Source organism: Hemiscyllium ocellatum, chromosome 14 (genome assembly GCF_020745735.1).
Source record: "Hemiscyllium ocellatum isolate sHemOce1 chromosome 14, sHemOce1.pat.X.cur, whole genome shotgun sequence".
Lineage (NCBI taxonomy): Eukaryota > Metazoa > Chordata > Chondrichthyes > Orectolobiformes > Hemiscylliidae > Hemiscyllium > Hemiscyllium ocellatum.
This window is the reverse complement of record NC_083414.1, coordinates 26,995,392-27,067,480: the sequence shown is the minus strand read 5'-3', so window position 1 is coordinate 27,067,480 and position 72,089 is coordinate 26,995,392. Positions and strand designations below refer to the sequence as shown.

Below are 72,089 nucleotides of genomic sequence, written 5' to 3'. Positions count from 1 at the left end.
CCCTAGTTCCCCATGGGAAGGTGGTGGTCCTCGAACTGAAGCAATCCCTGTAAGTAGACCCATGATGCCTTTAAAGAGGGAATTCCAGGATTTTGACTATGCAACAGTGAGGGAACAGTGACATTTCCAAGTCAAGATTGTGAGTGGCTTGGAGGGGAACCTGCTATCTGTGTCCTTGTACTTTTTCTAGATGGTAGTGGTTGTGAACTTGGAAGATGCTGTCTAATGATCTTTTGTGAATTTCTACATCTTGTAGATTTTACACACTGCTCCTATGAGCATTGGTGATGGAGAAAGTGGGGATGTTAGTAGATATGGTACCAATCCAGCAGGCTGCTTTGTCCCCATGGTGTCAAGTTTCTTGAGTAATGTTGGAACTGCACTCATCCAGGCAAGTGCAGACTATTCCATCACACTTATGATTTATACCTTATTGATGGTGGACCAGCTTTGGGGAGTCAGGAAGAGAGTAACTTGCAATACTATTCCTAGCGTCTGATCTGAAATTGCAAGCACTTTTTATGTGGCTAATTCAGTTGGGATTCTGGTCAATGGTAACCCTCTAGGGTGCTAATAGTTGGGGATTCAGTGATGGTAATGCTATTGAATGTTAAGGGGCAATGGTTAGATTGTCTGTTATTGGAAATAGTCATTGCCTGGCATTTGTGTGGTCCAAATGTACTTACCACCTGTCAGTCAAAGTCTTGAGTATTGTTCGAATATTTTTACATTTGAACCTGAACTGCTTCGGTATCTGAGGAGTTATGATTGAAGCTGAACATTGTGCAATCACCAGCAAATGTCCCTACTTCAGTCTTTTTGATGGAAGACAGGTCTTTGATGAAGTAGCTGGAAATGGTTGGTCCTAGGACACCACCCTGAGGAACTCCTGTACAGGTGCCGTGGAACTGAGATGACTGACCTCCAACAACTGACAGCCATCTTCCTATGTGCCAAGTATGACTCCAACCAGTGGAGGATTTGTCCCTTGATACCATTGATTTCAGTTTTGCTAGGGCTCTTTGATGCTGCACTCAGTCAAATGTGGCCTTGATATCAAGGGCTGTCATTCTCAGCTCACCCCTGGAACTCAGCTCTTTTGTCTATGTTTGAACCAAGGATGTAATAAGGAACAGACTTTGTGGAGTCCAGTGGGGCATCAGTGAGCAGGTTAGTGCTAAAGGATGCTTGTTAATAGTTCTTGACACCTATCACTTTACTGATGATCAACAGTAAACTGATGGGCAGCTGAGAAGCATATCAGTCATGATCAAATGGCAGAGCAGACCCAATGAACCAAATTACTTATTTCTGCTCTTGTATTATGTCATATAATTGGGAGCTTTGAATTTGTCCTGTTTTTTTTGTGCACAGGAGATACCTGAGTAATTTTCTATATAGTCAGGTAGATGCTAGTCTAGTAGCTCTGCTGGAACACCTTGGTTAGGAGATCGACAAGGTGTGGAGCACAAGCCTTCAAATATTATTGCCAGAATGTTGTCAGGGCCCATACCTTTTGCAGTAGTCAATTTTGCTTTTGTGGGCTGATTGTGGGTTAGCAAATTTTTCCCACATATAGCCAGTGCAAATTTGATATTATATGGAATGAATTGAATTGGTTAAGACTGAGGAAGGATGCCACTGCTGGTGTTTGAGATGGATTATCCACTCTGGAAGTAGATTGCAGTGAATGCTTCAGCCTTTTGCTCTGATGTGTTGGGCTCTTCCATCATTTTAGAATGGAGATATTTGTAGACCCTCCTCCTCCAGTAAGTTGTTTAATTGTCCACCACCATTCGTGACTGATTGTCAGGACTGCACAGCCTGCCATCGGCAATTTGGTAAGGATGAGGTCAGGTGTGGTTTTTCCCTTTTGTTGCTTCTCTCACCACCTGCCACAGACCCAATGTAGCAGCTTTGCCGTTTAGGACCTGACCAGCTCAATCAGTAGTATTCCTGCCGAGCCACACCAGGACTTTGAAATCACCCATCCAGAGTATATTTTGCAGACTTGTCACCTTCAGTGCATCCTCCATGTGTTGATCAACTTGGAGGAGTACTAGTTCATCAGATGGAGGACCCTACAAGGTAATCAGCAAGCAGCCAATGTTGGGGACTCCCAGGATGACTCCTTCCTGACTGTATACTACTGTGTCACAATCTCTTGTGTGTCATGCCAGTGGGACAGGACATATCTAGATAGTGTGATGATGGTGTCTGGGATGTTATCTAAAAGGTATGATTCCATGAGTATGACTGTCAGGCTGTTGCTTGATTAGTCTTGTGAAATAGCTATTCCAATTTTGATACTAGCCCCCAAATATTAGTAAGGAGGTCTCTTCAGGGCTGGTTTTGCCATTGTCGTCTCCGGTACCTAATTTGATGTTAGGTGGTCTGTTTGATTTCATTTCTTTGTGATACTTCTTAGCGATTGTTGCAACTGAGTTGCTCGCCAATTGATTTCAGAGGGCAGATTGAGAGTCAATCACATTGCTGTGGCTCTGTAATCACATAGGCCATACCAGTTGAGGATAGCAGATTTCCTTCCCTAAGGACGACAAGATGAGTTGGCAAGGCACTAAGTGAAACCAGTCAGGTCTCAGGTTTTAGTCAATCAGATGAAAGGTTAGAAAAATTGCAAGTGCAGAACTGAGATGGGAGAGTATTCTGGAGTGGGAATTCAGTTTCAGAAGATTTACAGAAGAGTAGGTTTTTGAAGATATTAGGAGGAAGGCATAAAGGAGACGTCAGAGGTAGGTTCTTTATAAAGAGAGTTGTGAATGCATGGAATGTGTTACCAAGCAGAATCATTGGGGACATTTAAGCAACTGCTGGACATGCACGTGGATAGCAGTGAGTTGAGGGGTGCGTAGGTTAAGTTACTATATTTTACATTTGGATTAACCTCAGCACAACATCGTGGGCCAAAAAGCCTGTTCTGTGCTGTACTTTTCTATGTTCTAGGTCAGATATTAGATGGAAAAGAAGGGATGAAAAAGTTAAATTTAGAACTAATCGATTATACATTTTTAAGCATTCTCATCAATCCAAACTTGAAGGAACAAAACTCCATATTTGTAATGGTTAATTTTCAATGGCAAAGAAGTTGGCTGTAAATAAAATTTATAATGTTGATTTTTAAAAAAATGCTTTGACTGGAATAGATGAAACTCAATATTCAGTGGTCAGTTTAGTTTGCATCAGTTGCTGTTTCAGAAGCGCATTCAAAACAGCAATGCTGTTCATTGTATTTCAATTGTGAGGCCAGCAGCAAAGCACTGTTTTCCAGAAGCTATTGGGACTTAGTAAAACTTGACTAAATACTTAGGTATTTGAATTTAACCACACAAGTGATCCATACCTAAATTTGCAATATCTTTTTTGCATATGTATTGGTAGCAGAGTTAGCCTCACAATTATTCTAATAGGAAAATCTGTGCCACTGTTTAGACAGCATTAGGTTCTCTCTCAGGAGCTTTTTGAAGTCATATCAACAATTTTTTATAAGGGAAAAATCTCAATAGAGGTTTCATAGTAGGAAGGCTGATGCACTGGATGATGTAGGCACCACTCTAGAAAATACTTTAATTTCTTCTAGGGGCTAGAGAAGGTTGGTAAGGGGGTCAGTTAGCTCAGTTGGCTCGATAGGTGGTTTATGATGCAGTGTGATGCTAACAGCAAGGGTTCAATTCTGGCACCAGTTGGGGTTACCATAAACCTCTTCCATGGTTACCCTCAGGTTAACCTACCACCAGTTGTTTCTGTAATGAAAGAGCTGTTTATCGTTTGGTAAGAGCATGGTGACTTACTCCCTCAGTGCAAGTTCATCATAGACTGATGATTATTATTCTAATTGAATTAGAAGCTGTTAAATGTTACCTTGATAGTTTGTTTTCTAGGATGGGAAGCACTCTGCTCCCAGTGGAGGAGAGTATCTTTTTGGGTGTAATCCTAGTATTTAGAGACTAGAAGTCTGCAGAACCAGCATGAGTGGATGTAAATTTCTTAAATGTCCTAATAATGTTACAATTGAACATTTGAAATGTCAAAGAATATGCTTTTCACAAAAAGCCAATTTCTTTTGTCAATCTGACCTTGCTTTTTTTAATGTAAGTTGCTAGTTTAGTAGGTAATGTTATTGAGCTCTATAGTATTTCTTCTGTGATAAGACATGATTCAGTTGTTGTAACAGTGTTGATTTTAAAAGTAATTTTTAGTGTGGAAGCCACAGCTTATCATTACTTTTATTTTGGAATGTTCTGATGGTATCTAAACAGTAGTTCATATTGCTGTTACTTGCCTGCTTGACACTCATTGGATTCTGTCTGGACATGTCTGATTACTGCTTTTCTGGTGCAAAAAATACTAACTGATCACAGTCTAGTAGGGTTAGTAGATCTTAATATAGATCCTTTCATATGGTTTTGAATGTAGTATTATTGAGAATCCATATCATATGGCCATATAATGGTATGGTAAGCTTTTGGGAATGTTTGCGTTAATGGCATATAATTTACCAAAGTGTTCAGAGCAATCTGAGAGAAGTCTATAGTCTAGGGAATAACATTCCCTAGAAAACCTGCAGAAAAGCATTATTCTTGCAGATAAAATTACACAAATAAGTTTCCAAAAGGAGGATAGGTGAACTGATGATAAAGGATCAAGAGATGGCAAAGAATAAAGCACATTCAAAATTGCACAAGTCAAGGATGATGGGAAGAATACTAAAATAGGCTGTACAGTTAGTGAAGCAATATATCTGAGTACTTGAAATTTTGAGGTTGCATGTTGGAAACCAATGGGTTTTACATGGAAAAGTAAAATCCATGTGAGTTTTTTTTCTATGCAAATCCAGTTAGAAGAAATATAAATATTTTACGTGGTACAATCATTAAATCTATAATGGAATGTAATACACCATAGTATCCTAAAAAGAAGGATATAACTTTTTTCATAGAATGAGAACTATACAAGGTATTGAAGAAAAGGTTTTTAATCAAGTGCAGCCAGGTTATTTGCTTATTCAACACTTCAAAGTTTGTGAAGCACTTCACAAGAAACTCCCAAGACCTGAGGCTGTCACCTAGACAAGGGACGAAACGTTTGCAACACAAATTCCCAGCTCGGCAAACAGAACCACAACAACTTATTCAACACGTACAAAATGCAAACTTTTGACAAGTTGCTTAATTGAAGTTGCCCTCATGTAAGGATTATTACTGCCTGCACAGACTCTATGCTGACAGAGCTGTTCTGATGACCTACATGAACTTTAATTTCAATTGTTCAGCAAAGAAACTTTATCTAGTCAACTGTGTGGTTGCATTCAGGGCTTGCATTTTTAAATTACTGTGGGATTGCTATCACTAGCATTTCTAGAACTTGACTCATTTAAAAGTCATTAAATTTAAGAAACCTTTTAGATCTTAATGTCGTAGTTACAACTAACTGTTCAATCAACAGCACAGAGTCTGTAAGTACTGGAAAAATTCAGTAAGGCTGGCAACATCTGTGGAGAGAGAAACAGAGGTAAAGTTTTGAGTTTAATATGAATCTTCAGATATAATCTGTTGATAAGATCATAAGACATCAAAGTTTGTGCGAAGATTTGTAGCTCGGGTGCTTGTTGTAGTGGTTCTGTTCGCCGAGCTGGAAGTTTTTGTTGCAAACGTTTCGTCCCCTGGCTAGGAGACATCATCAGTGCTCTGGAGCCTCCTGTGAAGCTCTTCTTTGATGTTTCTTCCAGCATTAATAGTGGTCTGTCCTTGTCGCTTCCGGATGTCAGTTTCAGCTGTCCGCTGTAGTGGTTGGTATATTGGGTCCAGGTCGATGTGTTTGTTGATGGAGTTTGTGGATGAATGCCATGCCTCTAGGAATGCCTCCTAGAGGCATGGCATTCATCCACAAACTCCATCAACAAACACATCGACTTGGACCCAATATACCAACCACTACAGCGGACAGCTGAAACTGACACCCGGAAGCGGCAAGGACAGACCACTATAAATGCCGGAAGAAACATCAAAGAAGAGCTTCGCAGGAGGCTCCAGAGCACTGATGATGTCTTCTAGCCAGGGGACGAAACGTTTGCAACAAAAACTTCCAGCTTGGCGAACAGAACCACTACAATCATAAGACATAGCAGCAAAAGTAGCTCACTCAGCACATCAAGTTTGGTCTGCCATTCAACAAGATCATGGCTAATATTATATTCTCAAATCCACATTCCTGCCTTTTCCCCATAATCTTAATTGCCTTATTTATTTAAAATCTGTCTCTCAGAATTTAATATATTTAATCACACAAATAGGTAATGTTATTGAGCTCTATTGTATTTCTTCTGTGATAGGACATGATTCAGTTGTTGTAACAGTGTTGATTTTAAAAGTAATTTTTAGTGTGGCAGCAACAGCTTATCACTACTTTACCACAAACAATCTCAAATAGCTGTTTGTGGTAAAGAATTCCACAAATTCACTCCCCTTTGAGGGAAGAAATTCCTTATCTCACTGTCTTAAATGTGTGACCCCTCATTCCGAGATTATGCCTTCTGGTCCTAGACCCTGACAAGGGAAATCTACCTTACCTACCCTGTGAAATCCCCTAAGAACCTTGCATATTTCAATAAGGTCACCTGTCATTCTTTTGTATTCTAATGAGCCAGGCACATCTTCTCCTCAAGATAATCCTCAATACTTGGTACCAGCATCATGAACCTTCTCTAGACTGTCTCCAATGCCAATATAGTGTTTCTTTGATAAGGGGCCTCAAAACTCAGTGTTTCTGCTGAAGTCTACTTAGAGCCGTCTTAATTTTTAGCAAAACTTCCATATTTTTGTACTTCATTCCCTTTGAACTCAAATCTTAAAGAGAAGTAACAATGTAACATCTATAGGTATCTTAACACAAACCTGTTCACACATCAATTAATAATTTATTTCTCTGTCTGAGGAAAATTTCCACTGTTAATATTGGTGAAGTGATCAAGATGAAAAATTGGCATTTTTCAATGACGTGTACTTTAGTTGAGTAACTCAAATGTTAAATATTCAGATTCTTTCTAGCTGCCAGCAAGAAATCTAGAATCAATACACTTAACAGTTTTCAAAACAGAATCTCTATATGTTTAAAAACTTCATCCAAGTGCTTGAAATTTGATTGTGACAGTCCTGATGATGAGGGAGGACTCCAAGATTGAATTAGCTGACCGATGCCCTCCCTGTAATCATTTGTTATTTTATATCTGGGGTGAAGTTTTCCCTTTCCATTCAAATCCTCCATACCCATAATATGTGGAATTTCAAATTGGTTTAACCATCAGAGGAAATCAAGATTTCTCTTCCAGTAGATAGTAGGAAACAGGGGAAAACAAAATTACAGGTTAGTAATCAACCTGATTGAACATATTATAAATACACTTCCACAAGCACCAAACCTTGGATTTGGTTTTGAATGCAAAGATTATGGTTTAAAGGCAGGGGCGCTGTCCACTGAACTACAACACCACCCCAAAAATACTCAAGAGGGTCAGATGTACAAGAATGTTTGTTTGAGGGGTGAAGTACTTATTTACAGGGCAGATTGGAGAAAATTGGTTATTCACTTAAGAGAAGGCTTGGGGAGATTTGTTTGAAATCTTGAGTATTCTAGACAAAGTAATGTGAGATAACTTTCTCATTAGCAGAGGGGGTTGAGAACCAAAGGATACTGACTTTAATGAAGAGCCAAGAGCAACATGAGGAAAGTCTTTTTCATGCCACAAGTGCTGAAGATCTGGAATGCACTGCCTGAACATATGATAGAAACAGATACAATCACAGCTTTCCAAATGGCATTGTAAAAACACCAGAAGAAAGGAATGAAAGGTTGAATGACTACTTTTGATATTGTAGTCAATCATGTTATTATTATCTGAATATTAGTATGGTGTTTGTGGCAAAAACTTGGTGAAAACTGGAACAGAAATGAATGTAGTATGCTCAAACCCTACATTGTCCAATCTAATAATCCTCAACTCCACTTTCCTGCCTTTTCCCCATACTTCTTGATTCCCTTACTGATTTGGAATCTGCCTTCTCAGCCATGAATCTACTTAACAAACCAACCTCTATAGCCTTCTGAGGTAAAGAATTCAACAGATTCACAACTCTCTCAGAGAAGAAATTCTTCCTCATCTGTGTCTTAACTGAAATACTTCTTTTTCTGAAATTGTGCTGTCTAGTCATAAACACTTCAACAAGGAGAAACATATACCCTATGTTCCCTAAGGATCTTGTTTGTTTCAGTGAGATCATTTCTCATTCTTCTATATTTTAATGAGTACAGGCCCAATCTATTCAACCTCTCCTCGTAAGTTCAATACCTGTTATCAACCTACTTTGCAAATAATGTAAACGTTGCAAGATAAGTACCCAATACCTGATCTTGGGATGGCACGGTGGCTCAGTGTTTAGCACTGGTGTTTCACAATGCCAGTGCTCTGGTTCGATTCCAACCAAGGGTGATTGGCTGTGTGGAGTTTGCACATTCTCTCCGTGTCTGCGTGTGTTTCCTCCGGGTGCTCCAGATTCCTCCCTCAATCCAAAGGTGTGCGGGTTAGGTGAATTGGCCATGCCAAGTGGCCACAATGTTCAGGCACGTCTAGGTTAGGTGCATTAGTCAGGGGTAAATATAGGGTAGGGGAATGGGTCTGGGTGGGTTACTCTTTAAAGGGTTGGTGTGGACTTGTTGGGCTGAACAGCCTGTTCCAACTCTGTAGGGATTCTGTTCTATTCTATTCTTACCTTGGGCATGTAGGAGATCTAAACATTTTCTTTAATGACCCAGGCTAGCAACATGCAAATTTGTGGTTGATTACTGAGTCTTGCTGAAATTGTGACGATGTTTAACTCAAATGTGTCATCTCTTTGTTTAAAAACCTGTCAACACTTGCTGTTAAGGATCACACGTATAGATACTACAAATCACCAGAGGACAACTAATGCCTGTGAAACTAAATGTAACCAAGGAACATTAATGGATAGAAGAAATGTTGCTGAGTCTCTCAGTGCTAAACATAAAACCACATTTTATGTGCAGAGTATTATCTGGAAATTTAAAGTGAAATCCATTATTCTGACTCTTAGCCATACAGTAAATTGAATTTGAGCTTCATATGAAGTCATCAAAGGGTCTTGTACATTATTTTTTGACTTTTTTACTGACACCTGAATACTGACTAACAATTTTGGAAGGACAGATTTAGATATGAATGACTATTATATTACTGCCTGACCATCTGTAAATTATATACCACTAATCTGCTATCAAGAGGGAAATGCTACACCTCTGAAATACTAGAGACACCCACTTAGGTTAAGTATATGTCTATTCTATTGTATTTTATACAGGACTATAATGTTCAAATAATATACTATGTTGAAAGCAATACGATTTAAATGTATTGTAGCTTAACCATTTAGTTAATTTTATTCGTGAAATTAAACATAGTTCCAGAAAATGTCTAAGGTATTAAAATAACTAATGTTTTCTAAAACTTTCATCCTTTCAACAATTTTGTACAGTCAAAAGAAGCAGTTCTAAAGAAGAATTGACTGGACTCAAAATGTTAGCTCTGTCTCTCTCTCTCCACAAATGCTACCACCTATGTTGAGTTTCTTCAGCATTTTCTGTGCTTGTTTCAGATTTCTATCATCTACTGTACTTTGCTTTTATTGACTTTAAACAGTTCCACATCCAATATTTGGACCTATACTGCAATGTTTACAACCAGGCAACAAGAAAAAACAGGAGGCTCCATAAGTCTGAAAAACCATGCCACCCTGTGAGAGTGCAAGAGATCAGTCTGAAGGCTTTGTGAGAAACTTCAAACAAAAGCGACCAGTGGACAATCCTTTTCTGTTTCCGAAATTGGCATCTATGATGATGGCAATCAATTCAGTTCACTCTAAGTTAGAATGTTACTGCTGAGTGCATAGGATATGGCAAATGCCATGGTTCCTAACAGCATTCCAGCTGTTGTGCTAAAGACTTGTGTACAAGAACACATTTCTTATCTAGCCAAGCTGTTCTAACATAATTATGCACAATTCTACACAACATTGTTGAAAATTGGAATGGACTATCTGATGCATAAAAAAGACAAATCTAACTTGATTATTTGCTGCTCCTTGAGCCTCCTCCTAGTCATCAGCACATTGACAATGTGAACTTTCAATAAACTACGCACCTGTGCTGAGTTTAAGCTCCAGGACAAACACTTTATTTCTAACGTCACCCTGGTTTAGATTGAGATTTGAAAGGGAACAGTGAATCAGCCAATGTCTAGAATTGGATAGATAAAGGTAGATCCAAGTAAGGTTGGTTTTATTAAGATAGGCAGCGGGGGGATAGACGGTGTCCCCGATAATGAAAAGATTGAAGGGATAATACATCATAGTTATGGATACAGTTAATCAACTGTACATTGAAATGAACAATTTCTTTAAACAATTGATTCTCAAAGTTCCAGAGGAGAGATATATTAAAGTCTTTAGAATCTTAATTTCCATTACATTAAAAATCAAGGTAGAAGCAAGGCAATTATGATAACTTAAGCAATTGTTGCAATGATAAAATAGAAGAATGTTTTCAAGTTCTTAAAGTTAAATAATTTACATTTTAAAATTTCTGAACAGTAACAGGTTGGAATTACTAAAAGGGCAAACAATGGTTCTCAAGTTTCAAAAGGTAAATTTTAAAAACTACAACATCAAACACCATGTGGCTGCAACAGTCCAATGATTAATTCTCTGACTCAGAAGTTCAGTTTTGACTGTAAGATGAACTCAGTTAAATCCATATGAATTATGAGTTTTCATTTGTTCAGGGCAGGTTAGCAGTTTCAAATAGTAAGTAGCTGTTTATAGCACAGAACTGAAAACATACATCCAGTTTGTTGAAGCTTTTCATCCTGCACTCATAAGGACAATTCATAAGAATGTCAGCCCGAGGGAAAAAACCAATATTTACGTTGCATGATTAGGAAGAGTTTGATTGCTTGGTAATTGGATCCTGATTGGGAGAGGCTTTACATGCATTATTGCTAGTTCACAATCGGCTTTGTTTGAAATTTTAAACCAGGCAGGTTAAAATTTTTAGAGCAATGTACTGATCAATCAAAATCAATTTGCCTGGTTTAATATATTAAGCCAAACCTGGTTGTTATCTGTGAATCAGCATGAATGAGTGCACTGTCCGTGGCAATGCACCTACCAATCAGAAATCATTTGCCAACCAATCAGCATTCTCCTCTCATGCAATATAAATGCTGATATTCCTCTTGAACTGGTATTCTTGTGAAATGTGTTGATGAAAGCAAGACAAAAGTCTTAAGCAAAATGTGTCTCCATTCCGCAATACCTAAAATAGCAAGTATTATTTCAGTTGTTATCTCACTTGACAGAACAGTTCTTTTGTCCAGGAGTACACAGCAGCATTAAAGGAACCAAGGGAAACAATCACACACCTTTCCATCTGAAAAACAGAAGTAAAATATTGGAAAGGAAGAAGTGAGAGATATATGAAAAAGAAATTTCACTTAAAAAGAATGAGAATAATTTCATAATTTGTAAATACTATTGAGATAAATTCTGCATTCAATTCAGGAACCATGTTCCTTGTAGAAACGAATGACAAAATAGTATTTGAACTCAGTGCTATAATGTAATTATTCTAATTGAAGAAAATTAAGTAATTGTCACCATTGTACGTTGAGCCCAAGAAATATCTTATGGCATAAAAGTCATGCCTCTACCTCTGACCCAGAATAGCTGGGCTCAACTCCCATCTGTTCTAGAAATGTGTCATAACATATCTGTTCAGATTGATTCAAAGATATCTATACATTGAACCCAAGACCTTCCGGCTCAAGTGCAGTTGCCATTTTGAAATACATTTACAATTACTCTACTTCCAATTTTAAATGTCCATGTACAATTGAATTTACTTTGTTTTCTTCCAGTAATAAAATTGTGCAGACTTTTGAAGTATTTGTAGATGGTGGACGAGAATGGGAAACACATTTTCCCTGGTAATGTGCAGATTCATTTTCTGTGTGGACCATCTGTTCACTCAATCTGCTGAGACACTGGTTTTGGAGCTTTTCCTGCTGCTTCTCCACTTCACCTTTTCATATATTGAGACAGCTGATGCGTCAGTTCTTTTATCCTTTCTTCCTTAAAGACTTGCTGCATTTCAAACTCTCTAATTTTCGCCATTAAATTAATTGCTGTCTCTTTGGATTCCTGAAACTAGAACTAAACAAAAATTACTACTGTTTAACTTGTTTGTTTAACTTTGCTCTTGAAAAGGTTTGCTCTATAATTTATTGCAAATTTTGCTTTCTGCTTAGTGACTGGTAAACCTATTGTTTACCCTCCCTTCAAGCTATGCCAATATTAGCTTCCATATGGCATATGATATCATATCTTTAAATAACCCATAGATAAGTGCGAAGGAACCTGAGTAGCAGGCAGCTTTTGCAGCAACAATCACAGAAATGCAAATAGTTGTAAGGAAAGGTCATTGACCTGATATATCAGATTGAATTTTTAGTCTGCTGTTGACAGGAGACCAGCATGCTGACCAGTAGTGGGAAATAGCTGACCTACTTGGTAAATGTTTTCCAGCTGAACGCAAACTCTGCCCACTATCAACCATCTATGTTTATCACTCATTAAATACTACCAGACCTTCTGATTATTTCTAGCATGTCACTTTATTGATCTTAAAGAAAAATATACTATAGACGCTGAAAACCTGAAATATGAACATAAAGTGCTGGAAATACTCTGCAAGGTGAGAATTTTTACTTTCTACTAACAAGTCTGACTAACTCAAAACAAGCTTTATAACAGTATTGTAGGAATTATATTCTCAAATATAACAGAAACAATACGTTATTCATAAAATATTCAGATCTTGCTCCCACCAACACACTTGTCCACCTGAACACTATAGTTAGTACAATTCTTAGAGTGGTGGCAACCAGCTGAGCAATTTTCAATCAAAATATGATATGTTACATGACAGTGTTTCAGTTGAACATATATGTTTGAGTGAGCTGTTTGAGTTTAATATTTGGAAACTAAATTCCTCAGATGTCTATGTTAGGTTCTAGAGATAAAAGATTATGATTAATATCTTGCTCAGTATAGGAATTCTTTTTGATGACTGTCTTTTTGAAGGATTACACTCCTGGTTTTAAATCAAGCAAGGCAATCTCCTCTGCTCTTTCAATCTGAACAAAATATTGCCATGGACAGTTTCTGAATGATTAATTAGACAACTTGAGCATGAGCTTTGTATTTTGGATATCCTTTGTCAAAACTGTTTAAAATTTTTAGGATTTGACAACTTTATCGCCCCTTTTAAAATAAATGGATTACTCAAATTGGAATATTATTAACAAACAACACTTTTAGAGCCATTACACATCTTCCGTAACAAAAATAATCCAATAGTAATGTTATTCAGATTCTCATGCATCATCTGACAAATTGGTCGGTTATCTGATCTCTCAGTTCAAGTCCAAAGGCAAAACAGCAGTCAGCTATCAATCACATCATTGCTTCGTACTGCTTTCTGCATAGAAGACAGATGACCATTTTAAAGTGATGCAGTCGACGCTCTCAATTTTAAAGTGAATAGATTATCAGCTATTTCAAAGGTATTGACACCTGTTTAATATAATATCCATGGTTGATCAGATACCTCTGTGAAAAACTCAATGTGTTTTATGTTGCAGATTATAGTTTAATGTTGGAAGGATTTTGGAATACTATTAAACATTACCCCTTTAAATAGGCAATCTCAGATGTAAGATGAACAGATGATGAGAAGTGTGGTTGAGTTGTAACCTATAATTTTAACGAATGGCATAAGTAATTTAAGACAGAAAATACTGAAAAGTGGATTCTTTTTCACAGTTGAAACACTTTGAGAAAGTTTTTTATTTTTATTGTCACAGAGATGAATTCGGAGATTTTATCCAGGAAAGTTTGCATGAAATGGAATAGTCACAAAAGCGCAATAATCACAAAATATTCACAATATAAACAAATGTGCTTAAATGGTTTGAAGCTCAAAAAGAAACAACTGGAAGTAACATCAATCTTTCAAAATAAGCATTTGATTGGTGAAAAAGCTTACATCTGAGCTGAAAATGTGTTGCTGGAAAAGCGCAGCAGGTCAGGCAGCATCCAAAGAGCAGGAGAGTCGACGTTTCAGGCATGAGCCCTTCTTCAGGAATCAGCATTCCTGAAGAGGGGCTCATGCCCGAAACGTCGATTCTTCTGCTCTTTGGATGTTGCCTGACCTGCTGCACTTTTCCAGCAACACATTTTCAGCTCTGATCTCCAGCATCTGCAGTCCTCACTTTCTCCTTGAAAAAGCTTACATGTTCAGTTCAAGCCCAATGTAAAATATTTCTATAACAGCCATCCTTTGATCAAAATCATAGGCATAAAACAAAATTAACCAAATATTTCTGGCTGAAACTCATATTGAATAACAACCATACTTAAAATGATTTCCACAATACATTTAAGTAATTTCAAAACTTGAATTATCAGCTTCCAAAGGGTATAAAGAATAGGTTAATATGTAATCCTTTTTGATGTGACTGAATGAAAAATTTGTGAAGAAAAACCTGTAAATTCATGAACATAATCAGCATCTCTACACTTCTATCAATGTATCAAAATCATGATTTCTTTCAGAACAGATTTATATAGAAATAGTTCTGACATAGATTTCCTTTGATAAAATAACTGGGAAGAATAGTTCATATTCGAAAAACATGAAGTCAAAATAATACTGGTCATGGAATTAAGCCAGATTTTAGCACCAAATCATCTGTATTCTAAAATGACTGATTTTTTTTTCCCTAAGGAAATCCAATTAGTTGAAAATACATTTAATTTTTGTTCCCTAGAAAACTTGCTTAAAAATATAATGTTTTCATATTTGGCTGATGGCATTTGCAGACATGGAGTTGAATATTTAACTTCATTCATGGTTGTTCACTGGCATAGGAGAAAGTGAGGACTGCAGATGCTGGAGATCAGAGCTTAAAAATATGTTGCTGGAAAAGTGTAGCAAGTCAGGAAGAAGGGCTTATGCCCGAAATGTCGATTCTCCTGTTCACTGGCATGTAAACCTAAATGAATGTATTTCTTTTTGTTATTAGGTCCTCCTTTGCAGTTTTTAAAAAAAATGTTTGGAGTAATATATACATTGTACATTTTTTTTAAAAACTTGTATTATTCCCAAAAGGTTTGAAAATAATATGATACACAAATATTTTATTGCATGATCTTAGTAATAAAAAAGTTACTGAGTCTCTCTCACCATTTAGCCCACAAAATCAATTTAATTTCCTTCAAACTTAGTACAGTATTATCCCGTATCTTTCTGTCCACTTTCAGTTAGCTGAATTGTTATCATCTCCTACCTTGATGCCAGCCAAACTCTCTCCACTCCCCATGGATCAGAATGTTCTCATTTCTTTTTGAAGGCTTCAATCAGGATGTATATTGTATTAAGTCTGTGAGTTAAACAACCATCAAAGAGAAAGTAACTTAATTTAATGTGTGACCATTCCCTCTCAAACTTCACTCTATATAAACTAGGTCTCTAAATCTTGCTGCCTACTTCCCAGCCTACAGTTAGTCTGCTCCACCTACCATTCGCTATTTTGCATTAAAAAGGTGTGTTCCCTTGTGCTGTGCAAATTTGTAACTTTCTTTGCTATTTTTTCAAAAGATTTTGAAATAAACTGGAGGTTGAATTCTCAAAGCTTTTATTCCAAGTCATTGGTTAAATTCTGTACATTTATTACAACTAAAATTATCACTTGTAGGTATATGTAAGGCCAACATTTATTGCTCCCATTAGAAATGAGGCAGCATATGTGCAATGAACATGGACAGCTAATTTTTCTATTGCTGGCTCACATGATGAAGAATAGATTTAACAAAAAAAATTATATGCATTCATTTTAGAATAGTTAAACTATTCTATTTTGTATATATTATAAACTTAAATCCAGCCTTAACTATTTACTTGATGTTTTGGAGGAAATTAGCTGGTATGAAAAGTTCTAGTTGGGAAGACCTTTGGAAAAGTCATTCACAATTGTTGCCACAGTTACATCATCAAGATGTTACATATGTGTTGACTGGACCTTCCTGAATGTTAAGCTTTAAACAAGAAGAGGCAGAAAAATGCCAAGAACAAAGAAAGGGACCAGGTGACAATGTGGAAATGTTGATTGAGGGTGCAAGTGGGGTTAGAGGCAAGCTAGATGGTCCGATTTTTCACGTCTGAATTGAATTGTATCGAATTGAATTTATTGTCACGTGTACCGAGACACAGTGAAAAGCTTTGTCATGCGAGCAATACAGCCAGATCACATAGTTAAGTAGCATAGATAGTAAATCATAGGTAAACGGCGGCAAAAACAAAACACAAGTATAGGCAAATGTTAAGAGTTTGTGAGTCCATTCAATATTCTAACAACAGTAGGGTAGGGACTTCTGCGAAACTGGCTGGTGTGTGTGTGTGTGTGTGTGTGTGTGTGTGTCAGGCTTCTGTACCTTCTCCCCGATGGTAGAGGTTGTAGAAAAACATTACCACGGTAGGATGGATCTTTGAGAATGCTGGCGGCCTTTCCCTGACAGCGGGCCTGGTAGATGGATTCTATAGATGGGAGGGTGGCCTTTGTGATTGTCCGGGCCAAGTTCACCACTCTCTGTAACCGTCCCTGCTCTTGAATGATACAGTTCCCATACCAGATAGTGATACATCCAGACAGAATGCTCTCGATGGCGCACCTATAAATGTTGGCATGGGTATTTGCTGTCTTGCCAAATTTCATTAGCTGCCTGAGGAAGAAGAGACGTTTTTGGGCCTTTGTAACCAGTGCGTCCACATGAATGCTTGTTGTGGATGACCAATGCCAGGAGCTTGACACTCTACACTCATTCCACCTCTGTGCTGTTAATGTGTAGGGAGGCGCATGAGTAACATCCTGCCAAAAGTCAATAATAGGTTCCTTGGTTTTGTCAGCTTGGTTGTTCTCAGTGCACCATTTGTCCAGGTCTTCCACCTCCCATCTGTGGGAAATCATGTCTCACATGAATTTTTTGAGGAATTAACAAAGAGGATTGATGAGGGCAGAGCGGTGGATGTGATCTATATGGACTTCAGTAACGCGTTTGACAAGGTTCCCCATGGGAGACTGATTAGCAAGGTTAGATCTCATGGAATACAGGGAGAACTAGCCATCTGGATACAGAACTGGCTCAAAGGTAGAAGACAGAGGGTGGTGGTGGAGGATTGTTTTTCAGACTGGAGGCCTGTATTCAGTGGACAGCCACAAGGATCCTTTGCTGGGTCCTCTACTTTTTGTCATTTACATAAATGATTTGGATGCGAGCATAAGAGGTACAGTTAGTAAGTTTGCAGATATGAACAAAATTGGAGGTGTAGTGGACAGCGAAGAGGGTTATCTCAGATTACAACAGGATCTTGACCAGATGAGCCAATGGACTGAGAAGTGGCAGATGGAGTTTAATTCAGATAAATGCAAGGTGCTGCATTTTGGGAAAGCAAATCTTAGCAGGACTTAATACACTTAATGGTAGGGAATGTTGCTGAACAAAGAGACCTTGGAGTGCAGGTTCATAGCTCCTTGAAAGTGGAGTCGCAGGTAGATAGGATAGTGAAGAAGGCGCTTGGTATGCTTTCCTTTATTGATCAGAGTATTGAGTGCAGATGTTGGAAGGTCATGGTGCGGCTGTACAGGACATTGGTTAGGCCACTGTTGGAATATTGCGTGCAATTCTGGTCTCCTTCCTATTGGAAAGATGTTGCGAAACTTGAAAGGGTTCAGAAGAGATTTACAAGGATGTTGCCAGGGTTGGAGGATTTGAGCTATAGGGAGAGGCTGAACAGGCTGGAGCTGTTTTCCCTGGAGCATCGGAGGCTGAGGTGTGTCCTTATAGAGGTTGGGATATCTGGTTGGCATGGATGGGTTAGACTGAAAGGTCTGTTTCCATGCTGTACATCTCTATGACCGAATGACTCTATTTGACTGACTATGGTGGTATTATCAATGAACTTGTAAATGGCATTAGTCTCGTATTTGGTGACACAATCATGGGTATACATTGAGTACAATAGGGGGCTGAGTACACACCCCTGGGGGGCTCCATTGTTGAGTGTTAGGATGAAATATTGTCCCCAATCTTCACTGATTGTGGCCTATGGGTGAGGAAACTGAGGATCCAGTTGCAAAGTGTCAGGTTTAGTCCGAGATCCCCAATGAGGGGAGAGGCCAGTTTGGATTTGGTGCTCGGCAACGAGCCAGGACAGGTATCATATCTTGCGGTGGGAGAGCACTTTGGTGAAAGTGATCATAACTGTCTCACATTTAGCATAGCCTTGGAGAGTGAAAGGAGCAGTTACCAAGGGAAGATATTCAATTGGCAAAAAGGAAATTATGACACTATCAGGCAGGAGTTGGGAAGTACAGACTGGGAGCAATTGTTCCACAGAAAGGGCACAGCAGACATGTGTAGACTGTTTAAGGAGCAATTGTTGTGAGTAATGCACAAACTTGTTCCTCTGAGACAGGTAAGAAGGGATAAGATTCAGGAACCTTGGATGACGAGAAGAGAGGAATTTCTCGTCAAAAGGAAGAAGGCAGCTTACGTAAGGTGGAGGAAGCAAGGATCGAGCACAGCTTTAGAGGATTACAGGCTTGCTAGGAAGGAGCTCAGAAATGGACTGAGGAGAGCCAGGAGAGCCAAGCCAGGCACAAAAAAGGCTTGGCAAGACATATTAGGGAAAACCCAAAAACGTTTTACTCATACATGAGGAATAACAGAATGCTCAGGGAGAAGGTAGGGCCAATTGGGGATAGCGGAGGTAACTTGTGTGTGGAGTCTGAGCAGATAGGGGAAGCCCTAAATGAGTTTTTTGCTTTGGTTTTCACCAAGGAAAGGGAACTTGTTGTAAATGAAAACTTAGAGGAGCTGGGATACAGTCTTGACTAGATCAAGATTGATGAAGTTGATGTGCTAGAAATTTTGGAAAACATTAAGATTGATAAGTCCCCAGGGCCAGACCAGATTTATCCTAGGCTGCTCCGGGAAGCAAGAAAGGAGGTTGCTAAGCCTCTGGCAAGGATATTTGCCTCCTCACTCTACACGGGAGTTGTACCAGAGGATTGGAAGGAAGTGAATGTTGTTCCACTTTTCAAGAAGGGTAATAGGGAAATCCCTGGCAATTACAGACAAGTCAGTCTTACACCTGTGGTCAGCCAAGTTGTGGAAAGAATTCTGGGGGATAGGATTTATGACTATTTGGCAAAGCATAGTGTGATTAAAGGCAGGTCATGCCTCACAAATCTTGTTGAGTTCTTTGAGGAGGTGTCAAGATAGGTTGACAATGGATGAGCAGTGGATGTGGTCTATATGGATCTCAGCAAGGCATTTGATAGGGTTCCCCATGGTAGACTCATTCATAAAGTCAGGAAGTATGGGATAGAGGGAGATTTGGCTATCTGGATTCAGAATTGGCTGGCTGACTGAAGGGAGAGAGTGGTTGTAGATGGAAAATATTCTGCTTGGAGGACAGTGTTGAGTGGGATCCCGCAGGGCTCTGTTCTTGGGCCTATGCTCTTTGTAGTTTTTATAAATGACTTAGATGAGGAGGTTGAGGAGTGGGTTATTAAATTTGCAGATGACACAAAGTTTGGAGGTATCGTCAATAGTATAGAGGGCTACTGCAGGCTGCAGCATGACATATACAGGATGCAGAGCTGGGCTGAGAAATGACAGATGGAGTTCAATCTGGATAAATGCGAAGTGATGCATTTTGCAAGGTTGAACTCGAATGTTGAATATAGGATTAAAGATAGGATTCTTGGCAGTGTGGAGGAACAGAGGGATCTGGGTGTGCAAGTACATAGATCCCTCAAAGTTGCCACCCAAGTGGATAGGGTTGTTAAGAAAGCATATGGTGTTTTGGCTTTCATTAACAGGGGTGTCGAGTTTAAGAGCCGTGAGGTTTTGCTGCAGCTCTACAAGTCACTAGTGAGATTACACTTGGAATATTGTGTCCAGTTCTGGTCACCCTACTATAGGAAAGATACAGAGGCTTTGAAGAGGGTGCAAAGACGGTTTACCAGGATGCTGCCTGGACTGGAGGGCTTGCCTTATGAAGAAAGGTTGAATAAGCTCGGACTTTTCTCTCTGGAGAGAAGGAGGAAGAGAGGAGACCTGATAGAGGTGTACAAAATAATGAGAGGAATAGATAGAGTCAACTTTTGACTCACTTTTCCCCAGGGCAGGATTGACTGGTACGAGAAGTCATAGTTTGAAGATATTAGGAGGAAGGTATAAAGGAGACATCAGAGATAGGTTCTTTACGCAGAGAGTTGTGAATGCATGGAATGCTTTGCCAGCTGAGGTGGTGGAAGCAGAGTCATTGGGGACATTTAAGCGACTGCTGGACATGCACATGGATAGCAGTGAGTTGAGGGGTGCATAGGTTAAGTTACTATATTTTACATTAGGATTAAGTCTCGGCACAACATCGTGGGCCTAAGGGCCTGTTCTGTGCTGTACTTTTCTATGTTCTATGTAATCAGTCTTGCGGGGATAATAGTGTTGAAGGCTAAACTGTAGTCAATGAGTAGGATTCTTATTTAGCTGTTCTTGGTGTCAAGATGTTCTAGGGAGGAGTGAAGGGCAAGTGATATGGCATCTGACGTGGATCTGTTGGTCTGGAAGGCAAATTGGAGTGAGTCAAGAGTAGTGGGGAGGCTGGAGTTGATTAATGCCATGACCAGCACTTCATGACCACTGAAGTTAGGGCCACTGGACGGTAGTCATTGACACATGCTCCATGAGTTTTCTTAGGCGCAGGAATGATGTTGTTCCTCTTGAAACAGGCAGGGACAGTGGCCTGCTGTGGGGAGAGGTTGAAGATGTCCAAGAAGATCTCTGCCAGTTGACTTGCGCCTGCTCTAAGTGCACAGCCTGGTACTCCGTCTGGTCCCATCGCTTTCCTTGGATTCACACGAAGGAAAACTGATCTAACCTCTGATGCAGTGACTGTTGGGGTAGGTTTGTCAGGACTTGTTGGAATAGGTGTTACCTCTCCGCCGAAATTCTGCTCAAAGCGAGCGTAGAAGGCGTTGAGACAATCCAGGTGGGATGTACCATTGTCTGCTATCTTGCACTGTCTCTTTTTAGAACCTATGAGATCATTCAGTCCTTGCCATAGTTGCCGGGTTTCTGTCTGGGTCTCTAGTTTGAATTAGTATTGGTCCTTGACTGTCTTAATGGCTCTGTGAAGGTCATACTTGGATTCCTTATATTTGAATGGGTTTCCTGATCTAAAGCCTCATGCCTGGTTTTAGCAGGTTCTGTATGTCCTGATTCATTCAGGGTTTCCTGCTGGGGAACACTCAGATTGACTTCCTCGGTATGCAGTCCTCCACACACTTGCTGATAAAGTCTATGACGGTGGTGGCATACTCTTCAAAGGCACCTGTGGACTGTTTGAACATGGCCCAATCAGCCGACTCCAGACAGCATGGGAGTTGATCCTCTACATCCCACACAGTTAAATAGCATAGAAAAGTAAATAATAGGCAAACAGCAGCAAAAACAAAACACAGGTACAGGTGAATGGTAAATGTTTGTGAGTCCATTCAATATTCTAACAACAGTAGGGTAGAAACTGTTACCAAACCAGCTGATGCGTGTGGTCAGGCTTCTGTACCTTCTCCCGATGGTAGAGGTTGTAGAAAAACATTGCCATGGTCGGATGGATCTTTGAGAATGCTGGCAGCCTTTCCTTGACAGCGAGCCTGGTAGATGGATTCTATTGGAGAAAGTGAGGACTGCAGATGCTGGAGATCAGAGCTGAAAATGTGTTGCTTTTTCAGCAGATGGATTCTATATGGGAGGTTGGCCTTTGTGATTGTCCAGGCTGAGTTCACCACTCACTGTAACCGTCTCCGATCTTCAATAGTACAGTTGCCATACTAGGTCGTGATACATCCAGACAGAATGCCCTCGATGGTGCACCTATAAAGGTTAGCAAGGGTATTTGCTGTCATGCCAAATTTCCTCAGCTGCCTGAGGAAGAAGAGACATTTTTGGGCCCTTGTAACCAGTGCATCCACATGAAGAGTCCAAGAAAGCTTGATGTGGATGACCACTCCCAGGAGCTTGATACTCTCCACTCGTTCCACCTCTGTGCTGTTAATGTGTAGGGGACATGAGTAACATTCACCAAAAATCAATAATGAGTTCCTTGGTTTTGTTGGCATTGAGAGCTACGTTGTTCTATGCGCACCATTTTTCCAGGTCTTCCACCTCCCATCTGTAGTCTGTTTCATTGCCATCTGAGATTTGACGAACTATGGTGGTGTCATCAGCGAACCTGTAAATGGCATTAGTCGGGTATACAGTGAGTACAGTAGGGGCTGAGTATGCACCCAGGGGTCATGTGTTGAGTGTTAGTGAGGATGAAATGTTGTCCCCAGTCTTCACTGATTGTAGCCTATGGGTCAGGAAATGGAAGATCCAGTTGCAGAGAGTGGAGCTTAATCCGAGATCACTAAGTTTAGTAATCAGTCTCGAGGGGATAATAGTGTTGAAGGCTGAACTGTAATCAAGGAGTAGGGTTCTTATGTAGCTGTTCTCGGTGTCAAGATGTTCTCGGGAGGAGTGATGGGCAAGTGATATGGCATCTGACGTGGATCTGTTGGTTCGATAGGCAAATTGGAGTGGGTCTGTCTATCTAATAATGTGAAATGTGAACACCGTACAATTATAGATAGGGCCTTGGATAGTGTTATAGAACAGAAGGGCCTAGGGGTTCAGGTACATAATTCTTCGAAATTTCTGTCACATAGAGGGTGATTAAAGGGGCATTTAGCTCACTTGCTTTCATTGCTTAGTTCTTTGAGTATAGGATTTGGAAGGTCATCTTGAGGTTGTACCGGACATTGGTGAGGCCTCTTCTGAAGTCCTGTGTCCAGTTCTGGTTGCCGTCTTCTAAGAAGGATATTATTAAGCCAGGGTTCAGAAGAGATTTACCAGGATGTTACCAGGTATGAGAGGTTTAAGTTATAAAGAAAGGCTGGATAAGTTTAGACTTTTTTCACTGGAACACAGGAGGTTGAGACGTGACAGTATAGAGTTTTATAGAATCATGAGGTGCATAGATAGGATGAACGGTATGTGTCTTTTCCCTAGGATGGAGGATTTCTAAGAGTCAGGGATATGGTGGAGAGTAGCAGAGCATATCAAATGTCACCAGTAGCAGTATCTACATTTTTCTAAGGCGAGAGGAGAGAGATTTACAAATGTTGTGAGGGACAAATGTTTTACCCAGTGGGTGGTTTGCAAGTGAAATGAACTACCTGAGAAAGTGGTGGATGTGGGCACAGTTACAACATTTAAAATACACTCAGATAAGTGCATGCATAGCAAAACTTTGGACGGATAGGGACCAGGAGCAGGCAGATACGACTAGTTCACTTTGGGATTATATTCAGTAAGGACTCTTTGGACAAAAGGATCTATTTTACGTGCTGTATGAGTTGACCACTATTGTTTCCTGTCTAAACAGCATTTACAGTTTTCATAATAATTGGCAACAGTGAGATACGATCACCAAAGCACTAATTTAAATTTGAAAATGCATTTAAACATGAAATTTAGCTTGCTCTCTGGATAACAGTGAGCCTGAGATTTCCTTATATATCATAATGTTGTAAAAATGACAGGTCTGTCAACAATTTAGGACAGTTCCTGAAATTAAAATAAAGCCAAAATAACTTAATGCCAAATCTTAGTGAATAACAGATTCTATTGGTAACTAAGGATATTCTAAGTAAGATATAACATAAGCAATGTAAAATGTGTAGTGAAACAATTTAATGATAATTGCTCCTGTGGATTCATATGAATGCAAAATCTTACAGTACATGGATAACCACGTGGGTGCTGCTGTCGCCTACATAGAAGGGTGTCTAACAAAGTGGAGAGTCCAGAATCAGGGATATGATAGAGAGTAGCAGAGCAGATCAAATGTCACTATTAGCAGCAACTGCCCGAGGTTCTGGTCCCAGCATTTCCTGTAATCCAATCTATTCAGGTTCAAGTGGTATTTTAGATTAGATTAGTTACAGTGTGGAAACAGGCCCTTCGGTCCAACAAGTCCACACCGACGCGCATCCACCCAGACCCATTCCCCTACATTTACCTCTACACCTAACACTACGGGCATCCTGCATATTTTTGGACTGTGGGAGGAAACCGGAGCAAACCCACGCAGACACGGGGAGAATGTGCAGTCAGTCGCCTGAGGCGGGAATTGAACCCGGGTCACTGGCGCTGTGAGGCAGCAGTGCGAACCACTGAGCCACATTGCCGCCCACCTACCGTTACTCATGCCGTTAGGTGTGTCGAGGAAACTCCAGGTCGTCGGGGGGATTCCCTCTTTTGGAATGAAGGTGTTCTTCGGCCCGAAGCGATTGAATCTTCCTGGAGAGCATTGGTCTCTTGGACTCTCTCCCAAGAAATTCCCTCTGCACAACGGAATGGCAGTTTGAGAATTTCTCTATTGTTTTCTCATGCACACGCCGCATCTTCCGTTATCACACCTCCAGCCGGGGATTCTCTGCTGTCCACTGGGGGTTCAGTTTCAGAATGCTGCACATAGTAACATCAGATGGCTTCTTAACTGACTTTGGGGATACCCAGATTCTCATGTTACTCCTGCACCGATAAACGAGACAGAGTGATCAGTGACTTCGGAAGGACGTTAGATAGACACTTGATGGGAAATAAATAATCCACGGGTAAAAGAGATCGAATGTGAGATTGGCCGTGGTTGAATTGATGGACAGAGAGCTGACACGGACTCGATGGGCCGAGCAACCGCGGGAGCCCTCTGCTGTGGGCGGAGGGAACAGACCAGCCTCCTCCACCGGCTGCCTGCGGTGGGAGGATTCCTACCATCACCTCCTGTTTTCACCTCTGACTGTGGGACACTTCTTGCCTTCGCACACTTTAATCCTATGATTCTCTCTATATCTTCAAAAAAAAATTAATCTGTTAGCTTTAAGGAAGAGCTGAGATTTTGGAGAGCAAGCTACTAGATCGAACAGAACTTCCAATAGCGGGTGGATAAGCAGACAAGACAATCAACTGCACGAAGATGATTTCACCTGAAACCTCAAGAGTGAATCCCCAGGTTAGATTTGGAGAACAACACAACCGTGCTGTCAACAGCAGAGAGAGTGGATGCTGAGAAAACCCGAAGGAAATAAAAAGTAAAAATCCACGCATTTCAACGTGATTATGCTTTTAAAACGAGCGGTAAGAAATGCCTTGTGGTCCGACAGGTTGCAATAGAAAGGTGCTAGGCACAGATCAACACCGCATAAAATTATCAAGGCCCGACCAAAACGGGGCTGGCCACAGAAAACCAGAGGGGATACCGCTATTGGATGCAGGTGGCGAAGATTATAATCACTGGGGCCCCTGCTCAGGGAAATGACTTTTGTGTATCAGGGCAATACTTTGAGAATGCTGTGCTGTTTACCTTGAGCTAAAATTGTTAGGTTAAGGAATATTGAGTTAAAAATCACACAACATCAGGTTATAGTCCAACAGGTTTAATTAGAAGCACACGAGCTTTCGGAGCGACGCTCCTTCGTCAGGTGGTTGTCCTGAAGGAGCAGCGCTCTGAAAGCTAGTGCTTCCGAAACCTGCTGGTGTTGTGTGATTTTTAACTTTGTACACCCCAGTCCAACACCGGCATCTCCAAATCAAGGAATATTAAGACCGCGATAGAAACCATTTAGACAGATTCAGGTGGAGAGAGGGTAGGAAGGGATACACGATCTTGGGTGCGATATATTGTAAGGTACTGTATACGTTAAACAAGTGGGTCACAGTGCAACTCTCATGAATTGGACAGCAGTTAGAAACAGATGAGGAATATAAGAAAAGGCAAATCTGTTACCTGAATGGAAGATGCCTTTGAAACGGTTGTAATGGAATTAGAATGGTGGTGAATGTGGCAATAACATGGCTACACGCCAAAGAAGGAAATTACGATAATAATCAGCGCTGTGCAATGTGTCAAAGGCGACATTGTCCTGTTTGTCCAGGTCGCCTCAGAGCAAAATATAATTTTGAAAGTGAACTTCAGAGAACAGCAGGGAGATGTAGTAGGACTGACATTGTTCTTCAGATTGGTCACTCGTGCGGAATTAATTTCCGGCTGATGTTGCGAAGGGTCGTTTAAGAGACAATTGAACATGGCAGTCGGGAGATTATCAATTAAAACAAGCTCGGGGGATATGTAATGATGTTGACCTGTCAATATCATTTTAGATTGTTTAGATTACTTACAGTGTGGTAACAGGCCCTTCGGCCCAACAAGTCCACACCGATCCGCAGAAGCGCAACCCACCCATACCCCTATATTTACCCCTTACCTAACACTATGGGCAATTTAGCATGGCCAATTCACCTGATCCGTACATCTTTGGACATTTCGTAAAATCCGTACATTTTGTGGGAAACTTTTCCAGAAAGCAACACCCCATACCAGTAAAAGTCAAAACTCTGATGTAAAACTTATAAGGGTGCAGGTATCAGGAATAAATGTAATTCTGAACTCATCTTGGGAAGTTAAATATTAAACCCCCCAGCAAAGTGAACGCCGGGTGTAGCTTTTCTGTACTTGCAAGTGTATTATCTGCGGGATTGGTTGTGTCCAGGTTGCGTGCTCCAATAGTTCCCTAACACTTTAAATTTCAGTTCTTGAGCTGTTTGTTATAGCTCTAATTGTTTCCCTTTGGTTTTGCAGTTAGACAGCGCTGGGATCAGAGCACAGTTACGTCTCATTTCCTTCTCCAACTCTTTCATTCTGCGAGTTTGCAGCTGGTTCCGTTGCCTTTCACAGTTCAGGTCTGGTTGGGGCAACTCCAGTTTACAGTTGGAGCCATTTACCTTGCTGGTCACCTTTCTGATCGCAGCCTGACTGGATGCATACTGCACTCTTGAGGGTCTTTACCACTTCTTCAATTGTCAGGCGGCAAGGATTGGTCACAGCCTTACTCACTCGGCGCTCATCATCTGGAGTCGGTTCTGGATCCTGACCCTTTTCATCTTCAGGCAAGTGGGCCGCAACCCCATCTGCCTTCCTGTCACCTCGGCGATCATTTCAGGCTGTTTTTTTTCGACCGTGCCAAGTTCGTCCCTCACAACTGTTATTTTTTTTCCCCATATTGATTCATGCATTTATGCATCACATGCGAGGGCAGCATTTATTGCCAATCCTTAATTACCTTAATGCAATTAACTCAGTGCGCTGAGAATGCTCTTGAATTAAAGGAACAGCAATATGGTTCCAAGTCAGCAAAATGTTTGGCTTGGATTGGAACTTGCAGGTAGTGTTGATCCTATGTATTTGCAGTCCTTCTAGGTGTGTACAATGTGAATTTGGAAGGTACTGTCCAACAAGCCTTGGTAACTTGCTGCTATGCATCTTCGATGTATTACACACTGCTACCACCATACATTGGTTCTTAGAGATGGTGAACATGAGGGTGTTCAATCTTGAATGGTGTGCCATTCAATGAGCTGCTCTATCTGGATGATGTCAAACTCGAGTATTGTTGGAGCTGCACTAAATCCAGGCAAATGGCCAATTATTCCAACATATTCCTTAAAGACAGTGATCAGACTTTGGGAGGAAGATTAGTTACTTACCACAGAATGCAAGCCTTTAACCTGTTGTAGCCTCAGTATGTATGTAACCGGTCCAGTTCAGCTTCTCATAATGGGAGATTCAGTGATGGCGATGCCATAGTCAAAAACGTGATGGTTGGAAATGGTTACTACGGATTCCTGTGCTGTGCAAATATTACTTGCGAATTATCAGGCCAAAACAGAATGTTGTCCAGGTCTTGCAGCATATGGACATGGAGTACCTCAGCACCTTCAAGAATGTGAATAACGCTGAAAATTGTTTAGCTGATAGTGATTTTTGAGAAGATTTGAGTTTGCCAATTTATTGCACATTGTCACTTCTAGCCTAACGATAGCAGGAAGGTCATTGAAACAGCAGTGAAAGATCATTAGTTCTCATACATTATTCTAAAAAAAATTCTGATACTGGAGTTAATTGACCTCTAACACTCATTCATCTTCTTTTGTAATTCATCCAATTCCAAACAGTGGAGTTTTTCACTTTGATTCCCATTTACTCCAAATTTGCACAGCTTATTATATGATCAAACAATTATGAACTTGAAGACAGTAGTATAATATGGTGTATTACCCAGCACTCAATCAGTCAAGGAAGAAAATCAGCTGTCTTTAACTGGTCTGGCCTGCATGTAACTCCATCCAGAGTTGACTGTTAATGGCCCTCAGAAATGGCCTAGCATGCACTATTGAAGTGCAACTAGGAGTGGACAATAAATAAATTTGAAAAGTTACATGATCATTATAATGTAATATGTTGCAAGATCTTCAGTATTACATTTATTAATACTTTAAGTATTGTAACTATAGTTTCAAAACAGGGTTTTTAAGAATGGTAGTTGGAAATACATGATAAAAGTAAATAATCAATTGCTTTGTTAAATTAACATTTAACAGAAATAGAATGAATATTTACTTAGTTGGAGAGGAGCACAATATTTCAATGAAATTGTATCAAGTATAAGAAATGTAAAATTAAGGTAAATTAAGAGTAGCTAGTAAGAGACGCTTGCAAAACAAATCTTAGTGTTGACTTTTGTAGCAGCTTCGCACATATTGATTACTTTATTGTCCCTTCTACATGTTTTTGACACAAATAAAAATAACTAATCAGTTAATATAAGAGTGTAATCTGAGCTCCATGGTTTCTGTCAAACAAGTACAAAATTAATTGACAAGGCAGTTATTAGTCCAAACTGTTAACTATTAAGCAAAAACATGTTGTGAAGTGGTAGTACCCCTGTTTTTAGGTTCAAAGCCAACAAGCCCAGAAGTGTACCTGAATATTTAAATAAAAATATCCACATTGTATTAAGGGTGACAAGACATTCTTGGTAAAAATCAGTTCTTGTGGAAAACAAGAAAATAAACACAGCAAGTTAATACTTGGTATTGACAGTCCTGAGGCCTCTGCATCTGCTGGGCACTATAGAATTGTGTTTACTTTAAAGGGATTTAGGCATTGCTGGAAAAACCAACTTTTTTTTTTAAAACCCATCTTTAACTGCCCTGGAACCTAAATATCTTACTAGGTGATGTCAGCAGGCAGTATGAGTCTAGATTATATGGGCTTGGGGAATGAAACACCTGATCTCTTAAGGATAACCAATTTCTTTCCCTAAAGGGAGTCAGTAACCATACATTTTTAGTAATTTCATAACTAGCTTTACTTTGGGATTTAAAGTCTTCCAGGTACTGGGATGGCTTTTGAACTCAATTCTGCACATTATTAGCCTTAGCCCCAGAAGACTAGTTAACGGACAATATATTATGGCACTTTCCATCTCTAATTGGTATAGCTATTATTAAATCCTCTGCTTACTCTAAATATATAATGAAAGCCAATTTTCACAATTTAAAGTTATTTGCTGTTACTCGAGAAACTGTAATTCGCCATTATTCAAATGCAAAGAGCTAAGATACACACATTACAGGAGTAGGCTTTCTAGAAAAAAAATCTAGCAATTAAAAATGTAGTGAGATGCCTTTGAGATCTGTCAAAGTTCCCCTGTTTAGTCACAAATAGGAGGAATGAACATTGATTACACCTTATAGCACAGCAGTGTTTGAATAAGTTGGGTTGTAAAAAGACAGTGCTAAAAGTAAGTTTGTTTATTCTGTTTATTCAATGAATGGAGACCAACTAAGTTTAATTATCCCATTCTCTCATCTGTGCAAGGTTGTGGTTTCCTGAAAGAGGTCAGTCAGACTAACTAGTCCTGTACCTTCTGTATTGTCAGGTTTTTGCTCATCCCCTTCCTGATTCAGTATCGCTAATTCAATATCCTTATTGTTCGTGAGTTTCATTTCGTTCAAATTTGATTTCCTGTTTAGTGTCCAAACTTTCCATTGAATCACATTCCTTTAAGAATCGGCATCTCCTCTTGACCACCATCTTCTGCAGACCAGTTAGCATGTTTAAAGCAGTTCACGTGTTCCTGACAGCTGCTTGTGTGCGAAGAAAGTCCACGTGGATATGTTTTAGTCTCTTAGACTGTAGTTCTGCAGTAATTGAAAACCATTAGTCAGCCATGCACTACTCATTCCTCGTAGTAACACCACCCTTTCCGCCACGATCTTAAATTTTAAAATTGCATCACGTCCCAGCCAGGTAGTACCTAATGAGGATGCTTTTCAACCCAAGATCGAATCATTCTAAAACAGCAATATTAAAAAATCTCTAGGAATTGAACTGTAATGGTCTGCTGGGTCAGCACAGATTAAGATATGAAAAAGAAACCACTGAAAAATAATGATATTTAAAGCAGGAAATATATTAACTATCTCAATCTCATGCAACAGATTTCCAATATAGGGTATAAATTTTAAAACTTTCCTTGTTACAAAAGAAAATAATGTAGACCTGAACTGTACACTGGCTCCTTCCTGTCTTTACTTTTCTGGACTGCAAATGGTCACTGGTTTGGAATGTGCTATGGCAGGTGACTTAGCACACAATAGCAGTATATATTAAACACAAGCAATGTGCACCTTAGGTGGAGGGAGATTATGCTCAGCATGGTACTCTGCATTTGGTCTGCTTTGTAGCAAGTGATCAAGCTGGAGCATCACTCATCGAGTCCAATGATTTCATCACACCACAGCAGTGGCTTGGAGACTGTGGCCAGGCTTTTATGAATTAGGAAGTTAGCCACAGAACATCAATCCTTCAGCTAAATTTTAGTCAATGGTAACCTCCAGGTTATGAATTGTAATAAAATTCAGTGCAAGTAATGCTGTTGAATTTCACACAATTTTTCCTATTGCTGGAGATAGTCAGTGCATGACAAGTATGTGGTGTCAGTGTTACTTGCCTCTTATCGAAACCAGAATGTCGTTCAGGTCTTCCTGCAAGCAGGCACAGACGGTTTCAGTGAGGGGATTTGGGAATAGCTGTGTACAGTCAAATTGTCAATATCCCCATTTTTGTGCTGCTAAAGAGGTCTTTGAAGTAGTAACTAAAGTTGGTCAGGCCTACAGCATTATTGGAGTTCCTCAGTAATGTTCTGCGACTGATAATTGACCTACACAAATCAACTTAAAGTTTTGCACATTTATTGGCCATTCTTGAAAGCTGCCTTGATATCAAGTACAGTCTCTGGAACTCAGCTCCCAGATACAGGTTGTAACCAGATTTGGATCACAAGGTATCCTGGATTATCCAGTAAAGGATGCCTAATTCCACCTCAATGACACTTTGCAATACTATTATTGAGATTAGAATACTTTTGAGTGTGTTATACTGGAGCAATCTCTGCCAATGGATTAATGGAAAGAGGTAATGTAGTGGTAATGGGACAGGGAGAAGAGCACAACTGGTTCCAAAGCACACTTCATACAGCTAGGATGGGGTTGAAGTCCAAAGCCTTTGTACTATTTTACTTCATTATTTCTGACTATCAACAAATGAAATTAAGCTGAACAGATTCACCTGACGTCTGGCTGAATATGACGACTAGAATATTTCAGCCTCACCTCCACAATGAATACTGGATTGGATTGAGGGGAGAATATTTGAGTATTATTGTAGATTAATTGCCAACTACCCACAAAGGAGCTTTGTCCTGATCAATTGGTTGCGGGATCACTTGCTATAGCACATGCTGCCTTTATCCAACTCTTTTTTTGTGATTCAGAATTCCACTAGCATACTCAAGGTCCAAAACAGGAACATGTTTTAAAACCTTGTATTACAACTACATTGAGGTAAATTCAAAAGTGGTTTTGGAGCAATTTCCAGAAATGCATCATTTCAGTCTAAAACAAGCAATATGCCCTTCGACCAGCCCACATTTATAATAGAAACAGACCTAGAAGTCACAACAGTGATTAATTTACTTACAATAGCACAATAATAATCTATATTATCCATTAAATGTTCAAATTTAAACTAAAAAACCGGAAAAGGCTTTTAAAAATAAATGGAACTGTACATTTGGGAACAATGTATAAGACTGCCAAAATGAAAACACTTTGCAGAAATTATCCCAAATGCAGAAATACATTAAGTATAGGCAATTTGGGAATGAGGGCTTATCAGTAGGTCAAACAAGTTGATCACATTGTTATTCGAGTTTCCCTGCATATTGCAGTTCATTGTTGGAAAATTATTCATGATTAATCATGATTTCAGCCTCCTACAATTCAAATACAAGATAACAAGTTCCAAACCTTTTTCACTCAGTATGTATCTAGTCACTGCTCACATTCAGAAATATATAATTTCTGCAGGTCAGCCTACTAACCATAAAAGATCTATCGCATGGCCACAATGTACATCTGTTGCCTGAAAGATTTCCAAGATAGAGAAAGCATCACAAATGACTCAACATAGCTATTTCAAAGGATCACTGTTAGATGAACCACAACTAAGCTTGAAACAAATGGTTTGTAACAGCAAATAACCTTCAAACAATGCTGACATATCTCAAAAAGCAAAGCAGATGCAAGGCTAGTGTTTAAAAAGAATGCACTAAGCTATTATACTCAATATGAATTTGTACTCAGAAGGGTTTTAATACTGTTTTGCTACACCACTGTTTGCATATACATTTTCTATTGTAGAGTGCAATGTTTTTCTCAATCTATTCAATTATCCACACTATCTGCAGTCTCTACCAGCTGAGATTAAAATAAGCTTAAATTACAGGCACAAAATGCCTTTCCAAATCAGAATCTGGTTAAATTAATACTCCATTCCAAAATTTAAGGCTCTAGACTTCAGTCACTGGTTCCTTTCTTCACATGTAAAGAAACCTTTTGTTCAATTTCCTTAAATAATCCAGAAAGGATGTTTTTAAAAGACACTTGCTCAATTAAACTACTGAATCCTCAACTGTCATCTGTATTTAAAAAAATCAACAATGAGTAGTACATTCCCCAATTTCGCCTTAGTCAGCAACTGCCACACCACACCCCTTAAGTATTTCTAAATAATTCAGAGGGAGCAGTAAAGATCCATGCATCTTAAGGGGAATGACAAAAAAATCTAATTGGCAATCCTCATGAAGCAAATCAGATTAAACTGGACTAAACTTAGTTGAACCTCCACCTAATAGTTACCCAGTATTCATTTTAAAAATCAAATGCGCTTGACTTATCAGAAGTACAGTGTATGTGCTCATTAAAATACCAAAACTAATTTGTACTCTTTTCCTAGAAAAGGAAATGCGCAGCTATGTAAATTGTACACCGAATACTGTCCAAAGATCACTCAGACAAGCTTTCCCCTTCCTCCTCCAGCTTTATTGATAGTTTAAAATTACATTTCTATAGTTCTAAGACTTCAGTTGCTTTTACCTTCTGTCTTAAAAAAACTGATTTCAAGCAAATGATTCTTTACAGTAGTCTAATTGTATTATACAAAAATAACATCTTGATTTCTGTGAAAACACATTCAACTGCTGTGTAGTTCCAATCCTGTATGCTATGTGTTTGTTGTGGTATTTCATAATGGGTATTATAGCTCTAAACTACATTCAAAAATTTATTCAAACTTCTGCTTGAACATCTGTATCTCCGACACCAACTCGGGTTTCAGCTACGGTTAAGTTGGTTACTCCTATGATGCTTTTTATAAAAAGCTGTACTTTTCAAGTGTGAACAGGCTTGCTCTTTCTCATTGTTTACTCCCACTTTGCTGTTTACGAGACATAGGGCCCCGATACAGATGTTGGTTATTGTGATGAACTGCTCCCAAGATCAAACAATTCAAAGCCAACATTTCAAGAAATCACATACGGGAGTTTTCACAGACACTTCCAGGTTTGGTTTCCTCCCACAGAATCACTTCTAGAACCCAAAGGGTCACTGATCGGGTTCATCTCTTCCCACTCATTAATCCCTATACACCAGTGGCATGGAAAGGGGGTTCTTTTACAAAGCATTATACATAACACCTCTACCAAACTAAACATAAACATTTGTAGTTAAATGCAGAAAGTCAATTTCCACCCCTTTCCTCCTTTTACATTTTGAGTAAAGCTCACTTGGCCTGGGACTAGCCTCTATCTGCCAATCGTTGGCCAGTGAAGAGGATTCAGAGGAAATTATACAACCATCAATCAGAAAAAAGGAGGGGCGACAAAGAAAAATTTAAGCTGTAGCCTCGATCGTGCATTCCCGTGCAAGATGTCCAGCTTCACCACAACGGTAGCAGTTCACTTCACTTGCCTTGCTGCAATTGATGGCAACGTGACCAGTTTCACCACACCTGTAATTTAAACAAGATATTTCATATTCGAGTTTCAACATGTACACTAAACTATAAACACTCAATTTAGGATAATGCAACTAAGTCTACTGAAACAAATAGCATTAAGATCCACTTTTCCTGATTATGATGGGCATTACGAATGCAGCTTACACTCAGGTAGTACATCAGAAATTAAGCTTAATTCAGAATCAACAGTAGAGGCAGTCCCTGGCTTGCAAACAGGTTCTGTTAGAGTCCATCTGAGGAAATGCTCAAATTTGAAAAAGTGCACTCCTATATGGGAATGTTTGCAAGTATGAGCAATCACAAGACAGGGACCCCTGTATATTGTTCAAGTAGAGCCCTTGTATTAAAATTTAGCACTCAAGGTGATTCGATTCAGCCAACAGCCCTTTTCAGAAAAAGTCTCAATTCTGCTGATAATCTGAAGAGGATGCTTGGGCTTGTGTATTGCTCATAACTAAATTTAACAGTAGAAAATGCTCTGGGGAAGAAAGCATGGAATTCCCTTTTTCATCTTATTCTGGGTAGAAATTCACCAGCATATTATGCACACAGCTCCGCTCCTGTTTCAACAGACTTTGCTACTTAAGTTCTCTAACAATTCAATGTTAATCACCTGAAATAGTTAGTACCTTTTATATAAACATGATGCTTAACCCATATTTAAAGGGGTACAGGAATGGCAAATTGTTTGTGCCCTTTATAGATGGCTAAGAGGAGGGACAAAGGAAGTGGATGGGAGTAGACCAAGATCATCTAACAACCAAAGATAACCGCAGGAATTACTATAATCAGAATCACAGCTCAGAAGTCCACAGCATAGAAAAACACATTCAGCCCATCAAGGCTGTGCTGGTTGAAAACTATTCTAATCCCATTTTCCATCACTTAGCCCATAGCTTGTAATGTCTCAATATTGTGCCAGTTTCTGCCTATTTCCATTACCTTAAAGGGACACATACCAAGGTCTTGCTGATCCTTTATACTCTCCAGGATTCTAACATTGATATATTCTCTTTCCTCATTTGCCCTGCCCAAATGCACCTCACCTATCCAGATTGAGTTCCGTGCACCAGTCAGCCCATCTAATAGTCTATCTTCCTGTAACCCAAGGCTACTCTTATTTACAACGCTGCCAATTTCTATTATCCATAAAATTACTGACCAACCCTCATTTCTACATACCATAACAACAAGAGCCCTACTACTAATCCCTGGAAAAAAAAACTTTACTGGACTGATTTCCAGTCACAAAAAACACCCAACCATAACCCCCTTCCTTCCACTCAGTCAATTCTGGATCCAATTAGCTCAATTTCCTTTGATCCCACAAGCTATCATACCTTTGCATTCAGATTCCCATGAAGGACCATTTCAAAAGCCTTGAAGTCTAAGTAGACATCAAATTCATTTCTCCCATCAACACATCTGGTAACCTCCAGATAAAATTTGAATTCAATCTCACCAACACCACTTCTCCTGGGAAAAAAAAGCCGACTATTCTAGATTAACCGTTACCTCACTAAGTGCAGATTAATGGTGTTCCTTGGAATTGCTTCTAATAGTTTCCCCACTATTAAAGCTTGACTGACCTGTAGTGTCCTGACTTATCCACTGATCCCTTAAAACAGTACTACATGTTATATCAAACATGCTCATATCAAACTCTTGGCCATAATGTTTGGAAAATCCAGAACTTGCACTCCCTTGACTGAAGGCGGACACAATGCTGTCCCTCAAGACTACCCCACAATTCAATAATAAAACCCCCATCTTCTATCACAGCCTGCCTGAGTACATAGTTTTGGGCTTTAAAAAGGAATATATTGTCTCAACCTTGAATATATTCAGCAAACGAACAGCCAAGGCCTCTGGACTAGAGAATTTCAGAGATTCACAATTGAGTGAAGAAAATTTCTCATTTTGCCATTTCCTAGCTTGAGGAATGCATGTAGCTTGGAGGTAACATTGTATAACAGCTGTTGCTAAAGCAATCAACTGCACTAAAGCAAATGCCTGGTTCAGCTACCCCACCTTGTTTTTGGGAACAGTCACACAGAAGGGCTCAACTGATTAGCCACAAGGACAAGACACCTACTAAAACAACTTCCCTCAGAGAATCAGTTAAAAATATTCAAAAGTAGTGGATTAAATGCAGGTCCAAGAATGTCAGATGACCTCGATTGTTATTGTTCCAGCAGATATTCAAGTCTAATTGTTCAGAGATAAAAGTATTGCTTATTTTCAGAAACAAACTAGCTACGTAATTTACATCACTCCAGCCACAAATAATGTTCAGACAGTCTTGACCATGCTTCATACCTATAGCACTTGACTTTAGTGCAGTCCTTCTGAATGTGCCCAAACTCTCCACACGAATAACATTTCTGCTCATCAGCGTGATCACAGTCACGGGCCAGATGTCCAGGTCTGCCACAGTTATAGCAGCACTGCTCCCTCTCCTTCTTTGGCTCCTTGCAATCTTTGGCAATATGGCCACCCTTACCACAGTTGTAGCAAGCTAAAACATGACAGCATTAAAAGTTAATTTCATTTGTAATAAATTTCATTGCCCATCTCCAAACAACAAAAAAAAATACATATTTACCATCTTCCTGGAGCTCACAATCCTTTGCAAGGTGGCCTGATTCACCACAACGATAACAGATATCTGGAAATCAAGTGCAAATTTAAAAACAGTCCATCAACAAAAACATACATGCAGCAATGCAAGCAGAAATTTGCTTACTTGAATCCCTCTAGTTTCATGAAGTGAGCCTGACAGTTACTGAATGGAAAAATATAGGCTACAAAAAATATTGATTAACATTTATAATTCTATTTACATGCCATGTATTCTCTTAAAACTAGGTCAGTTTGCTGAATCTCAGAACAGTAATGTCATGTAACAGATGTATCAATACTTACAATTGTTGTTATTTAGATATCCCAATCAATGGTGGGACTATTCACTTTGGACACCAAGGGTCAAATGTAACTCAATGTCTTCAGCTGAACATATCCTTAAGATATCTAGAACAGTTACAATCTAGGTTTTGGCGTAGAGGAACTTTGATTATCCGAAGAACACAGGCAAGGAGTATTTCATTCGCTTAAATAGAATTCTGGACAATTGAATACCGGATTACAGTTTAGTCAAGCATCGGGGCTTTGTGATCTTACCAGATAATCAGACAATTGAATGCCGGATAATCGAGGTTCCTCTGTGCATTGCCATCACTGGTAAAATCATGTTACTTAGCCTTACTACACACAAGATGCAGTATAATGGAAAGAACTTCCCTTTCCATCGCGAGTTGGATATACTTTACTATGCAAACCAGAAAGTTCCATTTGTGTCTTACTTTCAATTTGAAAAAAAAGTGTTTAAATCTGGAGTGGTTAAACTCCATTCAGATGACTCCTGGCCTCAAAACAAATGAGATATACCAAATTTTTTGACAACTTGTCATCAGTTAAGAAAAGCAAATATGTCAGAGCTTGCCCACATTGTTATGGTTCCATAGAGTTGGGCAGCTTCAAAAGAATGACGTGAACATGCAAGTTGTGCACAGAAGTATGCCATTCAATACTTCAAGCTTGCTCCAACATTCCCATCTATTGCTATCACCCATCAATTGCATTCCTTAACAAGAATCCCTGGCTTAAAATGAAGTATTCAACGACCTCACTTCCATACCTTGAAACAGAATTCCAGTTTCTAATCTAAAGAATTTCCTTACTTCAGGTCCTTTTAAATTCCCAAGAATAAAAGTGTGCTTCAGTTCTAAGATTAGAAAACATCCATCCTACTAGGTTTGAGCATTTATCTTCCCAAAGCAAGTTAGCCACAATAGAAGAGAAAAACTAGCCTGAATTCAGTCAGAAGCAAAAAAAAGCTTGCTGCTGTCTTCAGGTTTCCAAAGGACATTTACTGATCTTTGACAAAATTCATCCGACATCAGTTTGAATCTGGCACAAAGGGAGATTCCAGGTGTACAGCAACATCACCAAGAAGCCAATCACACAAGACACCAGGTAACAGCAAGTAAATTTTAGGAAGTCTGGAGCACAGAATAAAATGATTTATACACAAAACAGATGCTATAATCAGAACTGAAAGAAATTCATAAGAAATTTCAGTCATACAGCACACAAACAGATCCTTCACTCCAACTTGCCCATACCAATAAAGTTTCCAAGCTAAAAACTAGTCCCATTATTCTGCATTTGGCCTATATACCTATAAACCTTCCCTATTCAAGTATCTGTCCCAATGTCCTTTAAATCATGCAAATGTGCCTATAATCATTCCACAACCCAAACTAACTCTGCATATAGACTCCGGAAGATCCCAATTTCAAAGGAGTAATACCAATGAATACTACCTCAGCCACAACCATTACAAAGACCGGGATATTACAGCTAATATTACAGTTTAATTAGGAAGAGGTCTTGATCCCAATACTGGATGCCAAGTGAGCAGATTAGCAGTGTAACACAGTCAAAAGACTTGAGGCAATGAGATGGAGTGGGTGTCATGAGCACGCTGATGGAAGCAAATGATATCATGCTTCTCCCTGGTGAAGAGAAATGGAGGAGCCAGAGTAGGTCCTTGAGGGAGAAAAAATAAGGAATTTTAAAAAGAGAAGCCACTGCAGATGACTTCACGTTCACCATTAGATAGTAAAAGTCAGGAGTGTAGCACCATAGACAGATGCCAGTGGTGAGTTGCAAGAGAATGGTCAAGTCACAAAGGAGGACAAGGGTAGTTTACTTACATCACTTAAAAATGCTTTCCAAGAAGAATGTTATTTGATACGGTGGTAAGCATGGAAACCAGACTGAAAGGATCCAATTACGGAGTTCTATCAGAAGTGGCATGGGATTGAGTGTGTTAACACAAGATTTTCCAGTTGAACTTTCTACCCACTTCAATTCATAAGATGTCCCTAAAATATGTCACATTTTGCAAAAGGAACACAGATTTAACTTTCAACTACAAAACTGCTATAACAATGACAGTGCCCAACTATGGCATGTTCAACTTTAACAAAGATATACCACATTGCAGAATTAGACTATGAGAACCACCAAATAATTTGGCTCAAATAAGCAGACAAATCCCATTTCAGACTTGACCTTTTTTTTTAAAACTCTAAACAACAGATTATTTCATTACACAGAGTGCCAGGGTTAAACTTAGGTGGAGTAATTAAGGACCAACTTATTCGGAACAAAGGAAAACCTCAAATTTGTGCATATGACTTACCAGGAGTAATTCAGGACACCCTGGAACATTTTGATCTTTAGTATAGGAAGCATGGCATTTTCTGCTAAGTTTATGCAGTGAGTAAGAAGCAAAATTCTTAGTTTACCTCTTGCAGCAGTGAAACTTCCTCTGCCACGACCTCTAATCCGACTGCGTCCACCTGCATTTGGACACTCACGTGCCCAATGTCCACTACGTCCACAAGTAAAGCACTCCTGGCTGTTCATGATGAGCTATATTTGGTCTGAAGGGAGAGAGAAAAATCAGGGCATTGAAAAATGTTATAGCCACCATTCCAGCAAAGAAAATAAAACATGATTGAGTGAATTTAAGCACACATTTCTACTTGATAGGTTATGAAAGCACAGTTTTGCAGTCTTCCAACAACTTTTCTTTAAGGTCAACTTTAAGAATACAGCGTATAAACAAACCTTGGAAAACAAAAAAGGTGATATTTTACAGCAAAAAAGTTGAGAAACACAAAAATAAGATCTACCTGCTGTATTCATTTCCTCAATTAGGTTTAAAAAAGTAGACTACTATAGAGTTCACTATACATAATCAAGGCAGTTTCACAAACACTCAATGATGGAAAGTCCAGAACACCATTACAAAACTGAATAATTTGGAACTAACTTCATCCAAAACTATCAAGGCGATGATCCATTTCTACCTCTTTCTGGAGATCCTAGAATCAGAACCAGAAATGTTTTCAGTTCAGCTGGAGGAAGTGAAATACACTGGATACAGTGACGCACATGGACCTAGACAACTCGCCAGGTATGCAGGCTGCAATACGTTTGTTCCAGAACTATGTGCCATTAGACAAATTGTTCCATACAGCTACAACACTGGTACATATGCATGTAGCAAAAAAAAAAGAACAAAATCAGGTCCAGCCAATTACCATGCCAGACCCTCAAACCACAAGATAGGTAGCCAAGGATGATAAAGAACCCTTGTGCACCAGTAAACTGCTCAATTTTCAGTTGAGCTCTGCAAGCACTACTATTCCAGATCCTACTGCAGCTTTAGTCCAAGCAAGGACAAACAAGCCGAGTTTCAGGGTTGAGGTTGGACAACTGCCTTTAGTCATGTTGGAATAAGAAGTCCTTGAAAAAGTGAAGTTAATGATAATTGGAATTTATCTCCATGACTGGAGTAAAAGAACTGCAGGCACCAGAGACCTGAAACAAAAAAAAGGTAGAGAAATTCAGCAAGTCTGGTAGCATCCATGTAGAACAAAGCTGAAAATGTGTTGCTGGAAAAGCGCAGGTCAGGCAGCATCCAAGGAGCAGGGGAATCGCCGATAACAATAGATACTGCCAGACTGCTGAGTATCTCCAGCACTTTGCTCTGTCTTGGTGCTTGGTGGGATCAGTACAGCAAAGAATGTTCTCACTCTTAGGAGAGTGTCCCAGCTGTAAAAAGGGTTGACTAAATTACACTTCTTCCAACACAGGATGGAAATGTTAATTGACAAGCAGCACTCAAACCACCACAAGGCAAGACATGTGATGACTATGACCATCATGACAATCTCTACATTCAACTGTATTACCACGGAAAATATTTTGTCAGTTGTAACTATGAAGTTAGCACTCTGGCTTCAAGATCAGGCCAGAGTTGAAAAATGTCAAGTAACTCACCATTTGACCCCCTTTCCCAATCATGCTCCACTTATATGGATATGTGTTCACCCAACAAATATTCAAAGTTCAACACACTCTGGATCAAAACAGCCACTTTGATCAGAAATACAACCATGACCTGAAAAGTTTGTGTCTCCTCTACATTTTTCATTACAACAAACTAAGCCTCCTTGGAGCCAGAAGGTATGGTTGAGGTTTTATCCGAGTCCCTTATATCAACATTCATGAGCGAGAAAGTATAGAAAGCAGTAAAAAGAGAACTATAGGATAGCTAATATGGCAGCGTTCTTCAAGAGAATGGGGTATAACCCAAGACACCATATAGGCCAAATAAATGTATCAGTGGGAAACTGGGGAAAAACCGGAGGGACAGAATTAACCTCCACTTGGATGTGCAAGTATTAGCATGGCTTTGTCAGATGAACATCTGTTTGGTTAGATTGAGGTTTGGTGAACAGATGACTTGCAATTTGTTATTGACTAAGTAGGTTTCCAAGGCACACATATGGTAGCAATTTCCAGAACCAGAAATCAATATGCTGATGCCACTTTTAGCATAATGTAATTCTGATCACTCATAGGATAGATATTGAACTGGAGGGTACACAAAAAAAAATTAAGGATTTTGCTTGAAGAGGGAGGTCGAGTTACAGGAAGAGGCTGAAATAGGATGGGGCTGAGGGGCAATCTCAGGGGTTTATAAAATTATGGAGGGGTATGAAAAGGTTGAATAGTCAAGTCTTGTTCCTAGGATCAGTAGTCCAAAACTAGGTGAAGGGGTAAATTTTTCCATGCAGAGTGGTATGCATATGAGCTGCTGTAATGGAGGAGGTGGGTACAATTACCACATTTAAAATGCATTGGATTGGTATATGAATAGGCTGGGCATAGAGGGATATGAGGCAAATGGGACTAGCTCAGATTGAATATCTGGTCAGGGCAGACATGTGGACCAAAAGGGTGTTTCCATGCTGTACGACTGGTGAGTCAGTGCCAATCATGGAAATCAGTGGCTGTGCAGAAATGTTGGTGACTAGATGTTTAGATGAAGGTAGTGGATGTAATTACATGGACATTAGAAAATCTTTGACAATGTCTTGCATGGGACTGGTTAAGTAGTTAAGAACCTAAGGATCAAGGGCAAATGACAGGAAGCCCATGTCCACTGGCATATCACAATCTGTTACTGGGTCCCTCAATGTTTGTAGTCTGTTAATGCAGAAGTGAATGTGAAGTTTATCAGTAAGTTCACAGATGACAGGAAAATTGGTACCATGGCAAATAGCAAGAATGAAAGTGAAAGTCCTCACTCAAATCCAAGTGAGGACAGAATGACAGCCCTTGACACCAAAACTGCAAAGTGTGGCATCAAGGAACCCAAGCAAAACTGAAATGGGAATTGGGGGGGGGGGGGGGGACATTCTTTTCACAGGTAGGAGTCACAGCTGTCATGTTTGCCATTGGAGGTCCTGAAACTGAGATGACTGACATCGCTGCAGGAGTTCCCCAGGTTAGCGTACGAGGCCCAATCATTTTTCAGTTGCTTCACTGATGTTCCCTCCATTATGAAGCGTGGGTGTTTGCCAATATTTGCACAATGTTCAGCACCATTCACGAGTCTTCAAATACTGAAGCAGTCCATGTTCAAATGCAACAAGATCCGGATATTGTCCCAGATTGGATTTAACAGGAAAGTAATGTACATGCCACACAACTGCCTGGAAATGGCCATTTCCAATGAGACAACCAAACCACTGCCCTTTGACATTCAACTGTGTTACAATCAATCAATCTCTACTAATCATCCTGGGGGTTACCATGGACCAGAAACTCAACTGAACTCACCACAAAGTCGTACCAAATGCTGGCCAAAAGGTTAGAAATACAGCAATGAGTAACCCACTACTAGTTCAAAGCCTATCCACCATCTACAAGGCACAAGTCAGAATTGTGCTGGAATATTTCCCCCTCAACTTGCTTGGAGAGATGAAGCTCCGTCAACACAAGCAGCATGACATCATTAGGACAAAGCAGCCTGTTTGATTTGTACCACCTCCACAATCAACATTTCAGTCTGCACAGCTACTATTACAAGATACCCTGCAGAAATTTAAGATTTTTAAAACAGCACCTTCCAACCCACTACCATCTAGAAGGACAAGGGCAACAGACACATTGAAACATTATTTGTGAGCTCCCCTCCAAGCCACCTCACTATCCTGACTTGGAAATATAAATCACCATTCACTAACTAGGTCAAAGAAATTATGAAATTCCTCACCAAGACATTTTGGATAAATTTAAAGCATATGGACTGCAGTTCAAGGTGGCAGATCATCACCTTCCCAAGGGCAACACCCACAAGTGAATTTTTGACAAAAGTCAGATAAAGCAGGATGATTCAGCCAAAACTCGCTGAGGTATGGGCAGATTAGCACTGTGGGATTGCTTCAAGTCACCCCCCACCTCACTACAAACTAGTGTTCCTTCAGTTGCAAAATTGAAAATTTCATACATAACAGCAGTATATCTACATTACAGACCAGTGGTTCAATATGGTAACTAAAACTTCAAGAATGGACAACCCAGTCAGCAAAGCTGACATGCAACAAATAAAAGGTTTACTTAATTGCAGATTGCCATAAAGTAGTCAGAATAAAGATACAGTCTTGCTGAAGTAGCAGCTTCATGAAAAAGGTGTCACAATGATGTTTAAAATAGTGTGCGCTTTTGAATATTTCAAAAATTCTAGTTATTCTGTTCTCTATTCCCTCCCTCACTACTTTGGTTTCAAACTAATACATAGTTTAAACGATCCCCCCACCATTATCAACATACGTATGAAGGGAACCGGCTTTACCCATTGGTGTAATAATCAACTTTAAACACCAATTCCTCATTTAGATTCAGGAATACAAGGTCTGACTTGGTTGCAACATCTTTTTCTCTTAACCATGTGCAAATGTCAAGACCAGGAAATCTGCTAATGAGTAAACTTGGTACCAGCAAAAGACCACATGATAATAGCTACAGAAAATTTATCACAACAGCAAAATAAATGCAGAAACATTTCTGCTTGATATTGTCAGTTGGAATTGCCATTAATAGATTAAATAAAATAGACTTAAGTTATAGAGTCAGATGTATAGCATGGAAACAGACCCTTCAGTCCAACCTGTCCATGCCGACCAGATATCCCAACCCAATGTAGTCCCACCTGCCAGCACCCAGCCCATATCCCTTCAAACCCTTCCTATTCAACACCCATCCAAATGCCTCTTAAATGTTGCAATTGTACCAGCCTCCACCATTTCTTCTGGCAGTTCATTCCATACACGTACCACCCTCTGTGTGAAAAGGTTGCCACTTCGGTCTCTTTTATATCTTTCCCCTCTCACCCTAAAAACTTATGCCCTCTAGTTCTGGACTCCCCGAGCCCAGGGAAAAGACCCCACCTTTTACCCTATCCATGCCCCTCAAATTTTGTAGACCTCTATACGGTCACCCCTCAGCCTCCGACGCTGCAGGGAAAACAGCCCCAGCCTGTTCAGCCTCTCCCTATAGCTCAAATCCTCCAACCCTGGCAACATCCTTGTAAATATTTTCTGAACCCTTTCAAGTTTCACAACATCTTTCCAATAGGAAGGAGACCAGAGTTGCACGCAATATTCCAACAGTGGCCTAAACAATGTCCTGTACAGCCGCAACATGACCTCCCAACTCCTGTACTCAATACTCTGACCAATAAAGGAAAGCATACCAAACGCTGCCTTCACTATTCTATCTATCTGCGACTCCACTTTCAAGGAGCTATGAACCTGCACTCCAAGGTCTCTTTGTTCAACAATACTCCCGAGGACCTTACCATTAAGTGTATAAGTCCTGCTAAGGTTTGCTTTCCCAAAATGCAGCACCTTGCATTTATCTGAATTAAACTCCATTCGCCACTTCTCAGCCCATTGGCCCATCTGGTCAAGATCCTGTTGTAATCGGAGATAACCCTCTTTGGTGTCCACTACACCTCCAATTTTGGTGCCATCTGCAAACTTACTAACTGTACCTCTTATGCTCACATCCAAATCATTTACGTAAATGACAGAAAGTAGAGGACCCAGTACTGATCCTTGTGGCACTCCACTGGTCAAAGGCCTCCAGTCTGAAAAACAATCCTCCACCACCACCCTCTGTCTTTTACCTTTGAGCCAGTTCTGTATCCAAATGGCTAGTTCTCCCTGTCTTCCATGAGATCTAACCTTGCTTATTAGCCTCCCATGAGGAACCTTGTCAAGTTAAAAAAATGAAGGACTTCTGGACTAAGGAAACCAATGCCTGAGCATACTAATAAGAATCCAATGGTACTTCTATATAAAAAAAACACAAATTGCTGGAAAAGCTCAGCAGGTTTGGTAGCACTTAACGAGAGATACCAGAGTTAATGCTTCAGGCCAACTGACCATTTCTCAGAACTCTGCATGGTTTTGCAACTATCAGCTTAGTTGCCCAAAGTACGTACCACATTAGGTACAGTATTCTTATGTATCTTGACAATTTTAATTATAATTGAGCAGAATGGAATACAGTCGAGAGCCTTACAAAAGCAAACAATTACTGACCACAAAGACAAAAATTTAATAAAATTGGCTGAATAAATTTCTTTTGAAATTTATATCATGTATGGTATAGCATGGAAAAAAATTGAAGATGTCATAGTAAACCAAACTATGAAAAACAGGACACAGTAGCAAAACTTAAATCTCTCAACTGTATCTTAGCTTCCCAAACATACTACTTGACCATATAACAGAAACAAAAAAAACTGGTGGCAGAACTTTTGTTCTTTTGCGAATTAGACTGCAATGTTTCATTTCCTGAACATAATTAAATACTTGGAGGTAGGGCTTTTTTTAAAATGCAAGTGTAACAGCAGACACTCTCCTGGGAGTTGCTCACTCCCATTAGACAGGTTAAGAATCAAGGTCAATTGTTGCCATTCTTCATAACCTGTATTTAAAATCAAATTAGAAAACCAAATTAATGGTGGAACTCAAACCAAGACTTCTTATGTATTCAATTTATCTTCACGGCAAGATTGGTCAACATAACTTATTGCAGTTTCGCATTAATCCCAGAATTCCTCACCCCACTACTGCCACCTGTGCTTTCAGCTAAAACTTAGCTCAACCCCCCCACCTCCGGATGTTCACTAAAATGTGATCAACTCCTATTCTAACACGTGCCTGAGTGTCAAATGTTTGACCAATGACAACCCTGTGAACGGCTACATACTTTACTGTGGCAGAGAGCACTACTTCAGATGTTTAATTCATGATCTTGAATGATAAAAGGTCACAGTTCCAGGTTAAATGAAAGACATGTGAAGTAAAAATTGCATTTAAAATCTACCCTAAATAGCAAAGTCAAGTCAAATAGGATAACTCAATGATAACATATTTGAGATGGAAATGCAAATCAAAAGTGATTTGAACAGTTGCATTTATCCAAGACAAGCTAGCCCTACATTAGGTATGCAGCTTGGTACAACTACTTTAGAAAAGCACATCATATCTATAGAAATCCCATACTTGACAGAAGCAAAACAAAATTGAAGCCTTTTATAAAGGCAGACACTTAAAAAGAATGCTTCTACCATTCAGATTGTGCACATAAATGTGTAAGAAATGAAAGGAGAGTCTGAGGGTCCCAAGTCAAAGTTTGTCTGCTATGTTTATTCATTTCTGGGATGCCAGCACGGTTAGCAAGACTGGAAGAACTGTCCATCCCAAATGCTTGTGATTTACCTAGCAGGGAGCCTTGCCAGGCCATTTTAATTGAAAGTAAATGACTTTGATGTACATTCTCAAGCCAGGTATAAGCCAGTGTGGGAGGCAGTGATGTAGCATTAATGTCATTGGTGTAGCAACCAGAGACCCAGGCAAATGCTCTACCTATAAGCTCAATAAATTTCACCAGCTGCTATAATGTTAAGTGATTATATAGCTAGTCCCAGTAGTGACCACAACTATTATAACCAATGAACAGGTTAACTCGTGACCTTCAGAACAGGAAACCTATCCTCAATCTGACCTTAAGATTCCAGATCCACAACTTGACTAACTTGAATGCAGCAACTAACAAGCCACTTACTTCAAATACTGAACTTGCAAGTGACACTATTTTAAGAATAAAGGGCACTAAAGAAAAAACAATGAATTCCCCCAGATGTTACGACAGGACTTTTTGTTATTCACATGGGCATGTTAATCTCAACTGCTTCTCTCCCCATGACCCCCCCATTTATTGCTAATCCATTTTAGATGGCAAATGAGAGTCAACCATTGTTGGAATTACATGTAGGGAGGATAACAGATTTTATTCCCTGAAGGACACTAGTGAGCCAGATGGGCATTTCCAGACTATCAATGGTTTCATGGTCAGATTCTTCATTCCCGATTTAATTAAAAAACTGAATCTAAATTCCACCATCTGCTTTGGCAGGATTGGAATCCAGGTTCCTGGAACATTAGCTGAGTTTCAGGTTGAATAGTGATAATACAAGGCCATTGCTTCCCCCAATGTGCATCACGGCATTAAATTAGGCCTCTGGATTACTAGACCAGTAACATTATTGCTATGCTACTATCCCACTATAGTAATTAAAACTAGATGACTCAATTTACAGGAGTAGTAGGAAACTTGAAGAACAACAGTATTACAAACCTAGTTTCTTTAAAGTAAAAAGACCAGTAATTCAAAAAAGTTGAAGAGCACTGGCACAGGAGTCCAAACAGCATCCACTGCTTTCTTGGGTTGAAACAATGATAAAGTGTAATCTAACAATTTACTGCGAAAAAAGGAAATAAATAAGTTCCAACCGCATTAAACAGTATTCTCGGGTAGTAGTCACACTGACAACACTGCATAACTTGACATTTGCAAGTTACTTCTTGCCTCGTAAAATGCACCAAATGAATGGCAAATATTCATATACAAAAAAAAGGTGTAGACGCCCAAAAGAATTTGCTTCTTTGTTTTGTGCGAGACGGAAACTTACACTATCTTAAATAAAATTCTCGTTTGCCCAAAATAAGACAACCCGATTTCATGCACCTTCAGAAAACTTATCCTAAACTGGACATTTCAGGTCGATAGAGAAATACACGTGGACGCAAGCTCCTACATCATCCGTGCAAAGAAAAAATTATAATTTCTTTCCCGCCAAAGTCGAGCTCATTCAAGTTTCAGGTTAAATCACGCCTCAAGGGGGTGTGGTCTCGGTTACTGGTTTAACAAATAGCCTTATTTTTCGGAATAAATTGACTCCGTGTTACTAAAACGATTGAAGAGCGGCCTCGGGATTCTCTGGGAGTCAGGCAGCAGTGAAGAAGGGCCTATGGGGACCAGCCGACATCACTCTGGCCTCCCAGATTTGTCGCTGGGGCCGCCACACGTAGCGGCGCCAAGAGAGAAAAAAAAAGGCGGACTCACCCCATTCCGCGTGAGAGTCCCCACATAACGGCTACACACACACACACACACACACACAAAAGGTGAAGAACCAAGCCTCAGCCCGAAGGCTGAAGGGAGGGGGGGGGGGTATCAGTCGGGTGCGGTGTGCCTCACACAAGAGCACGCCATTGGAACTCGAGGCAGGCGTTGGGCCTAGTGACACAGACACACACCTCCCAGGGACACCGCGTGTGGGCTCGGGAGGCCTCGGCTGCGCAATAATGGGGAACACGGAGTGGTGGCAGGGAAGAGAAGGGGAGCTGCACTCACACAGGGTGGGCTATATTTGGAAGTGGTCGACTTTTCTTGTGGGAGGGTTGGCGTTTACGAACGGAGGTTCGACCCCGTCAGCCTGACACACAGGCCGCAATGCGCCGTCAGAAATTCACTTGTTTACCTCAGCACTTCTTCAGGAGTTTAACCCACGGGAGCCCGGCAGCTGGCGTTAACTCTCCGGGAGGGAACAGGGGTGGGGAGGGGGGAAAAGTCAGGTTCGCCACGAGCCACCCCGCCGCACACGTTCTCATGCGTTTTATTTACTCACTGTCTCGGGACTGCGCCTTCCCCTCAACCTCCGGTCACCGACTTTCAGGGTTTTTTTTTCTGGCTCTTTCCTTCTGCACGCGTCACGCGGTTTGCACACGGGGGGAAGAGAGGGGGCGGGGCGGGACCCGCTGCACACGGCACGTAGGCCCACCGCCCACCAATTAACGCGTCCCACTCCCGGAATCCCGTCGCGTGGTTGGAGGTGCCCTCTGCCACTCTTCCGAGCTGCGACCCGCCCTCCGCCGCGGACGGACCAATCGGGTTCCACCGGCTCCGCGATTGCGCCGCGCTGCGGCCTGGCTCCTTTTCAAGTTCTTTTTTGAGGTGCGTTGTCAGGGCTGGTCGGAGGGCATATCGTTTGTTGACTATTTGGTTCTTATAATGTGACCTACCTCCGCAAATACTTTGAGGGAGAAGTGTAAACCGATTCGTACGGAGATGGTTTTATTGTGCGGCCAGAACACGTTACATTTGTGTTTATTTCCAAATTTAGTCAAATCGTTAGGCGTGTTGTCTGCTGGGAGTTGTAGTTTCCATCAGACCCATATGGCATTGAGCCCAGATTCCACCCTTGCCAACGTCCCAATACGAAACTCTTTAATTCTACTGTTAATTTGTTGGTTAGCACTTGCGAGGCTTAGACGGAGAAATATTAGAGCAAATTTAAAGCTCAATTCCCGTGGTTTTGTTCAGGCGATCTGAGATTAAAAGACAATACATCGTTGTATCAGAGCCATTAACATGATTCAGTCTGCATTTCAAAGCTATGAGTTCCTGCTCTTTCTTTAAAATATGACATTGGTAGTTTGTAAAATATACTGTACTTTTGGGATTCAGAATAAAGTAGGACTTAGCCTCTTACCTCACCCTGCATCAAAGTGTCATTACATCATGGCAGGCTTACATCTAATTTCTATTATGAACGTAGACATTTTAGAGACAATTGGTGAAACACCTGTGAAGTTAAGATATTTAAATAGGAAAATTATCAGGAGTGTCCTTTTGATGACAGTGTCATATTGTGTAATTAGTTAACATCCTTTACTTGAGTCTTATTGTTAAAGGTAGATTTAGTTATTCATGTACATGCTCTACTGATGGCATTTTAATGTGTTGAATAGTGTATTCTCAAGATTCTTACTGTCCACTTAATTTGTAATTAGCTCTCTTAACAAGAAGACCTGTGTTGCATTTTAAGGCAAATTACTCCATAATGCAGAATGCAAATCAGTGTAGCTTCTGTCCAACATGCAGCACATAAGAAATCTGACGTAATGAACTAAATGTCTGTTTATGTGGATAACCTGAGATTGTTGCATTATTCTCCATTGAGTTTTCTGTGTTTTCTACACTGAAAGCTAGAAGTTCAAAGATCTACTGGAACAGAGCTGAATGCCTATGAATTCCTATTCTACACATTTTAAATTTATTTAATGCGTCTCTGGTATCACCTCAATAACAACAATAATAGGCATTTAGATTGTATCTTTTAGTGGAGTAAAATGTCCAAAGGCATTTCATGGAAACATAAGCAGACACAAGTTAACCTCAAACAAAAAAAGATGATATAAAGCTCAGTCAAAGACAGATTTAATGAAGTACCTTAAAGTATGAGAGAAAGGGAACAGAAAAATAGTGGTTATATTATTATTGGGTTAGTGATCGAGAGACCTGGACCAATGACCCAGAAGTGTCAGTTCTATGTCCTGCTGTGACAATGGAGGAATTTAGATTTGTTTCTAATCAAGTTGTTCAGGAGGTGTTTTTACGCATGTGGAGCAAATGGGATGTGAACCCAGGCCCCCTGACTCAGATAGGGTCACAATCACTGCTCCACAACAGCCCTAATGGAGGAACTTAAAATTAATCAATCAAACCTGAATTTATTTAAAAAATTAGCATTAGTAATGGCAGTCACAATCACCATACTTCTATGAAATCCATCTAGTCTGCTAATAATCCTTTGGGAAGAAAACCAGTCCTTAGTACTCTTGGTCTGGCCTACATGATACCCACTCCATAAAACTAAGAGGATGATATTCATTGGATAGTATGCAGAAAATGCTGATGGGCATGTACACAGGGGTGCTTCGTGCATTGTATACTTCATTGCCCTTTGAATTGGTCCAGCAATTTTCTCAGTTATATTAGACTGCTATAAAAGAGCTTTGTAAGATCAAAAGCCAGGCAGAACAACCAGCATTGACTTGAGATGTTGGATTCATGAATGTCAAAGACTCTCTTACATCCGCCTAACTAACACCTGGGACTTGTCAAAAAATTGGGAGAGCTGATGAACCTGAGTGAATGTTTGATAGGGATGTATTATGGTCATTAATAAATCACTCTTGTGCATTCTTTTGGTGTCTTTCCTTGTCCAATTCTCTGCAGTGATGTCCCACTGGCTGCATCATGATTGTTGGAGGGCTGCATACTCCCTTTTGGGAAAGGTGCCCTTGAGCAGTTCAGGCCTGAAGGTTGGGCTTTTGACCATACCATCTGTGCATTGTGAACAGCAGTCTGAGTGGGCAGTTTGACAGATAACCATGGGGATACTACTGGGAGGACATATGCTGACATCCTGAACAAGGACAACAGAACTTTGCAGAATGGAGCCAATGTCACTCCCCTTTGGAAATGCCTCTGATCAGATGGAGCAGAGCTCACTACACTAAAACATTGAAAGATCCTTTTTGCACTAATATTCACAGCTGTGATTGCAGCAATTTGAGCATGGTTGGCAACAAATTGAAATTTCATGACCTCTGTTTGAACTTCTACTGCAGCATTCAAACTTGCTTCTGTTCTGCTCTAGGTGTTATTTTGCAGGCACACCATGCTGTGGTGTGCACATGTTCTCATGAGGTTAGCTACAAATTCAATGCTGAAAAGATATATTCCAAGCTCTGTACAATGGGTCAAGTTGGAGCCAAGCTCCTCCATGCTATCTGACAGCAACAGTAGGCAATCTATCATGTCTGTTAACACACAAAGCATTTCTGCATATATGTCCATTAGCTTTTTCTGGATACTATCCAATCGATATCCTGTTAGTTTTATGGAAAGTAACCTACGTACACACTCACGTTGAGGTGGTGACACACATAGAATTCTTTTGTGTCTATCTTTGTGCAATTTAGTCATGCCCAATATGTCATCACATGTGCATCCAATTTCTATGCTAGTCTCTTAAGTACGTGCAGTACTAGTGCCTCAAATGATGGCTGCTTGTTTTCTGATTGATGGTATTTCTTCGTCATCAGTGGCTTGCTCTACTTGGTCTTTACAATCTATCACCACTGCCTAACAGATGGTAGTTCTTGGATATCTGAAAGCAGAAGGGCACAAGAATAAAGCTGAGGATAGAGTCGTAAGAGGTCTGTACTGAAATTCGTTACAAATTGTAGAATTCATATGTTGTAGAAATGTAACTTCTTAATTTCAGGAATTCATGTGTTACATGCAAGATAAGTTTAAAAAACATGGGTTGACAAACTTGTAAACACCACTAAATTAGTACAATTCAAAGGCTGGTCAACATTTAAAGGGGTTAAAGTTAGAGAAATGAAATAGTAAATGACAGGTTACCCTCAATTGGCTTTGTAACGGAGTGGCAAGTCTGGTAAAATTAAAGTTGTTCCTTGTTAGAGATACAAATTCTTTACTCGGGTCTCAGAATCAAAGGGATATTATTGAAGATAAACTTGATTTCCATGAATCACTGTCGAGGACCATTGCCAGAAGTGCCCATTAGTGTGGAGACATTTATAGGGAGGCTTCCTGGTTTCATATTTATTTATTTTTTCCACAGAAAAATGCAGTCAGAGTTTGGATCAGTTTGGAAGTAGTGTCAAAAGTGTTTTGGAAAAGAATAAGACCATAAAAAGTAGGAGACACAGTGGACCATTTGGTCCATTGTGTCTGCTCTGCCATTCAGTGAGATCATGGATGATCAGCTGATCTTCAATGACTTCCCTGGTTTTCTCCTATTACCCTTCATTTTATTATGGATCAAAAATCTGGCAATCTCAGCCTCGAATATGGGTGAGCCTTGATATCACCTTGCGCTAAAGAATTCTACATTAACTTGGTTGAAAAAATGCTCTAAATCTGTCTTAAATTGAAGAAACTATGTCTGTATTCTCTAGAGTTTCAAAGAATGAGAGGCGATCTCACTGAAACTGACAAAGTTCTTCCAAGGCTTGACAGGGTGGATATAGACAAAATATTTCCCATGGTTGGTGATTCAGGATAAGAAGCAGGCCATTTATGATTAGGATGAGAAGGAAGTTTTTCACTTGTAAAGTGGTGAATCTTTGAAATTCTGTACTGCAGCAGGCTATGGAAATTGCCTGTCTCTTTGTTGGCTACGTAGAACGGTTGATCTTCCGTAATTACACTGGCACCACTCCCCATCTCTTCCTCCGCTACATTGATGACTGCATTGGCACCACCTCGTGCTCCTGCGAGGAGGTTGAGAAATTCATCAACTTCACTAACACATTCCACTCTGACCTTAAATTTACCTGGACCAATCTCTGACACCTCCCTTCCCTTCCTGGACCTCTCCACCTCCATTAATGACAACCGACTTGACACTGACATTTTTTACAAACCCACCAACTCCCACAGCTACCTGAATTACACCTCTTCCCACCCTTCCTCTTGCAAAAATACCATTCCGTATTCCAAATTCCTCTGCCTCCGCCGTATCTGCTCCCAGGAGGACAGTTCCACCACAGAAAATCCAGATGGCCTCCTTCGTTAGAGACCGCAATTTCCCTTCCCACGTGGTTAAAGATGCCCTCCAACGCATCTTGTCCACATCCTGCACTTCCGCCCTCAGACCCCACCCCTCCAAACGTAACAAGGACAAAACGCCCCTAGTGCTCACCTTCCAACCTACCTACCTTTGCATAAACCAAATCATCCACTGACATTTCCGCCACCTCCAAAAAGACCCCACCACCAGGGATATATTTCCCTCCCCACCCTTTACCGCCTTCCCCAAAGACCGTTCCCTCCGTGACTACCTGGTCAGGTCCACGCCCCCTACAACCCACCCTCCCATCCTGGCACCTTCCCCTAACACCGCAGGAATTGCAAAACCTGCGCCCACACCTCCTCCCTCACCTCTATCCAAGGTCCTAAAGGAGCCTTCCACATCCTTCAAAGTTTTACCTGCACATCCACTAATATCATTTATTGTATCCGTTGCACCCGATGGGGTCTCCTCTACATTGGGGAGACTGGATGCCTCCTAGCAGAGCGCTTTAGGGAACATCAATGGGACACCCGCACCAATCAACCACACCGCCCTGTGGCCCAACATTTCACCTCCCCCTCCCACTATGCCGAGGATATGGAGGTGCTGGGCCTCCTTCACCACCGCTCCCTCACCACCAGACACCTGGAGGAAGAACGCCTCATCTTCTGCCTCAGAACACTTCAACCCCAGGGGATCAATATAGACTTCAACAGTTTCCTCGTTTCCCCTTCCCCCATCTCACCCTGCTCATGACTTGTCCTACCTGCCTATCTTATTTTCCACCTATCCACTCCACCCTCCTCCCTGATCTATCACCTTCATCCCCTCCCCCACTCACCTATTGTACTCTATGCTACTTTCTCCCCACCCCCACCCTCCTCTAGTTTATCTCTCCACCCTTCAGCCTGATGAAGGGCTTTTGCCGAAACATCGATTTTACTGCTCCTCGGATGCTGCCTGAACTGTTGTGCTCTTCCAGCGCCACTAATCCAGAATATGGAAATTTAGTCATTGAGCAGCCTCAAGACAAAATTAATAGTTTCTGGAGACTAATTCCATTAAGAGAGTGGAGATAGTGGAGGAAAATGGCATGGAGGAGATGATCAAGAATGGTAGAGCAGGCTCAAATTGCTTGTTTCTATACTCCCAACTTAAAAGTTATTGGCCTCCCTTGAGATCAAATGTGTTATCTGCCGATGTACATCATTGTGGAATGAGAGGCATGTGAGATCTCAGAAATTAGGTTGATAGTTATAGTCCTTAGCCATGGTCTCTGCAATGACTGCCCAATTATGACCACCACCATCTACTTATTAGCGATGAAGACATGCTGCTGTGCCTGACCCTTGCTTTGCTTCCAATTTGTTTTTTGTGATTCCTTGAGCTGGCCCATCATTGCAGGAATCATAGTGATTAGGCCCACTTAATTTCAGTCAAAGTAATGTGTTCGTCTCATGATGGCAGCAAAATCTCACCCAATTAAGTTGAAGGATGGCTCATTAATGAGCCATTTGACACTCATTGTTACTGTAATTCACTGGTGTATCAAGTTAAATAAAAGTCGCACAGCTTTCCTCACTTCCAGGGATTGTGCGGCAAGAGATTGTTATCTTCTTTGTTTGGGTTACTTGCTAAGATTATAGGACTCGGGTGCAGGAGGAGGTGCACTGAAAGTCAGCACCTACCGTTTTGCCAATACCCCTCTGATTTTATAAGAATATGAGAAATAAAAGAATGATTGGGCCAAGAGTTGAGAGTGTGTTGCTTGAAAAACACAGCAGGTTAGGCAGCACCCGAGGAGCAGGAAGATTGATGTTTCAGGCCAGAGCCCTTCATCAGGAATGAGGCTGGGAGCCTTGGGGGTGGAGAGATAAATGAGGGGGCAGAGGAGAAGGTAGCTGAGCGTACAATAGGTGGATGGTGGTGGTGCTAAAGGTGATAGGCTGGAGAGAAGTGGATAGGTGAGAAGGAAGATTGACAGGTGGGACAGGTCATGAGCTGGAGGGTTGGAACAATGATAAGGTGAGGTGAGGGGAAATGAGGAAACTGGTGAAGTCCACATAGATGCCATGGGGTTGAAGGGTCCTGAGGCGGAAGATTCTTCCTCCAGGTGTCGGTTGGTGAAGGAGTGATGATGGAGGAGGCCCAGGACCTGCATGTCCTCAGTAGAGTGGGAGGGGAAGTTGAAATGTTTGGCCAAGGGATGGTGGTGTCTCCGAGATGTTCTCTAAAGTGCTTTGTGAGAAGGTGTCAAGTTTCCCCGATGTAGAGGAGACTGCATCAGGAGTGATGGATACAATAAATGATGTGTGGACTTGCAGGTGAAACTTTGATGGATGTGGAAGGCTCCTTTAGGGCCTTGGACAGAGGTGAGGGGGAGGTGTGGATGCAGGTTTTGCAATTCCTGCGATGGCAGGGGAAGGTGCCAGGAGGGGAGGGTGGCTTCACCAGGTAGTCGTGGAGGGAACAGTCTTTGCGGAAAGCAGATAGAGGTGGGGAGGGTGCTGGGGTCCATTTGTAGATGGTTGAAATTTCGATGGATGATGTGATTTACACAGAGGTTGGTGGGGTAAAAGGTGAGGACCAGGGGTCTTGTTGCTGTGAAGGTTGGTGGGGTGAAAGGTGAGGATCGGGGTGGGGGGGGGGGGTTCTGACCTTGTTGCGAGGACCAGAGGGGTTCTTCTGCCTTGGGACCCTTCAACCCCAGGGCATCAATGTAGACTTCACCAGTTTTCTCATTTCCTTCCCCCCCACCCCCCATTCCAATCTTCCAGCTCAGCACAGCCCTCATGACCTGTCCCACCTGTCAATCTTCCTTCCCATCTACCAGCTCCACTCTCCTCTCTGACCTATCACCTTTACACCCACCTTCATCCACTTACTGCACTCTCAGCTACCTTCTCCCTAGCCCCATCCCCCTCCCATTTATCTCTCCACACCAGAGGCTCCCAGCCTCATTCCTGATGAAGGGCTCCGGCCTGAAATGTCGATTTTCCTGCTCCTAGAATGCTGCCTGACCTGTTGTGCTTTTCCAGCAACACACTTTCAACTCTGATCTCTAGCATCTGCAAACCTCACTGTCTCCTAGGTTTAGGGCCAGTCAAAGACAGAAGTGGGAAGTTGTGTGTGGACCCTGTGGAGATCGGAGAGGCGCTAAATGAATATTTCTCATCAGTTTTCACCCAGGAAAAGGAGAATATTGGAGAAGAGAAGAATGAGATACGAGATATTAGACTAGAAAGGATCGAAGTTAGTAAGGAAGAGGTGTTATCAATTCTAGAAGGAATGAAAGTAGACTAGTGCCCTGGGCCGGATGGGATTTATCTGAGGATTCTCTGGGAAGCTAGTGGGGGGAGATATTGGAGCCATTGGGCTTGATCTTTGAGTCGTTATTTTCTACAGGTTTACTACCAGAGGACCAGAGGATTGCAAGTGTTGTGCCCTTGTTCAAGAAGGGGAGTGGAGATGACCCAGGTAATTATAGACCAGTGAGCCTTACATCTGTTCTAGGAAAAGTTTTGGAAAGGAATGTGAGAGATATGATTTATGATCATCTAGCAAGTAAAAATTTGATTGCAGATAGTCAACATGGTTTCGTCAAGGGTAGGTCATATCTCTCAAACCAGAGGTTTTTTTTGAGGTGTCTAAGCAGGTGGATGAGGGTAGGGCAGTTGACGTTGATAACGTTCCACATGGTAGACTGTTGGAGAAAATGCAGAAGCATGGGACTGAAGGTGATTTAGCAGTTTGCATTAGAAACTGGCTTTCTGTAAGAAGGCTGCGAGTGGTGGTTGATGGAAAATATTCAGCTTGGAGTCCGGTGTGCCACAAGGATCTGTTTTGGAACCACTGCTGTGTGTCATTTTCATAAATGACTTAGATACAGGCATAGGTGGATGGATTAGTAAGTTTGCTGATGACACTAAAGTCGGAATAGTGGACAGTGTGGAAAAATGTTGCGGGGGGACTTGGATAAACTGCAGAATTGGGCAGAGAGGTGGCAAAGGGAGTTCAGGGAAGAATAACAGGAAGGCAGAGTACTGGGTCAATGGAAAGATTCTTGGTAGTGTGGATGTGCAGAGGGATCTTGGAGTCCATGTACATGGATCCCTGAAAGTTGCCACCCAGGTTGATAGTGCTGTTAAGAAGGCATACGGTAAGTTAGGTTTTATTGGTAGAGGGATTGAGTTCCAGAGCCGTAATGTCATGCTGCAGCTATACAAAACGTTAGTGCGGCTGCACTTGGAATATTATGTACAGTCTGGTCTCCCCATTACAGGAAGGATGTGGAAGCATTGGAAAAGTTGCAGAGGAGATTTACCAGGAAGTTGCCTGTTTGAAGGGAAGGTCTTACGAGGAAAGGCTGAGAGACTTGTGTCTGTTTTCATTGGAAAGAAGAAGGCTAAGAGGGTATTTGATCAAGACATACAAGATAATCAGAGGATTAGATAGGGTAGACAGTGAAAGTCTTTTTCCTAGGATGGCGATGCCAGCTTGTACAGACAGATATCAGAGGCAGGTTCTTTACTCAGAGTGATAAGGGTGTGGAATGCCCTGCCTGCCAATGTAGTTAACACAGCCACGTTAGGGAGATTTAAACAATCCTTGGATAAGCACATGGATGATGATGGGATAATGTAGGGGGATGGGCTTAGATAAGTTCCCAGGTCAGTGCAACATCGAGGACCAAAGGACCCTTTCTGTGCTGTATTGTTCTATGTTCTATGATTGACTTGCTTCTCTTGATGAATGGAACTTCTATCACTAGGTCCTGAATCCCATGGAAAGCCCTATGCTGGTCTCTAATACCATCATGCTTCTGAATTGTTCAAGGTTCCCCATTGTTTGAATAGTGTGCAAAATGCCTGTCAGATCACCTAATTCCTTTGCTTACAAGGGTGAGGGAATCAAGCCAGTGAGTTGTTTCTAGGAAAACAGTCCTAACCAATCTGCCTTCACAGCTGAAATTTCTCATTCCTGGAAATATTCTTTGAAATGTCTTGCCCGGAAGTAGATGTAGTTCTTAAGCGGAGGCTGAACTGCTGTCTTATTAAAGTTTAGCTTAACCTAGTTTCCATTCTCTCTGCCTCTGCTAATAAAGGTTAGGATACTCTGTTAACTGCTGTCTTTCTCTGTGTACATATAGATCCAGGTGCACGAGAGGATGATTTAGCTCATTGAGTTTGCTGTGCTATTCAGTGAGATGATGGCTGATGTGACAGTAGTCAACTCCACATTCCTGCCAAATCCCCATAACCCTGGATTGATTTAAAAATCTGTCCATCTCAGCTTTGAAGATATTTAACCCAGCCTCAACAGCTTTCTATGGTGGTGAAGAATTCCATAGATTCACTATCCCCTGAGAAGACATTCCTTTTTATCCCTGTTCTGACTGGGTGATCCCTTACTTTGAGATTATGCCTTCTGGTCCTGCTGGTTTGTCTTCAAAGAATTCTAATAAATTTGTCAGGCATCGATTTTCCCTTCATGAAGCCATGATGATTCTTGATATATTAGGTACTTCGAAACACTACTACATCCTTTTATAAAAGGCTTTTATCATTTTCCTAATACAATAACACATTAAGCTAACTGGTCTTTAGTTACCTGTTTTTGAATTAAGGCTATTGGTAGTTTTCCAATCCTCCAGTATGTTTTCAGAATCTAAGGATTCTTCAGAAGATTACTACCAGTGAGTCCACTATTTCTGTTGCTGCTTGTGTTAATATCCTAGGATGCATCTCATCAGATCTAGGTGACTCGTTGGCTTTCAGCTTTATTAGTTTTCCTAGTACCTTTTCTCCAGTAATAGGTATAAAATATATTCCCTCTTCCTTAATTGCCCCTTGGTTGTTTCATAGTTTTGCAATGGTGTTAGAGTCTTAGACCATGAAGACTGATCCAAAGTATTTATTCCCTCTGTTCCTGCACCCTCTTTAGTTTTGTCCCCTTTATTTTGTATCATATCTCCGTGTTCTTCCTACAAAAATGAATCACCTCATATTTCTCTGTAATGAAATTCATTTGCCACTTTTACATCCTATCCACCAACTTGCTCTTTTAATATTCTACACTGTCATCCACATGGTTTAAAGTGCTTCCAAGTTTTGCATCATCTCTAATTCTTTGTATGTCAAGTCCTGTGTCACTAATATATATTAAAGAGAAGCAAAAGGCTTATCATTCGTCCCCAAAAAATTCCACAACAAATCTTGGTCAAACTTAAAGAACATCCATTAACCACTACTTTATTTCTTGTCACTTAACTAACTCTATATCCCTTTTATTCCAGGAGCATTTACCTTCCCATTTATTGGAGCTCACTTGTCAGCATTGGCTTCCAGTATCTGCTGCTGACAGAATGGCTTTAAGTAGTGCAGGTGAAGTGCTACTAGTCTTGCAAAAACCTAAGCATGATCACCATCAGAAGCACGTATACTCACATGAGGAGTAAGTGAGGGCTGGAAATCGGAGTCGAGGATGTGGTGCTGGAAAAGCACAGTCAGGCAAGGAACAGGAGAATCAACATTTCAAGCATAAGCTTTTCATCAGGAACGAGGCTTGTGGCCCAAGGGGACTGAGATATAATAGGAGGGGTGGGGTATTGGTGGGCCTGGGGGGAAGGTAGCTGGGAGTGTGATAGGTAGATGAAAGTGGGGGTGAAGGTGATAGGTTAGAGAGGAGAGAGATCCAACCTTCCAACTCAGGACTATCGCATTGAGCTCTCCTAACTGTCTATCATCCTTCCCACCTATCCATTCCACCCTCCTCTCCAGCTTATCACTTTCACTCCCACCTTCATCTACCTATCACATTCCCAGACACCTGCCCCCCCCAGTTCCTCCCCCCCCCCCTCATTTATCTCTTAGCCCCCTTGGGCTACAAGCCTCATTTCTGATAAAGAGCTAATGCTCAAAACATCGATTCGCCTGCTCCTTGGATGCTGCCTAACTGGATGTGTTTCCAGTACACACTCTTCAACTCTATAGTCACACTGCATGTAATTTTCATTTAAATTAGGCAGCACAAAGTTTTTACAATGGTTCCATTAATTTAACTGGTTATAGGGGTCTGAACAACTTGGGCTTTGTGAGGTTTGTGGCAGAATTAGATGAGGCCTACCTCAACATCCGGAATGTCCCACTCCATGTTTTATGTTTTTGGTGAGTGGTACAGTGAGTTTCTCATTAGTCACTGGTAAGTTGTCAATTAAAGGGAATTATTGGTTGTTAATGGCCCAACTTGGCCTTATTAATACTCTTTGACTCATAGAGTCATGGAGATGTACAGCATGGAAATACACCCTTTGGTTCGACCCGTTCATGCCGACCAGATATCCCAACCCAATCTAGTCCCACCTGCTAGCACCTGGCCCATATCCCTCCAAACCTTTTCTATTCATATACCCATCCAAATGCCTCTTAAATGTTGCAATTGTACCAGCCACCACTTCCTCTGGGAGCTCATTCCATACACATACCACCCTCTGCACAAAAATGTTGCCCCTCAGGTCTCTTTTATAAACTTTCCCTTCTCACCCTAAGCCTATGTCCTCTAGTTCTCGACTCCCCCACCCCAGGGAAAAGAATTTTGTCTGTTTATCTTATCCATGCCCCTCATGATTTTGAAAACCCTCCATAAGGTCACCCTTCAGCCTCCAATGCTCCAGGGAAAACAGCCCCCGCCTGTTCAGCCTCTCCCTATAACTCAAATCCTCCAACACTGGCAACATCCTTGTAAATCTTTTCTGAACCCTTTCAAGTTTCACAACATCTTTCCGATAGGAAGGAGATCAGAATTGCACGCAATATTCCAACAGTGGCCTAACCAGTATCCTGTACAGCCGCAACATGACCTCCCAACTCCTGTACTCAATACTCTGACCGATAAAGGAAAGCATACCAAATGCCTTCTTCACTATCCTGTTTACCTGCGATTCCACTTTCAAGGAGCTATGAACCTGCACTCCAAGGTCTCTTTGTTCAGCAACACTCCCTAGGACCTTATCATTAAGTATACAAGTCCTGCTAAGAATTGCTTTCCCAATAAATTCCATCTGCCACTTCTCAGCCCATTGGCCCATCTGATCAATATCCTGTTGTAATCTGAGATAACCTTCTTCGCTGTCCACTACACCTCCAATTTTGGTGTCATCTGCAAACTTACTAACTGTACCTCTTATGCTCACATTTCAAATCCTTATTAATAAACCCTCTATCTCACCAAATGTGATAATCAAGACATATGTCAAGAAACGTTAACATGGGAATCAGAGAAGGTTCTTGGGAAATTCAGTTCTCTGCTTGTTCTGAAGGACCTCTGTGAGTTTGGAAGATGTTTTCAAGGATCTTTGGTGTTTAGTGGAATTAAGTGACAGATCTATCACTGAGTTCAATCAATAATCCAGGTTAATAGCATCTTGTTCAAGTTTTAAAGCGGCACATTTGTCATATAGAAGTGATTTGATTCAAATCTACCAACTTTTATGATAATTTTTGTGGGATCAAGAATAAGAGTTATCTTCTTCCACAACCCGAAATATCTTAAGGCCTGCTGTTTTATTCCATTTGATAATTGTCTCCCCTGGGTTTCCTCTATGTCTCACAGATGTTGTTAATTAGTTTGTTTGTTTATCTTTTGTAAACATTATGCCAATTAGAATTGTTTCCTAAATTCAACTAATTTGCTAATTTTCCAAAACAAAACAGTAATGGGAGAAATAATCAATAATATGTTTTTGTAATACTTGTTGAGAGACATATTGTTTTTGACATCAGAAGACCTTACTTTTTCTTCTTGGAATTGTGCCCTGGCACTTTTTATGTTATTGTGAGATTGCAGACAATTTGACCTGCCAACAACAACTTGCATTTATATAGTGTCCCTCAGAACATTTTAAAGTCATTCACACATTAAATTGCTTTGAATTAAATGACAAGTTGTCAATATTTCACACATACTGCAGAAGTTTGTCATATTCTTCAGTTTACCTTCAGAAGTCAAAGTAATGCAAGACCTTGATCCTTGCACAACAGTATTTCATATTAGTATTTCATTTATACAATTCTTTACACTGCTAAAGCAGAATCTAAAGTTTTCATCCTTTACACATAATCATTAACAGGTGACTAAATGTATTCATAAACAATATAAATTCATACTCTATTAGTGGGATGCCACAAGCAACATGGTATTTGTTATCATTTGAAAAGAAAATTTAAGTGTCACAAAATGTGATTACTGTAATTTTACATAAACCAGTCAATAGGTAGAAAATACCTTTCAGTGCTTAAAAATAAATCTTATTTGGTTTGATCTTTACATTCAATTCTGAATTACATATTTAATTGTAATGCATGATAAACTAATATTAAATTACATCATTTGAGCACATTGAATGGAATTCTGAAGAAGTCATGCTGAATTTGAAATGTTAAATCTGTTTCTCTCTCCATAGATGCTGCAGACATTGAGTTAATCCAGTACATTCTGTTTTTATTTGTTTTCAAGGATACCATATTAAAATGGTCGTGATAATGGAAAGGATATTATCAAGAGTATGTCAAATTTCAGGTTTATGAAAAAGTAATTGAAAAAACTCATATCACAATGTTAAAAGCAGATGGTTACAGCATTTTCATTGTTGGATTTTAGGACATGTACATATTAAATTTTACAATAGTCCAACCATGACCACACTTCAAAAGATTCCGTTGGTTGTAAACTGCTTTTTATTATGCTGATGTCATCCAAAGTACTTTTTCACTCCCAAAGCTTCAAACTCTTAAAGAGACCCAAAAAAGAACAGATCTCTCTCAGTTCAATTCAGGATCAATTGTCATTGATATTTATAGTGATGTTTAGGTTTGAATGTTCTACAATCAAAGATCAAAAATTGGTTAAAGTGCCTTGGTCATTATCCTAAATTATTTTCGACTGTAAATGAATGTACTTTCTATATTCTCAGTGCTGAAATGTGGAAAATGTTCTGATTTTTGTCATTTTTAAAAATATGCAACAGGTCATAAGGGCTAGATTTTGCCATGGTCTTCAAGAGCTTGACATTAGAATTAAATATGTATCAATGCTCATCCTTGCCAGCAGAGTGAATGGCTTACCAATTTTCTGAGGCAGCCTCCTAACTGACCACTTCCACCATTCTTGATTTGATTGGTCTAATTGAAGGTTGGCAGTCTGCCAACTTAGTGGAGCTATACTTGCTGGGCTTTGTGGCAGTGCATAAATAAAAAAAAAACAAATCTCACTTTAGGGATGGAGGCAGAAACCCCTCTGCTGCATCTAGCCACAATGTTACCTTTTATATTCACAGCTTCATCAATGGCTCATTGAGCCTTTGTCTCTGATAATCCCTCAGCCCGCCACAGGGCTGGCAGTGTCCACATTCACCAATGGCAAAATGCTGGCAGACTGCAAAAGTGTACATAATTGGAACTGTAAGAAGGATTTACTGCCAGCCCCCAAGGATATCTAATTCTTAATTTTTCCCACCAGTTGGATTGCATTGAAGAGCTGTTTTGACATGGACACTGAAATAACTCCACAAGAGGCTGGTATGCCATCACTAAGTCACCCTTTGTTTACATGCCCCTGATACACCCTCCCTTTTTTTTTCAGTTCCTGTACCGCCAAGCTTCCAATCACTTGCCTGTGCCTACCACTGTCTTCTACATGGCAGTCCCAGGAAACAGCAATAACTGGGATTCTGTTATTTCATAAGCCAGACATCAAAGATGTGGTTGTGGATGTCTCAGTTTGGCACATGGAGGAATATTTCAGTGAGATAACCTCATTACCTAAATATTCTGGCATTCCTTGTCAAATCCTGTTGTATCTTGTCCAACTCCAGAGTAGAATTTCTTCCTTTTCTAAAAATTCCTGGATTAACAAATACAGCACACAGAAACTTTAACAATAAATATTGTGCAGAATTCCTAATATGGTGGAAGTGTATAATTGAAAAAAGTAGCTTCCAGATGTCAGTGTAAACACTGATTGAAATGTTTAAACTAAACAAAACCTATTTTAATCACTTCTATATAACAAAATGCTTGTCATGTGCGTTGCAGAGTTTTTGCTACCTTAGAGTATGAGCACAGTTTTCCATTGTAGGAATTGTCTCTGGCAGTCTGGATGATCATTGATTTATGGTGTGAGTAATGCTTTCCAAACATCAGCTGTAGCCAGTCTGCTCAGCGACTGGTCCTCAGTCTCACCCAGATCATTCATTTCCTCTTCATCTTTGGCCTCTCTCCTGTATCTTCTGGTAAGGTTTTGATTTACTCTTCTCATTTAACAGCTTTCAGTAATTCAGAAAAAGAAGAGTTCTTGGTTAAAAGTGATCCTCATACTCATTGTTAGAGCCAACATTTCTTCAATGATTTTCCGGATGGAGATGGCACAGATTCTTTGGCAGCTACTGTGTTATTTCTGAGCTGAGCAAAGCAGGAATCTGTACGTTGAATCGGTTGATTTTAAGGCTTATTTGTTTCTTCAATACTAACCTGCAATGTGTGAGCATGACCTTGACATTTTTGCTACTGCAGTAGAAGCAGAGAATCGTTGAAGATATAATAGATATTCACAACTTGGGACGGGTAGTGATTCTTACATTGCCAGTTGAAGTTCTTGTAAAGGCTGAAACTGTTTTGACTTGATAAAGATGATCCATTTGTGAGCACTGTATCAATGTTAAATGTCTTGCTGCTTTGGCATAGGGCTGGTGGTGTTGGCCATGTGTGAGGGTTAACCATAAGTTGCATCTTTAAAAGGTTGGGAGACTCTCTTGGAGTTGGCATCACAGACCATGACTGAGAATATTTCGCTTCCTCTGAACCTCACAGAATTCTTTTAAGTGCTAAGTTGATCTCTTTTCAGGCTACATAGACTAATAGTGCAACACATGCTCTCATTGGTAGCTTCACAATCATGGAGTACAGAAGAATAAAAAGTGAGGTCTGCAGATGCTGGAGATCAGAGCTGAAAATGTGTTGCTGGTTCAAGCGCAGCAGGTCAGGCAGCATCCAAGGAGCAGGAAATTCGACGTTTCGGGCAAAACCCTTCATCAGGTGCAGAAGAAGGTCATTGGGTTCATCATGCCTATGCCAACTACCTGCAAAAACAGCTCACTTCCTCCCAGATCCTGCCTTCACTCCACAGTCCTGAAAATCTTCTCAGGTGATCATCCAATTCCCTATTGAGAGCCATGAGTGAATCTACCTCCACCACACTGTCAAGCAGAGCATTACAAATCCCAACCACTCCCTGTGTAAAAATAAAATTCATGTATCATTTCTGGTTTTTTTGCCAGTCACTTTAAATTGGTATCCTTTAGCTCTTAAACCTTTCATCAATGGAATATTTTCTTCCTATGTACTCTTGTCATGTAATTTGGACATATTCATCAGTGTTGCTGACATAAAATCCAGGGCATCACTTTGATGTTCCACAGGATTGATCAGAAATGTCTGTAGGACCTTGCAACAGAGATTACTGAGATTGGCAGGACATGTATTTGAACTCTTAGCCACATACCCCTCCACAGAGACAATAGAATGAAAACAACACCAAATGGAAAAAAAAGATGCTCTGGTGAAGTACATTTTTAAGAAGTACCTTCAAGTTTGGGTCTCAGGATTAAAAAACACAGGGTCAACCCCCCGCCCCCCAAAAAAATGCCCAGGGAGAATTCAGTCAGCAGGATGACCAGTCAGAGACAAGTTACCCGTTTAAGCAGAATGGAGAAAATCTGTTTGGACTGTTCCTCCAATCACAGGCTGGTTCTCTTCTGTTTGTTAGTGATCCTTTTAATAACCTATGATCAGAGGAGTAGGAAGCATTTAGGAAAGTAGTGTAGGCAGTGAGGGTTTTGCTGGGGGAGCTAGAGCTGCCTTAGGCTGGGGAGGATTTGGATTTTGAGACTTTTGCTTGGACAAGGATCTTGAGATTTTGCCATGTACCATGATCTTTGCTGGGCCACAATTGAGGCTGTCTACTTGGGGCAGTGGGTTGATGTTTAAAAGAGGTGTGGAGAGGGAGGATGAGGACGGTGCGAGAGGGGTGTAAGAAGAAGAGGGAGGGAGAATGGAGAAGTGAGGACTGCAGATGCTGAAGATCAAAGTTGAGAGTGTGGTACTGGAAAAGCACAGCAGGTGAAAGATACACCCCCCCTTCCTATTTACATCTCAGCACCCGGCCCACAAGCCTCATTCCTGATGAAGGGCTTATGCCCGAAATACCGATTCTCCCTCACCTTGGATGCTGCCTGACCTGCTGTGCTTTTCCAGCACCACATACTCTACTCTGGGAGGGAGGATGGGAAGGCTGCAAGAGGATTGAGGAGAGGACAGCTGCAAAGGAGATGGACAGAGATGCTGCAAGCAGGTGAGAGAGGGGAAACAAGGTGGAGGCAGACAATGATGTACAGGAGTATGAACAGTGTTAACCATGTTCAAACTCAGCTAACTTTGAAAATTTGAAATCATAGAAGTATTGAATTCCTTGCGAATGACTGTGGAATTCATTTTTGACCCCTGTGAGACATTATCTGAGTCATTGTGGGCGGCACGGTGGCACAGTGGTTAGCACTGCTGCCTCACAGCACCAGAGACCTGGGTTCAATTCCTGACTCAGGCGACTGACTGTGTGGAGTTTGCACGTTCTCCCCGTGTCTGCGTGGGTTTCCTCCGGGTGCTCCGGTTTCCTCCCACAGTCACAAAGATGTGCGGGTCAGGTGAATTGGCCATGCTAAATTGCCCATAGTGTTAGGTAAGGGGTAAATGTAAGGGTATGGGTGGGTTGCGCTTCGGCGGGTCGGTGTGGACTTGTTGGGCCGAAGGGCCTGTTTCCACACTGTAAGTCTAATCTAATCTAAAAGAAATGAACCAGAGTGGTGGTGAAACTTTGCTGCTCATAGTTCCTTTGATACCATACAAAACAAAGTCCACATATGGCCACACATATCCTTCTTCTCTTCCTGCTCCTCCCAAAAACATTTCCACAAAGCATTTGGGAAAGGAGAAAAATGCAACTTGAAAGTTGACTTGATTCCAACCTCCACTTTCAAATAAATTCACCAAAGTCTAACTCAGTGTGTGTCACCAGAGATGAACAGGAAGTTAGGGTTAGTGAAAATCCATTTAGCTCAACCCTCGTTTCTTCCACATTCCCTAGTAATTAGAGCTTGGGGCCTAGTCTGCCTCTCTATAACTCTGTTTCTTAGCTGAAATGGCAAAAAAAAAGTTTTATTAGTCAGCTCAGCTACTTGGCACTTTTAAATGTTCATTTTTACTGACTGTGTTTATTATAATTATTATTTTATTACTTTGGAAATGGGTTACTTTTGTATCAAATGTTTTATCTCTGAAAATCCATCACCATCCCCTCCTAAATGAGAGAAATACTGAAATTGATTGCCCACCCCATGCAAAAAGGTTGGTTAACCCTGAAATGGATTAGTTGTAGGTTCAGTAGTCCAATATTTAAATGATAAGTGTCTACAAAGTACTTTAGAGTCCTCTTAATGATTGACTAACCAGATAAATCAATAGGGCAGGATTCAACTTATCACCAGAAGGTTTTAGACTATATTTGGCCCCAGGGAGCCAAATAGCAGACCTTCCTCAGCAAGCAGCAATGCTAAAGAAAACTATATTCCATTCTATATAAACATAAGAAGGGAATATCAACTATTTTGTTGAGTTTGCCTCCCTGAAACCACCTTCCTCTTGGATGTCTAGAAAATAGCCAATAAATGTGTTTAAGTTTCAATCTTAATAGATGGATTTTTGCAGTCAGTGACAGTGAGATGGTGATAACATTTGTCATTGACATCAAAGAAATGTGCCCACTAAAATCGCGAGATAGGACTTACATAGAAGAAGGTGATAGGAGCAGGAGGAGGCCATTTGGCTCTTCAAGCCTGCTCTGCCATTCATCACAATCCTGGATGATCATCCAACTCAATAGTCTAATGCTGCTTTCTCCCCATAACCTTTGATCCCATTTGCCCCAAGTACTATATCTAGCTGCCTCTTGAACACGTTAATTGTTTTGGCATCAACTACTTCCTGTGGTAGTAAATTCCACAGGCTCATCATTCTTTGGGTGAAGAAATATCTTCTCGTCTCTGTTCTAAATGGTTTGTCCCGAATCCTCAGACTGTGACCCCTGTTTCTGAACACACCCATCGGGGACATCTCCCTGCATCTACCCTGTATGGTTCTGTTAGAATTTTATAATTCTCTATTAGATTCCCCCCCCCCCCCCCCCCCATTCTTCTGAACCCCAGCAAAAACAATCCGAACCTAGTCAATCTCAGTTCCGCCATCCTGGAATCAGCCTGGTAAATCTTTGCTGCACTCCCTCAAGAGCAAGAGTATCCTTCTTCAGAAAAGGAGATCAAAACTGCACACAATATTCTAGGTGTGGCCTCACCAAGGCCCTGTATAACTGCAACAACACATCCCTGTACTCGAAACCTCTCACAAAGAAGGCCAACGTACCATTCGCCTTCTTTACTGCCTGATGTATCTGCATGCCTTCCTTCAGCAGTTGGTGCACAAGGATATCCAGGCCTCACTACACACTCCCCTCTCCCAATTTACAGCCATTCAGTTAGTAAACTGCCTTCTTGTTTTTGCTTCCAAACTGAACAACCTCACATTTATCTAAATTATACAGCATTTGCTATTTATTGGCCCCCTCACTCAACCTGTTCAGATCTTGCTGAAGGATCTCTGCATCCTCGTCACAGTTCACAGTCCATTGTGGACATAATCTTAATTGTAATTTGATTCGGGAGCAAATTACAGGAATCTCCAGTGACCAGTAACATTATTTCATCAAACAGGCAATGCAACTGATCATATTGAAGTGTTCTCAGACATAGTATACCAGGAAGTAAAATTATCCTACACTTTTAATAACTCTAAAAAGCAAAATGAAAATTGTGACATACATATAGGTTAAGATGGGGGCTGAAAGAACCATATACCATTGTCAGTAAGGATAGGTGAAAATACCTCCACACACTTATCCTCAACATGGGTGCCTGCAAGGCTGCATACTCAGTTCCTTACTATACTCCTTATACACTCATGACTATGTGGCCAAATTCAGCTCTAACTCCATTTACAAATTTGCTGATGATACCACTGTAGTGGTTTAGATCTCAAACAACAAAACAAATAGACACAGCTCAGTGCAATGGTATAAAGACAACAATCTCACAGTTGTGCTTGTCCCTGTGCCACTCAGAACAAATCCATTGCCATGAAGAATAATCTTTGATAACAAAACAAAGGAACTGGTTATTGACTGAAAGAAGCAGAGTGGAGGACACTCCCCTGTCTGTGTCAATGGTGCTGAGGTGGAGTTGGTCGAGCGCTTTAAAGTGTAAATATCACCAATGATCTATCCCGGTCCATCTATGTTGACACTGCTGTCAAGAAAGCATACCAACACTTCTACTTCATGAGAAAGTTAAGGAAATTTGGCATGTCCACAAAGACTTTTACCAATTTTTATAGATGCATCATAGTTGGCATCCTTTCCGGATGCATCACAGCTTGGTTTGGCAACTGCTATGCCTAACCCCCCAAGACCGCAAGAAGTTACAGAGAGTTATAAACATAACCCAGTCCATCATGAAAACCAGCCTTTCATTGACTCAGTATACCCTCTCCTCTGCCTCAGGAAAGCAGCCAACATTATCAAGGATCATTCCCACTCTGGCTATACTCTCTTTCACCCTCATCCATTGGGCAGAAGATACAGAAGTTTGAAAACATGTACCAACAGATTCAAGAACAACTTCTTCCCCAGTGGACTGCTATCAGACTTATGAACAGCCATCTCATGTCTTAGAGTTATCGTTCTCTGCACATTCTATGTAGCTGTAATACTACATTCTGCATCCTATTCTATTACCCTGATGTACTTATGTAAGGTATGATTTGTCTGGTTAGCATGCAAAACAATACTTTAAGAGTCATATTCACTATATCTCAGTACATGTGATAATAATAAATCAAATAAAATAAAAATTATCATGGCAAATTAATTTTTACAATGTTAAGTTTTTCTATCTTTTAAATATTTGATGTAGAATTTTCTTTCAGGGTTTGAGAGCTTATTGAGCAACAATCATCATGAAGTACATCATTAAAAATACAGCTGTGGCTCATTCAACAAGGCATAACCTTTCTAAGAGTTCGTACAGTGAGGCATAAAAATAGAAGTTTTAATTTAGTGGAATGATTTATAAAGATTTCAATCTGTGGAAACTTCAATGGCACACATCTGTGGAGGGTCAGAGTAATAGTGACAGCAACATCTGAATTTCTATGTTTACCTGCTAATGTACAGATAGCAGAAATAACTATTACTTTAAAAGGTGAACACAGACAATTTTGCTGATGGTTACAACTCTAAAAACTTGTTAATTGTGATCTGATGTTACAACATGAATCCCGTGACCTAATTAATTTGCATCAAAACGATGGACAACATGTCCTATTAAAGGTATCCACGATGCCAATTTTAGTTCATTCAGAATAGAATCCCTACAGTGTGGAAACAGGCCATTTGGCCCAACAAGTCCATACCAACCCTTAGAGTATTTCATCCAGACCCATTCCCCTACCCTATTACTCAACATTTCCCCAGACTAATGCATCTAATCTACACATCCTTGAACACTATGGGCAACTTAGCATGGCCAATTCATCTAACCTGCACATCTTTTGGATTGTGG

At 40.6% G+C, this 72,089-nt stretch overlaps 1 protein-coding gene and 1 long non-coding RNA gene across 3 annotated transcripts; one reads left to right on the top strand and one right to left on the bottom strand.

The window, feature by feature from the left end:
• Positions 1–29,961: 29,961 nt before the first annotated feature.
• cnbpb (CCHC-type zinc finger, nucleic acid binding protein b) lies at positions 29,962–49,651 on the bottom strand. Of its 2 annotated transcripts, XM_060835541.1 has the most exons (6): positions 49,547–49,651; positions 39,951–40,088; positions 37,181–37,243; positions 36,895–37,093; positions 34,527–34,566; positions 29,962–30,356 (listed from the first exon to the last, which is right to left on the bottom strand). In XM_060835541.1, the coding sequence occupies exons 2-6, from the start codon at positions 40,069–40,071 to the stop codon at positions 30,336–30,338; spliced, it is 444 nt and encodes a 147-aa protein (XP_060691524.1). In that variant the 5' UTR covers positions 40,072–40,088; positions 49,547–49,651; the 3' UTR covers positions 29,962–30,335. The 2 variants fall into 2 exon arrangements, with proteins under 2 accessions (XP_060691524.1, XP_060691523.1); XM_060835540.1 differs by lacking the exon at positions 29,962–30,356 and having other exon boundaries at positions 33,578–34,566.
• Positions 49,652–49,793: 142 nt separating this feature from the next.
• Positions 49,794–71,258, top strand: LOC132822315 (uncharacterized). The gene is made up of 3 exons (XR_009645431.1): positions 49,794–49,872; positions 52,812–52,925; positions 71,030–71,258. It is a non-coding gene; the product is annotated as an uncharacterized LOC132822315 (long non-coding RNA).
• The last annotated feature ends 831 nt before the right edge of the window (positions 71,259–72,089 follow it).

Coding starts and splice junctions, on each gene's coding strand:
- cnbpb (XM_060835540.1), bottom strand. CDS start 40,071: ATGAACAGCCAGGAGTGCTTTACTTGTGGACGTAGTGGACATTGGGCA. Junction 37,094..37,180: donor TTGTGAGCTCCAGGAAGATG/GTAAATATGTAT, acceptor GTCATGTTTTAG/CTTGCTACAACTGTGGTAAG. Junction 34,567..36,894: donor ACTAAAGTCAAGTGCTATAG/GTATGAAGCATG, acceptor TTTAAATTACAG/GTGTGGTGAAACTGGTCACG.